The 72089-nt window shown below is 43.5% G+C and overlaps 2 protein-coding genes and 1 non-coding gene across 9 annotated transcripts; 1 reads left to right on the forward strand and 2 right to left on the reverse strand.

Moving 5' to 3' along the window:
- Positions 1 to 6615: 6615 nt before the first annotated feature.
- Positions 6616 to 11954, reverse strand: LOC136493194 (U-box domain-containing protein 6-like). 6 transcript variants are annotated; one of them, XM_066489247.1, is made up of 7 exons: positions 11832 to 11879; positions 10329 to 10395; positions 10112 to 10186; positions 9552 to 9737; positions 9236 to 9343; positions 7716 to 9040; positions 6616 to 7598 (listed from the first exon to the last, which is right to left on the reverse strand). In XM_066489247.1, the coding sequence occupies exons 3-7, from the start codon at positions 10160 to 10162 to the stop codon at positions 6725 to 6727; spliced, it is 2544 nt and encodes an 847-aa protein (XP_066345344.1). In that variant the 5' UTR covers positions 10163 to 10186; positions 10329 to 10395; positions 11832 to 11879; the 3' UTR covers positions 6616 to 6724. The 6 variants fall into 6 exon arrangements, with proteins under 6 accessions (XP_066345344.1, XP_066345346.1, XP_066345347.1 ...); XM_066489249.1 differs by lacking the exon at positions 10329 to 10395 and adding an exon at positions 9854 to 10023 and having other exon boundaries at positions 11832 to 11875; XM_066489250.1 differs by lacking the exon at positions 10329 to 10395 and adding an exon at positions 9854 to 10023 and having other exon boundaries at positions 11821 to 11836.
- A 291-nt stretch (positions 11955 to 12245) lies between these two features.
- TRNAL-UAA (transfer RNA leucine (anticodon UAA)) lies at positions 12246 to 12328 on the forward strand. The gene has a single exon. It is a non-coding gene; the product is annotated as a tRNA-Leu (tRNA).
- A 1152-nt stretch (positions 12329 to 13480) lies between these two features.
- On the reverse strand, positions 13481 to 38669 carry LOC136493195 (transcription factor bHLH81-like). 2 transcript variants are annotated; one of them, XM_066489252.1, is made up of 6 exons: positions 37912 to 38669; positions 15306 to 15646; positions 14765 to 14878; positions 14416 to 14481; positions 14155 to 14223; positions 13481 to 13799 (listed from the first exon to the last, which is right to left on the reverse strand). In XM_066489252.1, the coding sequence occupies exons 1-6, from the start codon at positions 38324 to 38326 to the stop codon at positions 13740 to 13742; spliced, it is 1065 nt and encodes a 354-aa protein (XP_066345349.1). In that variant the 5' UTR covers positions 38327 to 38669; the 3' UTR covers positions 13481 to 13739. The 2 variants fall into 2 exon arrangements, with proteins under 2 accessions (XP_066345349.1, XP_066345348.1); XM_066489251.1 differs by having other exon boundaries at positions 14149 to 14223.
- Positions 38670 to 72089: the final 33420 nt, after the last annotated feature.

Genomic DNA, 72089 nt, shown 5'->3' on the forward strand with positions numbered 1-72089 from the left:
AACTTGTTGAGGGCCCTTCACCTTCTCAACAAATGACTTTGCTACCCAAATTTTCTTAGGCCTATTCTTGTTGGGAGGTCCTAAGAACATGACTTTCATCTTCCCACTAGAATCCTTTCTAAGCATGTAGTGAGTATTGAAGGCAAAAGGTCTAGCATGCTTGGGCAAGGGTTGTGGTGGTGGAGTTTGGCACTCATGGGCAAAGTGACCTTCTTATCCACACTCAAAGCATCTCTTTGGCTTCGGCTTTGATTTGTGTTGTTGTTGAGCTTGAGCCTTCTTCTCTTGGTTTGCTAAGTACCCAATGTCACTTCTATCCATCTTCATGATGGTATTCATTAGTAGCTCACTTTGAAGATGCTTGCCTCTTATGAACTTGCTCAAACCAATCTTGAGATGCTCTTTCTCTAACTTGAGCTTCTTGTTCTCTTCCTTGAGAGCATCATTGTTTTTCTCTTCCTTGAGCTTCTTGTTCTCTTCTTTTAGCTTCTCATTCTCAAGCATCAAATCACCATCATGATTAAGAGTTTCTAGCACAATAGTGTTGTGGCTTTTGATTTCTTTAAGATCTTTCTTGAGCTTTTCATTGTCATTCTTGAACTTGACAAACTCATCATAATCATCGGCCTCAACCACTTGCTTGCCCTTGCTACTAGAACTTTGCTCAATGCTCTCAATGATCAAATCATCACATGAAGTAGCTATATCAATCTTAACAACATTGTTAGTAGCATCATGTGGCGCATTGGATAGAAATTCTTGAGCAATGACAAGATTATCATGATTAATTTTAAGAGTATTATATTCTTCTTTTAGCTTGTTGTGGATAGTGATGAGATCTTTGTACATCCCCTCAAGTTTATCATGTTTATCTTTAAGCTCTTTCTTAGAAGATTTGAGCTCCTTGAGTTTGGATGATATAGCATCATTTGCTTCTCTAAGCTCAATACTAGCCTTTTCCGCCATATCACATTTTGCTAAAAGTGAATCATTCTTAGCTTCTAGCTTTTCATTCTTAGCTCTAGTCTTTATAATGATCTTAGTGTATTGTTTTAGCAATCTAGCAAGATCATCATAAGAAGGTGATTCATATTCATCATCATCACTATCGCTATCATCATTACTAGCATGTTCATCACCACTACTATCATCATCATTTGATACCTTGCGTTCACCCTTGTCTATAAGGCATAGGTGTGTAGAGAATGATGGTGGTGGTGGCGGTGAAGATGATGAAGAGTCAATAACAGTGGCGGCCACCTTCTCATTGTTACTATCATCATCGGATGAGCCACTAGATGAATCAATATCCATGAGCCAATCACCGACGATATGCCTTTCCACTCTTCTTCTTCTTGTGGAAGTCCTTCTTCTTGCCATCTCTCTTCTTGTATGGCTTATTTTTCTTCTTCTCATCTTCTTCTTCATTACTTGAGTCATCTTTCTTGCCCTTGTACTTGTTCTTGAACTTATCTTTCTTGGGCTTGGTGCATTGGTGTGCTAGATGACTAAGTTCTCCACAATTGTAGCAATCCATCTCGGAGATTGGCTTCCTTCTAGAGCTAGTGAAGAACTTCTTCTTCTTACCATCAAACTTGATGCCACTCTTGTTGAGCTTCTTTAGCATCTTGGTAGTTTTTCTCACCATGAGAGCAAGACTTGCATCATCAACTTCATCATCACTTGTGCTCTCATACTCAAGTCTTGCTTTGCCCTTCTCTTGGCTAGCTTTGAATGCTAAGTCCTTGTCTTTCTTCTTGGTAGAGGATGAGCCATCTTGTGGCGTGATATGCATATACATCTCATGAGCATTGATCTTTCCCAAGATTTGTGTCGGTGTAGCGGTGGAAAGATCACCTTGATAAAGAACGGTCATAATATACCCATATTTATCAATAGGGAGGACACTCAAGATCTTTCTTACAATATCGGATGGTTGCATTTGAGTGAGTCCAAGCCCATTGACTTCCTCTATAAGAACATTCAAGCATGACTACATTTCATTAGCACATTCTTTAGGAAGCATCTCAAAAGAGTTAAGCTTTTTCATGACAAGATGATAGCGTTCCTCACACTCACTCTTTGTTCCCTTATGGAGCGCACAAACATTCGACCATAGTGCATGGGCGTCTTTGTGGTTCCTCACCCGGTTAAACACATATTTGCAAAGGCCTCTAAAGATGGTGTTTTGAGCCTTTGCATTCCATTTCTCGTAATTCACCTCATCGCCTTGTAGGTGTGTAGCATCCCGAGATTTTAGGAAGCCATGTGAGGTGGCTCTAAGTATTCCAACATCTAGAGCTTCTAAGTACGCCTCCATGCAAATTTTCCAATATGGAAAATCATCCCCCTCAAAGATAGGAGGTGGTCCATCCCCGTGAGACATCTTTCTCTAGGCGGTTAAGCCTAAATACGTGAGCACAAGGCTCCGATACCAATTGAAAGGATCAAGATACCCAAGAGGGAGGGTGAATTGGGCTAATTCTAAATTTCTTTGCAATAATTAAACCCTATGGTTATCCTAATTAACCCCTTATGCCTAGAAAGTGTTTCTATTGATCTAACACACAAAAGTTTGGCAACCTATGTTCCAATCCTACTCTAGCATGGCAATTCTATGAATGTAAATGACAAGAATTGAATTACTCAAAGTAAATGCCCAAAGTAAAGAGAGAAGGAGGAACGTGGCGATGTTTTACCGAGGTATCGGAGAGTCGCCACTCCCCACTAGTCCTCGTTGGAGCACCCGCACAAGGGTGTAGCTCCCCATTGATCCGCGCAAGGATCAAGTGCTCTCTATGGGTTGATTCTTTGACACTCCATCACGGTGAATCACCCACAACCGCTCACAACTTGAGTTGGGTCATCCACAAGCTCCACCGGATGATCACCAAGCTGTCTAGGTGATGGCGATCACCAAGAGTAACAAGCATGGACTCTCACTTGACCACGACAAGCCTAATGAGAAGAGTGGATGCACACTTTGCTACTCTTGATCTCACTAATGAGGGCTCTCTTTGGGATTCTCAAATCTCAATCACCTCACTAGGACCTTGCTCTTCTTGGCACTCTTGATCTCATTAATGATTGCTCTCTTTGGGATTCTCAAATCTCAATCACCTCACAAAGGTGTTTCTCAGCTGTTGGAATGAGCAAAAGTACCCCCACACACGAATGGAGGAAGTATTTATAAGCATGGCTAAAAAACGAACCGTTATGTGCCCCAGCGGGGTGACCAGACGCTCCGGTCATATTGACCGGATGCACCGGTCAGTTCACTCCAAATTCTAGTGATCAAGTGGTGACCAGACACTCGATAGCGTCCGGTCGTGATTTTCTATCTCTGGAACCTTACTGGAGTCGACCGGATGCTAGGACTTAGCGTCCGGTCAACACTGACCGGACACGTTCGGTCGTGATTTTCCCTCTCTAGAACCTTACTGTAGTCGACCGAACGCTAGGACTCAGCGTTTGGTCACTTCACCTCTCAGCGTTCGGTCACTTCCAGATGACTTCACCTTGATCAAATAAATTGACCGGACTCAGCGCCAGCGTTTGATCACACCGAAGCCAGCGTCCGGTCAGCATTTGACCCTCCATTCACTTCCAACTTTCAATCATACGTGAATGAAGTTTGCTCCAATGGATCTAAGGGCTTTTTAGGAGCTATCTAGTGCTAGATTTAGCAAGTGTGCACCACACCTAACTCACTAGACTCACCTAGGTCAAGCTACCTGTTCATACCCCCCTTAATAGTACGACCAAAGGAAAAACAAAGTCCTAAACTACTCTAAGTGTCTCTTCAACACCAAACGACACTTAGAACTAGTCCATCCTTAACCTTATCGTCCATCCTTTGAAAACCGAAACGATTTCCATCGTAGGGGCATAACCACCATGATAGCCCAATCGATCTCCATTACCATAACCTAACTTAATTGCCTCTGTAAAACACACGTTAGTCATAGTAATCACGTATTGTCGTTAATCATCGAAACCCAACTAGGGACCTAGATGCTTTCAGCTAGCTTGAGTCGTGTCTAGTGGTTAGTGTGTCTCTTTAGTTAGTCTTTGAGAGCACACTAACTTAGTGGTAGTGACATAGCCTCTTGTATGTGATTTAGAGATCTTAGCAACTAGAATTAAGGATAGGAGGCTTGCATTTTTTAGTAGGCTAGCGCAATATTCGCTTCGCCTCATAATTGTCTAACCGCTTTGCTTAAGTGTTGTTGTAAAAAATTTTAATAGGCTATTCACCCCCCTCTAGCCATTAGGACCTTTTAGTTGGTGGAGCACAGAGAGCAGCACAGCGTGGAGGTGCTCTGGACCCTAGCGTGGTTGTGGTTCGGCCCATCTCTAGCGAGTTTGGTTGAGGCGCTGAGCGAGTTGGAGGCGACGTGGCGCTCGGTGGTGATCCGGACCACACCGTGCGTTGGTCTGGTTGGTTGGTCTAGAAGAATTATTTCATGAGACAAAGAGCACCCAAAATGAACCGGACTGTGGGTGGCGATGGTCCGGACAACTTGCACGGGGTCCGGTCCGGACCCCTTGATCGCGTGCAAGTGAGATGACCGTTGGAGATCGATGTTCACCGTCAAACGCTGGGGCACGTGTTGCGTAGCCATGGTCTGGACTCTACTATGACTTGGTTCGGACGAGGGTCCAAAGCTAGGGTCCAAACCCTCCCCGAGAGCACAACGGCTTGTGGAGGTTTTGGCAACTCTATAAATAGAAGAGGGACAGCTTGGGCTCACTCTCTTGCATATTTTCATTAGTAATACATCCTTATGAGCTAAAGCAAACACCTCCCATTCATCTCCTCCATTGATTCATCATCATAGTGAGATTGAGAGTGATCTAAAGTGCATTTGCTTGAGTGATTGCATCTAGTGGCACTTGAGGATCGTTTGAGCTGCGGTTTTCTTGTTACTATTGGTGGTTGCCGCCACCTAAACAGCTTGGAGCAGCGGAGGAGCATTGGCACGAGTTGGTGATTGTTTATGGCCATCTCTCGGTGATTTGTGAGGGGTCTTGTGCCTTCCCCAGCGAAGAGCCGAAAGATAACTCTAGTAAATTGCTCATGTCATTGAGTTACCCTCACTTGTGAGTTGGTTCTTACGGCGCCCATTTGTTGATCTAGGCTTGTAGACGCCTATTAGCCGCCGAACCACCAAGTGAACGGTCGACACAACAGGGACTAGCGTGCCGGCAAGCACGTGAACCTTAGAAGAAAAATCTTGTGTCAATTGTGTATTAGTATCCTCCAGGCCTTCATTTGGTGCTTATTGATTGATTGATCATCTCTCTTGCCATGGCGCTATAATCACCTCACTCTCTCTTGTATTACTTTGTTACTTGTTGTAGCTTGAATAGAGGTAGTTTGCTAGTTGCCTAGTTAGTTGAGTAGTTAGCTTGTAGCCAGCTCAACTAGAGTAGCATAGCAACTTAGCCTTTGAGTGTGATTTAGAGATTATAGTAAATAGAATTGTAGTTTAGGTGGCTTGCCTTTCAAAGTAGAACTAGTGCAAAAGCTTCGCTTATTAATTGTCTAACACTTGCTCTAGTGTTTTGTAGAAAAAATTATTAGGCTATTCACTCCCTCTCTAGCCATTTAGGACGTTTCAGCTGGCCGGTTCGGCCACCACGCGGTTTGTGCCATGGCTCCTGGACCCGCAGTCGCGTCGTGCGCGTGTGGCACTCCCGCTCCTGCCACCACTGTCTTTGCTCACATGGTGGCGTTCCCGCTCCTACACCTGAGTTCTCCACGCCGATGCGGCATGGTCCACGGCGACTGCTCCGATGCGATGTTCTCCACCGCACCAACTGCCGTCATCCTCCTTCTCCACTACACCCGAGCGCCGCTTGCTGGATACCGTAATTCCCCACCAGGTAGACCGTGGCCGCCGGTGATGTCGTGTTTCAATTGTTTCATACGTATGTTTAAGTGTTCAATCTGTATGTTGCGTATGTTGAAATGGCTATATACGTATGTTGCAAGCATATGTTTCATGTAATAAGCATATGCTTCAGGTGTTTCAAACGTATGCTTCAAATGTTTTATTTGGATATTGCATAACATGCATATTGCAAACGTATGCTTTTAAGTGTTTCATACGTACGTTGCAAGTGTTTCATCTAGATATTGCATATACTTGTAATGACTTTTCAAGTGTTTTGCAAGTGTTTCAAACGTATGTTTCAGATATTTCACCTATTTTAATCGTATATTGTAAGTGTTTTATCTAGATAGTGTTGCACATATTGCACTAGGACACTGGGCACCACCGTATGTCACCGTGATGCATATGTGGCGCGCATCCACAGGCGGGCGCCTGGACTCCTACGTGCACGTAACGGAGCAGGCGTGGGCGGGCCCTACGTACGCGCATGAAGAGGAGCGGACGCGGCGCGGGAAAGGAGCAGCGTTAGTGGCGCGGGAAACGGAGCAGCGCAGGGCGGTGTGCGCCTGTGCGAGCGAATCCCGCGTCTGCGCGGGCTGGGACTGAGAGCAGCGTGCGGATGTTTCCTGCGACTTAGACGTCCGGGCACTAGCTGCCCCGTACCTGATTTGAACGGAATTAGTCGCTTTGCTTGCCACGCTCATGCTCATTTCAAGAAACCATTAATCACGGCGAACGCACCGCGCTTGTCAAAGACGGATAATCACGGCGCTATAGTTTGAGCACAGCTCAGTTACACGGCGGACTGGCCGATCCTTCTCAGCTCAACGCAGGCTCCACTTCTTGAGCAGGCACGTGAAGGCCTTGGTGAACCTCCTGGACCCTGACCTGCGCAGCCGCGGCTTCTTGCTGCCGCCGCTCGGCTTACTGGCCGCAGCGGCCGGCGTCACGGCCAGCACCATCTCTTCCTCTTCCTCTTCCTCCTCCTCCTCCTCCCGCTGCTGCTGCGCGGCAGCCTGGCTCGCCACCTCGTGCAGCTCCACCCGCGGCTGCGTCTCCTCCAGCTCCATTTCCCGCTGCCGCTGCTCCCGGAACAGCCTCAGCAGCCGCTGCGCCTTGTCCCGGGCCCTGGCCGTGCCGTTGGCCGTCACGGACACCAGCGCCGGGATCACGCCCTCCTGGAGCACCGTCTGGCTGCTGCCTTCGTCGCCGCTGCAGATCACATACAGGCACGACACGGCCTTCTCCTTCTCCCCCGGCTTGCCGTTGTCCACGATGAGCACGATGGTGCCCACCATGGCCGCGCTGGCCGCGATCTCCTCCTTGCCCCTCCGGGTCAGCGCCAGGTTCAGCAGCACCGCCAGGGCCTTGTCCGTCCACGGGGACGACGGCGTCAGCACGGCGCGGAGGCTCTCCATGATGCCGGACGCCATGAGGGACGGGATGTTGGGCGCGTGCAGCGAGAGGTTGTACAGGGTGAGCAGCGCGTCCAGGCGGCACGTGTCGCTCGGTGGGCCACCTTCGCCCAGGCCATTGACGAGGAAAGGGATGGCGATGCTCGAGCCGATGATCGCCTGCGCCTCGGGGATGCAGGACAGGTTCAGGTACATTGCGATGGCAGCTTCGCAGGTTTCCCGTTTCTGTATCATCTGCTCGGTCAGGGGGATCACTCCAGCTGACAGCAGCAGCCTCTTGTTCCTGATAACAAATGATGCAAAGGTGAAATCATGAAAACAATTGAGATCCGTCACAGTGGACGCCTTTTTGACACTATGGTTAATTGGTTATAGCAAACGGAGCAACATTGGTATTTACCGGTCATTGTTGACAGCAAGATTGAACAGAGCCATTGTAGCATCCTCCTGAGACTGCACGTCTCCTCTGCTGATAGCCATCTTCAGAAAATGGATTAGTGGCTCAGTAATACCATTAGCACCTGCATAGTCTCGAAGTTCGTCGTCGTTCTTCAACAGGATCCTGATCTGCTCAATCAACTTATGTCTCTCACTCATGCTCTCAGCATCGTTCTTGTTCAGCACATGGAGCCACTGTTCACATCTGTCACTGACAGGCACATCATCTTTGGAGTTCTGATGAGCGGCCTTATCCACAGAGTCTTCAACCCCACATATCTCAGGTGCAGCCTCCTTGGAGCTCTGAAGAGTAGAGCAGTTCTCCGGTGAGACTTCTTCGTATACACGTAGTTTGGATGTGGCCTCTCCGGAGTTCTGACGAGACAACATCTCCATGGAAACTTCACTCTCCGACTTGGCGTCATCCTTGACAGCTGGGTCTTCGAAAGAAACAGTGTTAGCGCCATCAGTCGCCGAACATGTGCTGCTTTCCAGGGATGAAATTCTCAGGTGTTCTAGCTTGGGAGATTCTGGCGGTCCAGATGGAACAGGAACCCCGTTCTGTTCACACCAAGATGCTATCAGACCCTTGATGCAGTAATTGGGCGTCCTCAAGAGCTGGGACAGTTGCTTGTGAGTTTTCGGGCAGGTTGTGTTGCCACTGTCGAACCACTTCTCGATGCACGCTCGTTCATATGTTTGACCGGATGCAATAACAACAGGATCATACATGAGCTGCAGGGAGATTGGACACCTCAACTCCTCAGGTGGCAAGGGCATACTCCCTGATAACCCTTTAATCTGCTTCGAATTGAAGGAGCCAACCCTTGGGAGTTGCTTCTCAAGAATCTGACAGTTTCCATGGAGATCAGTTGAGCTAGACAGTGAATGATTCAGACCAGTCAAACCAGAATTCGATCTGGAGGAGAAGGAAGGGCTTGAGCACAGGGAGTTGGTGGTATCAGTTGTTTCACTCTTAAATATGTTCGAGTATTTCCTAATCAGGTGGATCAGGTAGGCTGCAGTTGATTCCTTTTTGATGTCCTCCTCTGCATGGGCTCTCTCAAGAAGCCTCCTAAGTGCTCTTCTTTCAGTGAGAGCTGCCACGGATGAAGTAATACCAACCCGGAAAGCAATTTGGTGGAGAAATTCTAGTTCATTCTCATCAAGGAACCCATTGGATTTCGGCTCATTCTGAATTAGTTGATTCACTTCATCACCAACTTGCTTTTCAGACTGATCCAAAACAAAATCAGTCTTCTCCAGTTCTTGTGCAATCATAGTGATCTGAAATTTAGGAAGGAAACTACTTATCAGGGGGCGAGGAATCCAAGTAATTCCTCAAGAAAACAAGATCCAAGTAAAATCAGCATGAGATAGTTCATGGTTGTAGCATGCGACAATAAATTCCTCATCGAAAGTTTCGGCTGAAAAAACTGAAAAATAAAACTACTGTACTTTTTCTGAAAGATTATGGACAACCTTAGAACCGACTGCTTCCGGAATTGTTTCTTCCACTTGGTGAAGACTTTCCAGAAGTCCTTGTCTTGAATTCTCAAATTTTGTTAGAACGTATTCTGCTGTAACAGCCTGCAATTCAGTGTTAAGTAAAACACATTGCATTCGAAAATAAAGAAAGTTCATGAGAAGTTGTCCTCTGCCAATCACATATAATGTTTTATTTATACCACTGGTGACATGATTGTACAAAAATAGTTCATGCATTCGTCCTTTTTTACATACTTAGACTAGGAAATATCAAACAGATTCACAGATATGAAAAAATATATATATATACCAAGTAAAGCTTGCTACTCTCTGAGCAATACTGAAGTAAATTCTTGGCTTTCTCAACAGATATCCTCAAGGAGCTCAATGCCAGGAGCCCAGGACTGCATCCTGACCTTGTAGTCTCAAAGGGAGGAATGGCATCCAAAACTTCACGGACTACTGTGTAAAGTTCATTGCATAGTGCTCCATGTAGCTGTGAAAAGAAGCAAACTGAATAATCCAACTGATCCTACCCCCAGCATCCTGATACTTTACATTATTGAATAATCAAAATGTTAATCTAGAAAACAGCAGGAAACTGATACTTACCATTTTTTTTATATTCCCATAAGAACATTCAATATGGTAGGTTTAAAGTTTCAGTTGAAACATTGGTGATACTTACAGGATGCACTTGTATTTCTAAACTGGAGAAACCTAAATACAAGAGCAGTAGAACGAAAATACAGTATCTTTGTCCTGATACGACGACCCTATGGCTAACAGTCACACAAACAAGATAATTCCAATTATACCAACACTGCAGCATCACTAGCATTCGATAAAACAAGAAGTCAAGTGGATTACCTTCCAATTCCCAGTGGCAATGAAGTCCCCATCCACCTCAATTCTCTCCATGCTGTCTTATTTGTCAAATTTCATCTAGCAAGAGAAAGGTGGGGCCAATTATACAATATGATATCAGTCCACCTAGAGGAATTAGTGCTCAGTGCGGACATGTGCGCCTGTGCGGTCGAATCAAGAAAACTAATGTTCATGTATATCTTGGAATTGTATTTTGCACCATTTGAATATGAAGCCCAAATCAGTCACCGTGCGTACAAACAGGTTATAAAAGCCAATTTTTTAAACTGCAAAGTTATACTGGTATATGAAATTCAAATTTAATTGCCCAAAGCTGAAAGAAAAGAGACACATGTCTTATGACTAAGAGCAAACCTTGGTACGATAGAAATGATTTTTTTTAAAGGGCATAGAAACATAAGGGCTTTGAATATTACAATAATTAAACTGACAATATAACCAGGAAGTGGAACAAATCAGCAATTATACTCAGCTTGCTTCAAGCATTAGCGCCAAAGGCTCAAACTAACCGACCACCATCCATTAGGAAGCATTAGAAGGAATAGAAGAAAGCAAAATGTATCCATGGCTTGTGAAGACAGGGTAATTGGTGACCACTACTAAAAGAAGCATAGCAGAACTGCCAGTTACTAATGATGAACAATAAGTAAATGCACACTTCTCGTCCACCAATTAGCAACTAACGATGTAACAATGGCTACTTTACTGTAGAGCAATGTCATGTGAGGACAAGGTATCTTGGTATAAACATCACAAAAGGAGCATAAAAATAACCGCAACTACTATTAGAATGACTAAAATGCATATGCAGTCCACCAAGATCATCTAAACCTAGCAGTTTTTTTGTTTATTACAAGCACATATATAGAATTTTTTTTTTGTAATCGGCTTGTATTTAAGTCTACTGGCGGGGATAAGCTGTGTCTAAGATCATTTGCCCCTCGTAGTGCGCCACATCGTGGCGCGTCGATGTAAAAACTCTATTTCTGGATCTTAATACAATATGCGCAAACCTTTTGCATATTCGAAAGAAAAAAACTGTTTTTTTTAAGAATTATATCATAACCTCATTGTCATGTGTTATATATATTTCTATAAATTAACGGTATGTTCATTTTTTCCATTTAACATCCATATCAAATAATCAAAGGCTAGCTTTTGGACATTTTAGGTAATTTACCCACATACTGAAGAAAGAAATTGGTGAAACTGTATACAAACAGTTAAGCTACCGCATGATATGATGAGAACTTTGCAATACTGAATACGTTCGAATTTAGAGGGTAAGCACAACACATTAATGACATAAAAATGATATTTAGCAGCATTTGCTATATGATTCGAGGCAGAATAAATTCCACATTCTGACCCACGAAATTCAATATACCAACATTGCATTGAGAAGCAAATACCAACACAAGGAACAGAGCACTATGGTGTTGATTGGAAAAAATCAAGAGGCGTCGTTCATCTGGGTTTTGGCAGGGGCAAAAGCAAAACATTTAGCGTCTCTAATAGCACGAGAGTAGGTTTCTGTAAACCCGGTTAGTTGGGATGTAAAACTCCCTTCTCTATCAATGAAACTGGCACAATCTCGTGCCGTTCGTTCAAAAAAAAGGTAATTAATTTCAGAAAAAATGATTGATGCATGCATGGATTAAGGTCCAAGAAGCATGAGGATGAAATCGAACCCGAGGCACACCTGGCGCTGAAGGAGCAAGCCTTGAATCTGTCCATGACCACGGCAGCTTCCTCGGCCGTGCCCTTCCCCTACCCTTGCCATGTTGTTTGGGAGGCACAAAACAGCGTTGAGCCACGAATGGCGACCAGATGGTTGGGGAGGCTGCCATTGCCATGCATTGTTGTTCGGGTCCGAAATTCTCGTACGCCGGTCCTGCTAAATTTGGGAAGTGGCTGCTTGGATTCAATGGGTGTGCTATGGCGCAGGCGATGAGGCATGCTGGTTCGCACTGTGGGCAGTTTTGTGGCCATAGGCAGATTGTATACCCGAGTGGTTAGGGGGAATAAAAAATCCTTCTGTCATCTTCAGCTGGTTTTCCCGAGTGGTTAAGGGGGAATAAAAAATCCTTCTGTCATCTTCAGCTGGTTTGCCCGAGTGGGTTTGCCCGAGTGGTTAAGGGGGAAGACTTAAGATCTTCTGCACTGAAGTGCGCGTGGGTTCGAACCCCACAGCCAGCATTTTTTTTTGTTAAATTCTTTTTAATATATTCTGCAAGTTTTCTTTTACTGACTTTATTTTTTTGCCTTCTGTATTTTGCAATATTCTGCAAGTTTTCTTTTACTGACTTTATTTTTTTTTGCCTTCTGTATTTTGCAACTTTTCTTTAGCTTTCGATACCATGTCTTTTTTGCCTCCCCATATTTGGTATTTTGCAACTTTAGGGTCTTATTGTTAAATTATTTCTTTAATATATTTTGCAAGTTTTCTTTTACTGACTTTATTTTTTTGCCTTCTGTATTTTGCAACTTTTCTTTAGCTTTCTATACCATGTATTTTTTGCCTCCCCATATTTGGTATTTTGCAACTTTAGGGTCTTATCAAGCATTTTATTTGAAAATATTTGCCTCTCTATATTCTGCAACCCATCTGGCCCAAGCCGCCAATAGACATCTATCAACAAGACGACGACTTGGTTATTGTTGATCGTGAGGTAAATTTGTCAATAATTGGATGATAGGCCATTCCATTGCTTGGCTTATTTGCTTAGCAGATATTCGGTTGTTATGGTTCTAAATTTCTAACTCATTTATTTTCTATACTAGATGTTGCCTAATAAGCATTTGTGAAGCACCATTGTCTTATTTGAGGTAATTATGATAGTTGTTTTACAACTTTTTTAGTTTCTTTTGTTATATCGATATAGGGTTTTATGAATAATTATGAACTATATGCAATAAAAAAAAGAACTATATACATGCTGCCGTTAACTCTTACTAAGTTACTAGTACTACCATATGATTTCTCATATTACAAATTTAAAAAAAAAATGCTTAACCTAAAGGGTCTTTAGTTTCCTATTATTCACCCTAAGGCCCTTAAAACTATGGAGTCAGCCCCTGGTGCAGTGGTGTGTGGAGGGCCTACTGCCAGGTGTTAGTGTTCTTCGATTGCTTTGTTTGGCTGATACATAAGCCGGCTGAAGCTATTTTGTTGAGCCTCATAGCTGATCTGATGACGGGATCGGAACTTCGGAAAGTAACCTAAAGTACGGAGGGGGAAAATCCTTCAATATCATATCTAGCATCTACGGCAGCTCATGAGGCGCTAGTACTGGCTAGCAAGTAGTAAGAACTTATTTGTATAAGGGAAATTCATGAAACTGCAATAGGCCCTTAAAACTTAGAGTAGTCTAAGCCTTTCATTCCCCCCTTACTCCTGATTGAAATAAAAAATACGCTTCTGCTTTTCAATATGAACACAACAGCTACTTCTAGCTAGCTAGCTTGCATTGAAGCTAAACACTAGATTTGATGAATACCAAATATCTCGCCCAATCTGCTGAAGCCAATCAGCAGCCATTTTTTTCATGCTGTCTGACAATGTGCAATGCCGTTCTGTATGTTGCCGAGAACCCATTTGTAGCATATGTTATCTCCCTGGTGGACGATTGCCGCGGCAGGTGCACTTCTCCTTGTCTTCCTTGAGAGCCTGCAAGTGCATATATGTAAGAGTAGTGGATGAAACTAAAGAAGAATTTTGTACAGAATACTGATCGCTTCTTTAAGTTCATTCATGAAGGCATTGATTAAACAAAAAGATGTACTGACATAATTAATGATAGATCGATCGAATGATAAGCTCGTGGCCAGATTATTGGAGGGCCTAATGTGATGCTGAAATCATCATGCATGGAAGTGTACGTCAGATCGACTTCTTCATGTGTGTGTGTGTGTTTTTAATTTTTTCTATCGAACAATGCAGAAGTTGGAAACTGAAGCAGCATGAAGCAACCTCCGTTTTCTGACCATATATATGTGGAAAACGTGTTAATACGTACATATACCTGCAGCTCGCTCTGGAGTCCTCTGATGTGATCAACTGCTAAGTCCAGCATGTCCGCTGTACTAGTTTGCTGCCACATTTTAAAGAGAACGAATTAGAAGGATAAGAATGAACTGTGTACGTGCATGCCTGTAAAAACCTGCAGATTGTTGTCAGTTCGAAAAGATAGACTAAATAGCAACCATATGCACTGCATATATATAGAAACAAAGATATCATATATTCTGCAGCATGAAATCACGGATACTGTATAATGGAACACCTTGTCCATGTTAGGCACAAGGGCCTGCAACTTTCTGAGCTTCTCGCTGATCCTCGTTCTTCGCTCCTACAACATCATTGATCACATGCCTGACATTAATCTTAAATAATCTCCAAAAACAAATCAAATTAAAAGGGGTGCAATCAAGTGCCAACATGCAGAAAATATAATCATCTATCGATTATGACATATATTATGTACATTAATAATTTAAGATAGAGTTGCTCCATTATCAAGCAGATTTTCAGTGTTTGGTTATTAGCACAGTCACAGTGCATGAAAACTTGTTACTACTACAAGGGAACAGTGTGCCATCAGGCATCATCAAGAAGATGATGTGGGAATTTACCCGCTCTGCGATGCTCCTTGGATGCGTGGCACATCCACGCTTGGCTCGTACTCTAAATGGAACTTGGTCTTGCTGCACCTGCAGTAGGCCCGCCATTTCCTTCGCCACACCAAACTGCATCCACAGATCGATGATAAACATGAAATCATGCAGGCATTACACATACAACTAATTAATTTCCTCTATGGATGATTGCTTTGTAGTTTGTAGATTAGTATAGCCTTGTAACTAATGTTTCAAACAACATTAGCATATCGTGATTGGAATAGGATCATGTAGTGTGTTTGTGTGTGTATATATATATATATATAGGGAGAGTATATTCAGTAATCAGCTACAAAATAAGTTATTCTGTAGCCACCTCCATTTATGATAATTATATATATATATAAAAGTAGTTCTCTCTCTCTCTATATATATATCCCAATTTATTTCGAGAAAATCCCTTTCAGCAAGGACATGCAAATATATGAAAAACAATAACTAGCATTATAAATGGCAAGAACAGATCCGTTTTATGATAATATAAGTAGTACCATACCTGTAATTCATGAGAGTTACTAATACTGGCTATGATGTCGTCATTGTTGTGTATTCCTGCTTTGCTTGCCGGGTTGGAAAACACAATAGAATTTGAATCCTCCCATGATCCAATTGAGAACCCACTTGAGAAGGAACGTGCCACATTGTTGGCGGTGATGTTCTCTTCAGAGTGTCCAATACCATGCATATTATTGGTGAGATCGTACGGGATTCCATCCTCAGAGAATTGAGAGAGGGCTCCTTGTCTGGATAAGTTCATGGGGGACTTCATCTTCTTGTGATAGACACTCGTTGCATGGTGAGCCTCACCACCGAGTCCAGCCCTTGCACTTGGAAAACCTAATAGAAAAACACACAAGATAGATCCATCATTGCTAATTGTGTTCAGGATTGTATGGATGACATGTGTAGAGAATAATGAATGGATTTGTTGCTTGATGGATGGATTAATGGAGGAATCGATGCTAAATGAATGTCCTGGACAGATGCACAATTACAGTGCCCTTGAAGACCCTCACACTACGGGAGAGCCTGGCTTTGCCGAGTGTCGCCGGCTTTGCCGAGTGCTAAATGTCGGGCACTCGGCGAAGACCGGCACTCGGCAAAGCTCTCTTTGCCGAGTGCCCGGCACTCGGCGAAGACCGGTGCTCGGCAAAGAGCCTCTTTGCCGAGTGCCGGACACTCGGCAAAGGACGGCCCTCGGCAAAGAGCTGACGGGGTACTTGCCGTCAGCTTTCGCCGAGTACCCCCCGTTAGACACTCGGCAAAGAGTCTTTGCCGAGTGCCAGAGTTGGGATGTCTAGGTTTCTAACCATCTTACGTGACAACGTGCGCGAAATGTTCTCAAATTTTTACCATAGCCTCCACACGTGATGTAAAGACGCGTCACCAAGTTTCATGATTTTCGAATTTCGTTTGCATTTTATATAATTAAAAACACTTCACCCGCAATTTTGTCGCCATGTTTCGTGCGTGAGATGTTTGAAACTTTGGGCGTGCTCCTGAAAACGGCCTCAAAATACAATAAGTAACGCGAATATCATTTTTCCACTCGTCGAATTCCATGATTCGATGCACCTGCAGTTCAAACTTACATTTCCCGGAAAAATGCAATTAAATGAAATAAATTAAGGATATATAGCAAAAAGATCAAGAAATGTGCCAAATTTGAGGATGTACTTCAACTTAATGTGTAAGGGCTGAAGAAAAAGTTTGGAGGCAAAAACAAAAAAAAATTATGCTTTGCCGAGTGCCCAACTCTGACACTCGGCAAAGACTCTTTGCGAGTGCCTAAAGGGGGGGCACTCGGCAAAGGTGAAAGATTAAAAAAAAGCGGACGATTTTGGATTTTTTTAATCTGAGCTTTGCCGAGTGCCAGATCTGCGGCACTCGGCAAAGAGGTAAGTTTTTTTCTTTTAAGTATGGTTGTTTCTTTTTTTTTTTAAAAAAAAAGAAAACTCTTTGCCGAGCGCCATATCAACGGCACTCGCCAAAGATATTTGAAAAAAAAATTAAAAATCCTTTGCCGAGTGCTAGTTCGCGGGCACTCAGCAAAGGAAAGGAAATGTCCTACGGCCGGCCCACCCCGAAGCCCCATCGGCCACACACACACCAACACGCCCCTGCACCCGTCTCTGTGACCCGTCGCCGCCGCCGCCCGGCCGCCCCCCACCCTCCCCCGCCGGAGAGCCCTGCCACCGCCGGCGACCCCCGCGCCCCCATCCCCGCGCCGCGTCCCCGCCTTGCGCCCCCATCACCGCCGTCCGCCCCCCAGCCCCGTCGCCCACTGCTACGGGCCCGCGCCGCGCCAGCGGCCACCGACCCCGCCGCTCCGGCCTGCCCGCCTCTCCTCCCCTCCCCTCCGCGCCCCACCCGCGCCCCCGCCGGCGCCGCTGAACGCCGGCGGCCCACTGCCGTCGGAGAAGGAGAGGGAGGGCCGCCTTCACCTCCCCTCCCCATGGGGGTCGCGCCCAGCCCCCCCCCCCCCTCCCCTCACCGTCGGTTCTTGGAGGGGAGGAGGCAGAGGTGAAGTAGGAGGAAGGAGAAGAGGAGAAGGAGGAAGGGGAAGAGAAGGAGAAGAAGAGGAAAAGAAGAGAAGAAGGGGAAGAAGGAGAGGAGGAAGGAGGAAGGAGGAAGGGGAAGAGAAGGAGAAGGAGGAGGAGTTCTCGGCGTCTTCTTCTGCGCGTGCATGTCCCGCCACCGCCCAAGGTATATGCACTGTCCCTTTGTGAATGTCGGCGTTCATGCCGTGAATGTCGGCCTTCGTGCCGTTGTGAATGTCGTGAATGTTGGCCTTCGTGCCCTTGTGAATGTCGGCCTTCGTGCCGTTATTTTTTGTAGGTTTTGGAAACCTCCCTGTACAGGGGAGGTTCTGCCAAAATTTTCAACTTATAGTGTTGTGTTTCTTGTTTTGCAGAGCAGGACCTGTCGGAGGGGACCCGTAGTACCTAGGCGACCCCGATCGTCTTCGTCGGTGCTGCGGTCCTACCTACACAGCCTCGCCTCGCCACTGCACCGACTCGCCACTGCCCTGCTAGCCTGACTCCACCACCACCCTAGGTATAAATAACCTCTCTTATCATTGTCGTAGATCGGTGTAACCCAGTTAGGCGTCTCCCGTCCGAAAGAGATACGGTTGGAAGTATGCAGATCTTTGCATATGTATAACCGTATCTGTTTCGGATTGTCCACGTTTTCTGGACAGCCCGCAGATGCGTAGACGAGGTTAGTTTCCATGGTCTGCTCCAATCCGAGATAGAGTTTTGGCATCACCTCCGTGTTGTTCTCCGGATACACACTCTCCGTGATTGCTGACTTGGAAAAAGTGGCACCTATCTTACTTTGCAAGTTGGAGAAGATCTTTCCACCCGGCTTCTTCAATCTGATGCAACATCTGATATTGCACCTCCCGTATGAGGCACGAATGGGGGGGGGCCCATGCAGGCCTGTTGGTGCTATCCAATCGAGAGATGCCTAAAGACACTTCGGAAAAAGTGTAAAAACAAAGGCAAAATTGAGGCTTCCATTGCAAGTGCATTCACTATGGAGGAGGTGTCAAACTTCACAACATTGTATTATTCTGACAACCTTCCAAGTGTGCATAATCCACCTCCTCGTTACAATGCTGACGAAAATGCCTCGAGCCTCACCCTTTTCCGAGGGCAACTTGGAAGAGCACGTGCATCGACCAATAAGCCCCTGACAAATGTGGAGTGGCACAAAATCATGTTATATGTGCTGACCAACCTTGAAGAGGTGGACCCATATATTGCATAAGTTCTCAACGGACTTGTTTCAATAATCCCGCACTATTCTACATCCAACCCCCTTGTTTGTCGTTATAGGGAATTCATTCATGAATACTGGTCCCATTCAAGGGAACCAACCCCGCCGGAATGTGATACCCTTCTTTCCAAGGGTGCGGGACAAGGGAGCCCCAATTTTATTTCCTGGTTCAAAACCAAGGTACCGTCCAATTTAGCCCTGATTTGTTGTTGCTCATACGTCCGATTAATATAACGATGTATCTTGCTTGAGCTTGCAGGCCCGAACCGATGCGTCTATCAGTGCCGAGTTGAGACAAGTTGCCAACGGCTGTGACCAAAGGGTCAAGTCATTGGACGCCTACGATGTGAATGGATATCGATTTCACACAGGAAGCTACGAGCGGAGGCGGCCCAATCGAAGAACCACAAATAGCGGGGTTTTTACGCCCGGCACTGATGGCGTATACTATTATGGAAGAACTGAAGAAATATACGAACTTTCATTCTGTGGTAGCACAAATCTTTATCCTGTCGTATTCAGATGCCATTGGTTTGATCCAGGAGTAACGAGGAAGACCCCTCATCTTGGTCTAGTCGAAATTTGATAGGATTCCGTCTATCCAAGAGACGATGTGTACATTGTGGCGCAACAGGCCACACAAGTTTATTATACGTCATATGCTTGCAAGACTAGACCGGATCTTAGTGGTTGGTTTGTTGTGCACAAGGTCTCGCCACACGGCCGACTACCTGTCCCAAACGATGAAGATTACAACTTCAACCCAAGCACGTATGACGGAGAGTTCTATCAAGAAGATGGGCTACAAGGGAGGTTTGAGATAGACTTAACCGACGAGATAGGAATGGATGTAGACAATGTAATGGTTGATGATGATGACGATGGAGATGAAGTGCGAAATTCAAAGGACTTACAAATGCTTGAGCGATTACGTGTAGGCAATGACAATGAAGACAACATTCCTCCATCGGATGGTGTTGATTATTTCGACATGGTTGATAGTGATGATGAGACTTACGATCCAGCTAATCTCGATCATGAAGATTATTTGTAACATACATGTAATACTTTGTAATTTTGTAATTTTGTTTTGTTTTGTTTATTTTGCATCTATTTCTAATTACTTCTTTCTTCTTTTTAATTGCAGGTGATTGAACAAAAATGTCGGGCGGCCAGCAGAGGAACCTGAGCTCGTTCTACCATGGAGCCTCCGGTGTAGGAGCCTCTAGCGGAGGGGGCGAGGAGGAGCAGGGGACATCTTCGATGAGGCAGAGGAGCACGAGGACCACAACCAAGAGGAACAGGAGGACCACGCCCGCGGTCTAGCAGCAGCAGCAAGAGGAGGAGGAGGAGGAGCAGGTGCAGCAGGAGGCGGGCGAGGAGGAGGAGACGCTGGTCTAGGAGGAGGCAGACGAGGACGAGGACGAGGACGAGGACGGGGGCGGGACGGGAGCTACCGCTTTCTCTAGTTCGTCAGGTGTCTACTTGCGAGGACCCTCCACCCTCCCTGACCGACCGCATACTCGTCTACGCCTAGTGATTCGCCTAGAGGGGCAAAGGTAAGTGCCTTTGCATGTTATCACTTTTACTTCATATGCTATGTTCGATATCGAAATAGAGACTACTATGTTTTCTTAATCACTTCTGCAGGGGGTGGGAGATTGTGTCGGGGAACACTGCCTCCCGATATGTCAATGGCATCCTAGGTCTCCTGTGCAGGACCCACTTCCCTGGCATGGTCATGCATGCCGGGAACCTCGAGCCTGCCTTCACGTTTGCCCACTACGAGTCCGCCCCCCACGTGGAAGCAGGCACCGTGGCTGCGCTCGTCATTCGGGAGTTCTAGGTAAGTCTTCCTCGCACTACATGGCTCAATACAACGCATTTATTGGACTCTACTTGAAATAACTAATGCATACATCGTGTCTGTATATGCAGGAGTACTTCAAACTTGACGATGGATTCGAGGGCACGGCAGAGGCAGTGGCTAAGCGAGCTTGCAGGAAATGCGTCGTCGACGTCCATCATGAGGCGTGACTCCAGGCCATCATAGATTACTATGGGACGAAGCTCGGATAGAAGGTCACCAAGAAGGACATCCGAGAACAAGACTTGACGCTGACCAAACCCCAGTTCCTTGAGGTAGCTAAAGAACATTAAAATTGGTTCCTTTTGAGATTAAGTATGAATCACTTGTTTTTCTAATATGTCAACTACTTGATGATGTGTAGGTGATTCCTTGGTGGTGCAACGGGTACCCCGTGGCTTGGGCGAAGATGGTGGATAGGTGGTTAAGCGCGGAGTGGGCTGCTCAGCACGCGGCTGCCCGATAGCGGCATTTGTTCATGCCAGGTGTATCACACCATCAAGGCAACCGCAACCTCTTCGGATACGCCTGAGCATGGGTATGTGGTCATGTTTCTATTCTTCTTGCTTTTGTTGAACTCGGCAAAGAATTCTAATCATCTTGTTTTCGTTCTTGTAGTCGGCGGCACATCAAGGCCAAGAGTGCTCCAACTTTGCCGCATTTGCCATGGCACACAAGGGCAAGGTGTCGTCCGAAGTCTCCTTCAACCCGGACGACCCGGCCGAGGCGTACACAAACTCGAGCGCCTACGAGAAAATCATGGAGTACACGGCGGCGGCAAGGTCGATCCATGGGCCAGAATACGATCCACGGACCGACAACATTGATGCAAACACTATCATGAGGATTGGACAAGGCAAGAAGCATGGTCGCTACTGGATTGGTGACAGCATGATCGACACGGCCTCTACTCCCACTCTCTCCCAGATCCGAGCACAGAGCATGATCGCCTCCTCACTCCCGGCGATACGCTCACGGCCGGCCACTGCACAGCACCGGGTCGACACACTCCAGGTTATTCATGTTTTACTCGTCATACATTGATCTTTACACAACTCTATTTCCTTTGCATTATTGTAACATTAGCTTTGCAACAATTTGTAGGCCCAGGTGGAAGAAGCAAACAGGAGGGCCTAGGAGCTGGAGCTGGGGTTGGCGGCCGAGCGGGCCACGCGGGAGGCCGACAAACTCGCCCAGGAGAAAAGGTTGGCGGACATTATTGCCTAGATGCAAACTACGACGGGTGCTACAATCGCTATTCAACTAATCTTGTCTCATGCAATCTCTTCTCCTATGTGCAGCCTCAGTCGGCGGGTTTGAACAACCCAGCTCAGGGCACTCCAAACGAGCAGATGTTTCCTTCCCCGTCGTCAGCAGGATGGCCACATCAAGGGCCGCTTTAGTGAGTAGCGCTTGTAGTTTCATGTCTTGTTCTCTTCGCAATGGATTTCTGTCCGAGACAATGTTGTTGTCATGCATGTGTTATTGTGACATGTGGTGATGGATTTGAACTACTTGTTGAATGATGTGGAATCCTATCGAATAATGGATGGAATTACTGTGACATGTGGTGAACGGATGTGATTCATGTGGTATGTGTGATGGATTGTGACATATAAGGTGCTGGATGTGGTATATATGTGATGGATGTGATATATATGTCATATGTTGTGTTTGCAGTGATCGAAAGCAAAAAACAAAAAAAACAAAAAATTTTGGTCACTTTGCTGAGTGCCTTTTGCCCTGGCACTCGGCAAAGCTGCCAAAAAATGCACTACCAGGTCTCTTTGCCGAGTGCCAGTACCCTGGCACTCGGCAAAGCTATGTACACTACCATGTGTTTCACAGCTTTGCCGAGTGCCAGGGCTCTGGCACTCGGCAAAGAATTTTCCAAAAAAAAATATTTTTTCTTTGCCGAGTGCCGTCTCAGCTAGGCACTCGGCAAAGATTTTTTTAAAAAAACATTTTTTTTCTTTGCCGAGTACCGGGTCAGGAAGGCACTCGGCAAAGGATTTTTCAAAAAAAAGGGGAAAAGCTTTGCCGAGTGCCTTCCTGACCCGGCACTTGGCAAAGACGCCGTCAACGACTGACGGCCAATTTTCTTTGTCGAGTGCCGTCCTGGCACTCGACAAAGCCTTTGCCGAGTGCCCGACAAATGACACTCGGCAAAGAACCCTTCGCCTGATGCGGCTTTGCCGTTTGCTCTTTGCCGAGTGTGGCACTCGGCAAAACCTTTGCCGAGTGCAATAGGGCCTTTGCCGAGTGCCCCAGGCACCCAGCAAAGAGCGCGTCTCCAGTAGTGTCACATATGTAAGTGGAGTCATATTCCTAGTATGATTTTGCACTCAAGTTCTAATAGAACTAGAAGTCCTAATAGCACACCTATCTTGAGTCCTAGTCCAAGTAGAGGATTTGAGTCACCAGACAACAGGGAGGATGCACATGCAGATCCTTCTCACAAACTAAGGGTTCCTTCCTAGGGGTATTGGAGAGGAAGCCTAAGAATGCATGGCTCGAGCAGATCTAGTCTCATCGCAACAATGGTCGCTGGGGCTGATACCATGCTACTATTTGCCTTAGGCTTCATCAACGAGTCCTAACTAATTATATAGGATTGTGGTGGAAGGTGGTCGGATCCGATCGTTGATGACTCATATACTCGGGGAATATATGTGTATTAAGTGGTTAGTTGAGTGGATGCAAGGATTAATACAAATTTTCTAGAAACCAAATGGATCGCTACCAGGTCAAGAACAACCCAGAAGTGATAAACGTAAATCACTGCTGAGTCAAGATCACCCTAGGAATGATGGATATAAATCACTATCGAGTCAAGGACACTCCAGCACTGACGGCCAAGGATCACTGTGAGTCAAGGACAACCCAACAGTGATAGGGTATCACTATTGGATATTGTTTTCACCTAACAGTGAAATCATGCCCCTATATAACTGATGCGTCCATTCAAAAGTTTGATCACCCCACTGTGATGCTCCCAATTTTTAGTATCCCTCTGAGGATTGCGGTCGTCGACGAGCATCACTGCCCTTGAGGACTACCACCGGCGCCCCTATGAGCACTATTGCCCCATGAATAGTGCCTTTGCCCCATGAGCAACATTGTTGCCCCTGTGAGCATCGCCTCCACACACCTCGACCGAGATACATGAGCTAGTGTCCCTCTTCTCCTTCGCCCCATGGTGAGAAACCCCCACCTCTTTTTCTTCATCACCACCATTGCTTCTGTTCTCCACTTAAGCAGTTAAGCTCAACACCGGTACATAGGTCAATATTCCCTCACTACTAATTAGGGCTAGAAAAGAATACTACTGATTATTTGATTAGTATTGTAACATGTAAGAACAACTGGTTGTAGTATCCTTTGAGGTCTTATAGTGATAGATTGATGAACACCAAATTTTTTATGGTTTATTCAAATTACTAATGGTTGATGAACATCATATAAAAGTTACTTCATTCTATTAAATTGGGTATGTAAGGACCTCCTCCACCTTTACCAGTGACACCAAGATATTTTCCTAGATATATGCCATTCAAGCCAACTTTGAAGTGTTCGCAATTTACGCATCCTTCAATTGTAAGGAATCTTATTTTCCACTCAATTTATTATAGTTTGTTACATAATCCTCCTCATGTCCTTTTGAAATCTACCCTAGAAAATTGAGGTGCTAAACATATCACCAATGGACAATTACGACAATGTCATATTGATTTCTTAATCGGTACTAGGGGGAGCCTTGAAGAGGTTATACAAATTTCTGTTATGGGGAAGAGGCACCCTATAAGAGAACTACTAAGAGGAATGTTGTGAAATCTTGTTTAAAGGCGCTTGCAGAGATTGATACTTTTTGCTTGATTTCTCGTCTATCCAATTACAAACTTTACCTGAGGACAATCCAGATGTGGTAGCAGTAAGTGAAAGGATTGCTCGACACAACGAAAGTGTTGTAGTACAATCAAATTGGTGCTTAGAATGTATGCTTATACTTATATGTTTCCATTTGTGGTTCTCATATTATGTTTGTCGACATCACTTATAGGTTCTAGATCATGGTTTCACCTATGCTGCTTGTAGCTTCCAATCAATTCTATGTTAAGCCATAGAGAAACTTGGATACCACTAGTACTAAGCAACTGCAACACCCACTTCAGATGGATGACAAAATCATTTGCCTTTTGCTTTGGAACCTAACCCATTTTTGTTTAGACCAATATGTTCCATCTTTGGTAGTCTATATGCTCGGCCTTGTGAAGCAAGAGATAGTGCATTGATGCATGTGTCGATTTATTGAAATGATGTGCTCAGTTTCACAATTGGAGATTCACTACACGGGCTATGCCATGCAATGTAATAACCAATATTAGTGGGTGTGCTCCACTTAGTTTGTATTAATGAAAGTGCATCTAGCCCTTTAGCGTGTTTTGGAGGACTGCATGCAAACATGATTAAAGGACTAACATGTTTGCTAATTGTTGGGCAGGATCTTGATTTTATCATATGTATTTGAGATATGTTTTATTGAGTGAATCATCATAAATCAAGGCTCAATTAATTGGCCAACAAGCATAATATTCCATATGTGGTTGATATTGTGAAGAAATGGCAAGCCAATGTGTGGAAGTGGAAAGAGACATGGTCTTATGCAAATATGTGGTCACATTTTGTTGGCATGCACATATGTATTATGGAGTATTATTGAATCAAATGAAGACAAGCCAAGTCATGTGTTGTGATGGATATTCTTGGAAACATGACTTGGACATGATCAATTATCAATTTGGAATTTCTCATTAAATCAAAGGCAAGCACAATTGTCAAATTACGCAATTGACAATCATAAGGTGGAAATATCGAAAGGGACATGTTTTTTATGGATATCAAAATTGGTCTCTCATGTGAAGCTTATTGATATTGCACATGGATGAAATAGATATTTCATATTTGATTAAAAAGACGAATAATGAAGCTCGATTGATCTCAAGATTGTTGATTCTAGAATATATTCAAGCAAGGATGATATTGTGGATGAAATGGATTTTGTGATGTGATTAAGGATGGTTTGATAGATTGAAGATAGCAAGGAAAGGGCTTTGAGGTACTAAGTGAAGGTGAAGAGCAAGCGATGGCTTGAGCATTTAGGTACCATGGATACTTTCATTGAGTCAAGCACTAATCAAGCTATGAGCACTTGTATCTTGAGGAGAATGAAGTCATTGTTGGATCATATCAAGAAGTAGTGACTTGAAACCATAAAGTGAACTCATATGTGCTGAAATGGTTCAAATCACATGCTCAAGTTGGTTGTTCTCAAAATAATGGAGTCAAGTTGGTTGCAACTCTTCAGAAGATAAAACAAGAAGAAATGGCATATGAGAAGACATAAAGCTCAATTGAACTAAATTATGTTTTTCATTTAATCCTAAATTTGTATGAGAGGGGTGCAACATGATGCGAATGATAAGTCTATAGTGCTCAAGAAAACCCATGTGATATTTGAGAGAGAGCAACCCAAAAACTAACTGAGAGTGTGCTAGAGGAAACATACTACATAATCGGGTATGCACTACTAGCACTGTTGAGGTTCAAAATTTCTGAGGAATTTTTTAGGGAATTTTCGATCATGGGTTCTCTGTATTGGTGGATCAAAAAAATCTGAGGACGATGATTGGAATTTCCAAGGACTAGGAAGTCAAGTTGTCTAATGACTAGTTGTTGTCATATCCAGCATTGTCTTACTAACCCTAAGGGCTAGTAATGACTAGTTTTCATTGGTTGGGGTATTTATACTCCCAAGCCCTCCTATTTGGAGCAGTTGATTCTGGTGCATACTCATGGCATTCTAAGCCTTGTGAGAGCACTCCCCAACCGATGCTTGTGCATTTGAGTGATTATTGCAAAATTCAAGTATTGGGTTGACTAAGATTTACTTAGTGGGCAAAAGAGAGCAAGCTAAAACCTTGAGCACTTGTGGCAAGTCAAAGATCTCATGAAGCATTTGTTAACCTTGGAGGTCAAGTCTCCTAGAAGGCTAGGAGTTGCTCGGTGACCTTCTAGTCTCGTGGAAGGCCACGGGCATGTTTGTGAGGTCTTTGATCTTGCCTTTGATGGGAAAAGATCAACATAGTGTATCAAGAGAAGTGTTTGATTGCAACCCAGCAAGAGCTTTCAGAGAGTGGGTTTTGTTGTGATTTAGTTTTCCGAGCAATCAGGATTTTTTTTTAAAAACTAAATACAACCTTTAAGTTGTAACTTTTATGAATACCTATTCAACCCCAACCCCCTTTAGGCAATAGTCTGGTCCTTTCAATTAATGAGACTACTATGTGTAGCTATGTGTATGGACTCTAGTTTGTACTTTATGACACTTGGTTTGTATTGACTTTATCTCTACCTATTATGTATGGTTTTCTAATTATGATATATTCATTATCAAATCATGTGTTGGGGATTCAAACTCACTATAATTGTGGTATAATCTTGCAAAAAGATATATGTGATGAATTAATGATATTACTAAATGTAAAATATTAGATAGTAACATATATTTCAAAATGTTGTGATATTTGTATAGTATTTTTCGTATCCATAAGTATATTTCTATCTCGATCGCTAAAAGTCCTTCTCGGCTGCTCTTTTTTAGGAGCAGTTACAGTTGTGGTGACTTTATTACTAAAATTGCCATTGAGGGCTGTTGCTGCAGCAAGCACTTTCAATCATGCTGTTTAAGTGCTAGAGCAATCTGAAAGATGTACATGCTCGCAATACAAATGTAACTTTTGTCATACACTCCTTCTGTCCAGTTATATGTCTTCATTTTAGCTTTCTAACAGGTGCAAACAAAAATTATGTAAACCTAGACATACAGCATGGAACATGTTGTGAATCTAGAAACCTAAATGCACTACAACGATAGATATATCTTGGGATAGAGGAAATATGCCTCTAATAGTATGATTATTTGTTTTTTTAACTATCACGGGGGAGAAAACCCCACCTCAATATATATTGATATGAAATTAATAGCCTCATTTTTTTGGCAAAAACGAGACAAAACCCTGTTGTCCGGTTAATTTTAGAAAACCGAACTAAAACCATACAACGCCCCAGCACAGAGGCGAGGTTGTGACATATCCACTAGTAAGGGTAACAAGAACAACAACAAGAAGAACACTCCCTAACATTGGAGCGAAAGGTGGCATAACCACAAATACATCAAAACAAGGAGAAAGACTACAGCGCCATGGCATAGGAGCTCTTCGATGATGCCTCCAAAGAGGTGAATAACACCAAGCATCATCGGCCAGCAGGAGCTTGGCAAGGCTTTCACCCAATTCTTGGGCCGAGGAGAACTGTAGTGACCTGGCCGGCCGAGGAGGAGGCAGTGAGAGGTTCTACAGCGACGCCTTCGAGAAGGAAATTCATCGTCGTTGGCCCAGCCTAGAGCTGAGCTAAGCTTTTGGCCAGAACCTTCACCCCGACTCCGCCTTGATGCTGTCATCGCACCGCACTGCTGAATCGGCGCTCTGCCCTCACCGAGAAGAGGCATAGGGGGAGGGCACCCGCGAAAATGCAGCCTAGCTGCCGGCTCGCCCGCGGCCAAACCGCGCGCACCGCGCACATGCGTGAAGAAGAAACCACACCGCTGCCTAGGGCACCACCTGTGCCCCGGTCCCGGTGGACCGACAGCGGCTCCACAAGATCCGGACTTGCGATCGCCAGATCCATTGAAGGACATGCCCACATGCACATAGCCCCACCCCGCATGCCCCGCGGCCAAACCATGCACCCAGGATCCCTGCACAAGCACATGCAGAAGAACACCGTACCAATAGACTAGCACCACCAGATCGAGTTCGGCGATGGGGTGGCAATCCAGGAGACACCGGTGCAGGGCTCCCACACCCAGGGGCACCACACAGGGATGTCAGGCAGGAGGCTGAGCAGCGAGCGTCCACGTCGCGCTAGCCTAAGGTGGAGATGGCAGAACCGAGCCCATGGGGCCCAAATCCAACCGACGGCCGCCCCAGTTTGCCGGTGTCGACGGGGAGGGGGAAGAGGCAGGGGGATGCTCCATCCCGGTGAGGGGGCGGCAAACCCAGGCTGTGGGGGACGGAGCTGCCCAAAGCCGCCGGAGCCGGCCGCCCATGGATGTCGGTGAAGGAGAGGGCGGGGGACGCGCCAGCCCGGTGTGGGGGCGGCAGATCTAGGCCGTGGGGGCAGGATTTGCCCGCCGATCGCCCGAAGCTGTCGGAGCCGACTGCCCACGGATGCTGGAGAAGAGAGGGCAAGGGCAGGGGAGAATGGAGGTATGTTTCGGAGAGAGGAGGGGTGCGACCGGCTCCCCGTTTTTAGCGGCCGGCGCAGGCCGCCGCTGCCGCACGCATGAGGGCGGCGACAACGGTCGGGGAGGTGGCTCGGAGTGGGGCGGGCGAGCGGCACCGGCGGGCGCCCCCTGAGTCGCACATGGGGTGCTCGGCGAATGTCCTTCTTGAATATCGTTTTGCCAATAATTTTAGCTGATTTCGTATGGAACCTTTCTAGAAACTTGCTACTGCATATCGCGAAGATTATTTGATTTTTCTTGATATATTATTTTTACTACAAACCGAGACATAATATATATCTAAATATATAGTAAAATATACATATCTAAAAGAAAGATAAAACGTCTAATAATTTGATTTGAAATGAGGGAGTAGCTGTGATCAATTGCTTTTGTACGCATACGTCAGCAGGGGGAGGTCAGCTGAACGGCTGAACCTAGACATGCGATGCGAGTACGCGACAGCAGCACAGCAACGCTGGTCGCCGCGTGCCAACTGCTAAGGTCGATCAGTGGGGCCTAGTATATGCAACCAAGTGGGAATTATTTTAGTTTGTCGCACTCACACTCAGCAAGTTGTTCTGGGTCGATTCGGTGCAGTCCTAACTGCGGCTGACTGAAACTAACGACTGAACCGGCTGGATCCCAAACGTCCGTTTCCACGGCGAGCGGCCGGCCTAGCGGTTCGACGCTACAGCAACTTCTTCACAGGAACGGTACTACTCCCATGTCTCATATATAAAATTGATAGAGCGGTTTGGGCCCCGAGCAATAAGCATCCATCCTGCGCCTGTTCTAATTTTATAAGAAATTGCTTGCCCACTGATTTGTTGCGATTCTGCCTCCTATTTCAAGGAAAAGTGGTCAACATCGTTGTATCATTATTAGTGAACACATACATATAGTAGGTTTTGTACTTTTTGTGAGGAAAAGAGTTAAGAAATAAATACTACGATATTATGAAAAGGCAACAGTTATTTTGTAAAATAACTACAGATGAGCCACAAACCTGGTGTTCCTACGATTCTACTAGCATGTGTTCTGCAACATAAGTTCACAAATGTGAATGAGATAATTAGAGCCGGCTGCGGCCAAGGTATAATAAACATTGTCAGTTTGTTAGGTTATTCAATGATTGTTACTGCTTGCAAAGTCATCATTTAAAATAGCATCTGGAAAAATATGGTAGACGTGTCAAATTGTAGTACTGACAAATAAATTATGGCCTCGAGTACATGTCATTACTCTAGTATACCATGTTGTATCTAGTAGAAGATAGACATTACACATCAATTGGTCCCACTTAGACTTATATGAGTGGCTCGAGTTAGACAAAGCATAGGGCTCCAGCCCCTATGTGCAAATATAAAATATGTATATACTTGATTATTATATATATGTTCAAGTAGGTACGGCCGTACGGGCAAGCAAATTCTGAATTTAGAAAAACGTACGCATGCATGAGATGCGCTGTTGCGTCCACAAACCTATTAGCCACACTGTTCTCTATGTAAAAAAGATGGCCCTACCATGAAAAACCATGGTAACTATGCAGGCATGCAGCACCTAGTTCTGTATGTAGCACCTAGTTCAGGCAACCCAGTATGACACTCCATCCATGATCAAAAAGAAGAAGAAGAAGAATCTCCTACAACTAAAAAAACAAAGCATGGAAATTTTTTTGTGCGACATTTTACCGTGGGTCCATCGTCCTGCCTCCTGCGATCCCATGCCCCACACTCTGCCAAGCCTATGGTCCCGCGTCCGCGCCACCTCACCACGCTCTCGGGCAGCCGGGGTCGATTCCCATGCCCCGCGCCCTATTTTCTTTTCTTCCAAAAAAATACGCCGCTCTACCTGCCGACCGCATCTCCGCCCATGGGGGAGGACACGGCCACCACCGCCCATCCTGCGCGGCCTCACGCTGGAGGAGCTAGTGACGGCGGTGTGGCCATGGAGGACGAGGAGCCCATAGACTCGCCGGCCTCCGCCATCGTGGACTGAGCGTTCCACCTACAGCCTGCCATGCCTTCCTCCTTCGGATCTGCATCGGAGGGGAAGGTGCAGTCCCACTCCCACCTCGATGCACGGGGCTCGACGTAGGGGTTAGCGCCGCCGCTGCGGCCTCAGCGCGCGGGCGGACTAGGGGCGTGTCATCGCCTGGAGACACGGTGGCCAAGGGGGAGGGTGCCGCCATGGCCTCAACGCGTGACGGACGATGGCTAGCACCATCGCTGCCCACATTGATCCAGCAGTTGCAACTCTCGACTCTAGGTACTATTCGATTTGACCGTCTCTTCCCCATTCTCATTGGTTTTTGGTTTTGATCCGTGTTGATTGTGGTTTTGATGGTGATTTGTTTGTGTTGTTCAGAGAACCATTTGTTGCCGAGCTTCATGGACACGTCGGCTAGAAGTGGTAGCGTTAGTGATCGGAATGGCAAAAAAGAGGACAAGAGCATTCAGCGTTGGCCAAGAAAGGCATGTTCAGGTACGTGGACAACCTCCTCCACGAATCCACCCGAGCCTTGCGTTACTTTAGCAAATCTGACAACACCACATGCCTAGGTTAGTGCTTGCATCTTCTGATCCATCTATAGCAGCCAACCAGTATGGGAGTTAACTTGCTCTTCCAAATCAAGAAGGCCTTTTCATATGTCACATCTTTTTGGATGAATTGCTTGATATGCTTTGCCCTGCTACAGGTTGCCAGGCTTCCCTTGCAATAGATAAAAGAGCTATTCTCTGCACATAATTAGTGGATGAATCCGACCTATATATATTAAATGGGAACTTTGCAGATGCATGGATGAATTCTCTCTATTTTCAATAGTGGTCATGTGTTTTTGAAAAGGCATTAGAAAAGCAAGATGCATATGAACAATATACAGTGATGGTCACTGAGAAGTAGGATATCACAATGCTTTCCTACTTTCCTCTCATGCTCATGCCAATATGTCATGCCTTAGTAGAGCTTCTAAAGTGTGTCAAACTGTATGCTCTTATCTACTTGTTAAAGTTATGTGGATAAAAAAATTCTTAGAAAATGGTGTCCTTAAATTGCAGTTGTTGTTTTAGCAAGGTCGGTTTCTCTTACTATATGGTCAAAAAATGATGAAAAAAGTTGTGTTAATTGTGATGTGTATTTTTTGGTATGCCTACAATACAGTGTGAATCAATTTTCTACTCTGCAGGAGGTAAAACATTGCATGGTATGGGATCCTCGTTGTCTTCCTAATGCTTTGTAAAGGTAGACTTCCTAATGCTTTGTTATCTTTTTTAAATAACAGATTGTTGAAAAGCCTGTAAGTTATTACCACAGTGAGTGTTTTCATGTGCTATGTGACTCCAAGTATTATTAATGTGTAGCTGGCTCTTTTTTTAGATAAGCAGTGAACAATAGACAATTGAGACTGTGTTTCATTTATAATCAGTTTTTGGATGCCATATGGGTGGTTGGGGTGGTATCCAAAATATTTTTTAACTGCTCCATGGAAATTGAACAAAATCGATGATTTCACTTCTTCATTTTACTATGGAATAAATTTATCTTTCCAAAACAGTGATTTTGTTCAGTATAAAGAGAGAAATCAGTGCTAACTGATATGCTAATTTTTTTGGCTTATCTAAAAAGAGTCAGAGTATTCAACTCAAAATAAGATAGATCTTAAACAACATAGAACCATGTGATCCTCTAATATATAAAAAGAGATGTGTGCCAGTTGTATCATTTGTACTATTGCAGGTATCTTAGGACCACTCAGTGGTGTTCTTCGATCCATGCTTATGATTTTTTTGGTTCAAAATATGACTTTTTGTGCTTATAGCAACGCACAGGCCAATACATATATTACAGTAACCCTATTTCGCAGATTGGAGGAGAAGAAAAGTGAAGGGGAGCAATTTGATCAAAAACAAAAGTGAAAAGTTGTAGATTGAAGGAAAACAATAATTGGTTGATCATTTTCTAACATAGATCACCATACAATGCTTCAGTCCCCGGATAGAAAAGGCATATAGGTAACTCTGTTTCATCTTACAATTGATGTAAAAGTTAAAGCTCAATTGCCAGTGACCTGTGAATCTTGTGACGCTAAGCATGACCCATACACTGGATTATATGCTTTTAGAACATAACTGTTGTATTTGTGTATACTCACTACCCCAACGCTCCAAATTATAATAACTAAATGTGCAAAGAGCCACCCAACTTTATCTGTCCTATATGTTGCATGCAGAATAAGGCAATTAATATGATACTGATGTGTGTTATCATCAAACTAGCCATTTGTAGTTTCTTTTTCCCTTAAATTAAATATACATGGGTTTTAGGTTTTCATAATAAATGGTTTTTTCCGTACAGATAATGATAAATAATTTATTTAAATTTTTGGTTAAGCTGCTAGAGAGCCTGTTCAATATTTTTAACAAATTTTCTTTGTTGAGAAAGTTTGATGCATAGATAACAGTTTATCTGGATATGACATTTTTTTCTTTTTATCCCAAAACTACAGGACCATTTTAAAAGGTTGAATAGGATCTAGAAGTTTTGAAGCTATATTGTTACATCGAAGTTTTGAACGGACGATTGAAACCAATTTAGTCAAATTGCATACTAGGGAACTTTTGTTGCTACAGCAGTGTAACAGATTGTTATTAATATACAATTAAAAGTAAAAAGGCTAGATATGAACCTATGAGTAAAGTACTTTGACAATTTGAAGAAAGACAACCATCTGTCTTAGTAGTAGTAGGGATTTATTTCCAATGATGTGTTGTAGTCTTTCTGTTCATATTTGATATATATGTGAACTGGCATGATATATTTTTATAACTTTTGCTCATTCAACATTGTCGTGTCTTCTTCGTAGGCTCTCAGATTATTCTTTGTCGTGTCTTCTTGAAAAATTGCAGGTATGTCACCTTGAGTTGGTAATTTTAGTTAATGTTATCTGAGAGCTTGCAGGTTTTGTGTTAGAGATGATTTCTCTGTTGGCATCACTATATGGTGTTTCTTTTCTGGATAGTTTCGATGCAAAGTTCTATGCTTAATAATGAAAACATAATATTTTTGTTATTACTAAACTATAAGACTTGCAAGTTGAAAATTTTAGTACGTGACTATGTGGATATGACTCTTCGTGCATACGACTGATAATTTTAGTATGCAACTCTGCACGAATACTAATTAACCCATTTAACCAGCAAACATGGATGAATTTCAGCATGTTTATCAAACAAAAAGAATTACTTTTGCTTTGAAGAATGATTTGTAGGTTTTAATTCCACATGAGGACCTGGTCTGGAATAGGCAAGACGAGGAAACCATGAGGACCACCTCTTAGGTTGGTTTTCTCCCACTCACCTGAGATTGATCCCTCTCTCTCCTTGTTGGATTGCTCGCGAATGTGCTTGTCTTTTGTCCATTGGTTTTGTGTCTCTGAAACTGAATGTTGCAGATTGACCGTGTGAGTTGAAGTGGACTGTGTTAGTGTTGTGGTGACAGGATAAATTAGTATCAGCAAGGATGATTCACCCTGGTTTTATCCATATCATTTTATTAATCAGGTGGAGTCAATGATATATGATTTTGAACTTGTGTTGCTTTTGTGCAGGTTCAAATATGTGATTATGAACTTATCTTCTTTGAGCCTGCAATGCTGGAAAAAAATTCTAATTTTTTCATGGTAGAAAACATTGTGCATTCCTTTTGCTTTTGGATTATTATATGTTTCTGAAATTGAGATCTTGAAACAGTCATATCTTTGGATTATTGGGGTTGCATAAACACTTTTTATATGAGCTGATCCTATTATAATTAAAGTGGTACAAAAGATAGTCTGAATTCCTACTCAACCATGTCCCCTGCGCCTGCCAAGAGTTGATCTTGTGCCTGTGCAGTGCCGTCTGAATAATGTATTGTTTTAGGTAAATGCATGGGTCTCTTGTCCTCAAGATGTCTTCCAATGAGGTCTTGTTAATTCATTTGGTTTATGAAACCTTTGATATTAGAATTGTGGTCTAAATAGTGCCTTGTTTGATCAAGTTTGGTAGTAAACTTAATCTGTTTTTTTCATTCATGAATTTCTAATTCCCTACATCATCTGCTCTTTTTTCATATTAGTATGCTCTTGTATGCTAACTTTGATTTTATTTGTTACTTGTAATATTTGCATGGTTAGAAATCTTGGTTCATTAACCTTGTACCCATCAAAAGATTTCACAAATGAAATAGTATCCCAGTTACTGAACTGCAAGTTTAGTAACCTTGAGCAGTACTTGAACTATTTGCAAGCTTAATTAATTGAAATAGTGGCCTGTTAGAAAGGAGTATTACGTGTGATAAATTGAATGGTCAAACACTCAAACCACCATGTTGTCTAACTAAAAAAAGACCGATATCTGCAAGACTCTGAATATGCAGCGCATTAGGTTAAGATTTTCTTGCAAGTTGCACTAGCTGACTGAAGAGTGTTATTAGTTTTCCTTTGGTTGGACATAAGGGTGCTATGAAACAATTGATTGCAGCATGTCTGATTACATTTGAATTGGTTGCAGGACATCGATGGAATCAACAGGTCTGCAACGCTGGCCTCCTCGAGCTGCCATCCTATCCTCCTTACCAGCTCTACCTTGGACGTGCTCAAGATGTTGGCAACCTTGAGGAGATTGACCAGGAAACCGCATAGGAGATGACGTCCCTCTTCCCCGGCAGCATTCACAGGCTCACGATCTTCTCGATAAGGTGGCAGTGCTTAGTGATCTGCTTCACGTCCCCATTCCCGGTTAATTAGTGCTGACACAGATACTTCAAAAAATAGAGAGTCTGGTTTAAAGACTTTACAATGGTCAATATCTATTTTGAGTGTCTTAATAGTTTTTGATAGTTTTTGTTAGGAACCTTACTAACTTTATACAAAGGTTCCAATTGTATCTATGTTATCCAAGTTTTCTGTTGCAATAAGTTTTTGTCGCACTCCCTCTGATTTGCAAATGTTTGATGTTTGGAAATATTAGACAAGGTTTGAAATATCATTGGAGCCACAAGTTCGTGCTGCAATGTTAGAGAGGGGAGATGGGTTAGTAGGCATGTAACTTGCCATGTGCCCCTTGTGTACGTAACTCGCAATGTGCTTGTGTGGCTGCTAGCTGGTCTCGCCTTACCGAGAACAAGTCAAACTCTTGTGTATATGTTGTTTCGTTGCAACAGGCATAGACATAGGTTTCTTTGTCTTACCAGTGTTTTTACATAGCCAATTGTACGTAGCGCTATCTATATCCATAGCAAGATCTAATATTAGGATCTTGACAGTGTTAATTGTTGAGAAGAACATGAACAAGGGGAAGAAACTGTTAAATGATAATACTCCCAATGAATATCATCTATAAAGAGGTTCTAGCTCTATAGACAAGATAATATTGCTTGTTAATACTTTTTTCATGATAATCAAAAGTACCTTTATTAAACAGTACTGTTATTTATCATGCGATCTGTGTGTTTTTAGTACAAAAGTTTTGTTGTCCCGTAGCAACGCACGGGCACGCTACCTAGTCTGATATAAAGCGTAAAATCAGCAAGTTGTCAATTCAAATTGGTACAACTAGCACATATACGAAGTTATCCAATTGTACGTCTTTTTTTCTTAAAAAAAAAGAGGACCTGTAAATTTCAGATGAACTGTAGAAATTGTGAATGTAGAAAAATGATAAAATATCAGTATATTTATATGTTTAAGGCCTCTTTGGAATGTCACAACAAGAAACACAGGATTGAATTGTGTGTTACAACGCAACAGGAGTTGGGAGCATTGGAAAGTTTTCTTATTGAGTGTTTGGACGCAACATAAAACCAAGAATCGGAAGACAAAATATATAGACACAAAGAAAATTTCCCAAAATGTTTGACCTTAATATTAGATTCTCTAAAAATCCCTATGATTGAACCATCCTGTATGTAGCTATATTAGTCAAGAGAGGGTACGTTCAGAATGAGCATCTAGAGTAAAGTACCTAAGGTACGACGGCAAACTGAATTTATTCTGAAAAGATAAAGCATGCATGCCCTATTGGCATAACAAAAGTGACAGAGAAAGCAACAAGCTTGCCTGTCTGTACATATATAGTAAAAGTTATTTTAACAAAACGAGCACAGAAAATCTTGTGTGCATATATAGTAAGATTTGTTTTTACTAAATTGGGCAAAGAAAGTCGTCTTGTCTGTCACGGCCCTGAATTAAAGATTGTTTGCTGCCGCTACTTCTACCCGGCCGAAAGAGCGAAGAGCAGAAGAACCGCAGCCCAAATCTCTGCCTAAACACACGCGATTGCTGTGTTGTACGTACTAATCGAATAAGCGACAAGAGAAGGAAGCAGCTAAGCTAGCAGCTGCAAGCTAGGAGCCAGACTTCTGCAGGGGTTTCAGCTCCGGCTTCTGTAGGGGTTGTGTCAAATGTTTGTTTTAGAAAGGGCTCCACATGAGGAGATGGTCAAGAGTCTGGAGCCATTTTTTGCCTGCGCAGGAGAAGTCTCAAAAACAAGCTTCGCGCGGCTTCTTGCTGTGGGTTCACGTCGTCTAGTGCGAATGAGCCGTTTTGCCAAACGTTTTCTAGAACGGCTTCAGCTCCTCTAGAGGAGCTGCTCCTTCAAAGAGGCCAAAGCCGAAGCCATTTTCAGAGAAGCCTGAGCCCTGCCAGGTCCTAAATGCATGTATTAGCTAGATTGCTGGTACATACATTGCTCGGATCGATGCTGTGGGTTCGATATCGTGCGTGTTAGTGTTACCTCTGCAGAGGCAGAAACATTCCTCAGGACACTCGAATAATCGTTCTCGTGTTCAGAAAAAATAAATAAAGAATAAGAAAAGCAAAGGCAGACAGACGAAAGAAAGAATATGTCGAACAGAAATCTAGTTAGTTGAAAGGAAGCTCGATACTAATGACACAGCCAGGGATGATAGATTCAGTGTTGACAAGAGCGAGGTAGCTCGTCGTCAAGAATCATGTGAAGCTGAAGAGCAGTGGTTTTTTTTGGGTCGGAAGAAGCATGCACAGTTAACAAGGGGAGACCGGAGACGAGTATATAGCGGTAGGGCTAGCATTGGCGGGCTTACCGTTATCCACGACGGGGCTGGAGAAGAAACCCGGCGGCGAGCTGCTGTGCCGCGGCAGCGACGCCGACAACGGGCCGCCGCCGTCCTGCCCCCCCTCCACGGCGAACTGATGGTATCGGTGATGATGAATCCAGAGATGGCCTTGGCCTTGGCCGTGGCCGTGCGCCAGCGAGATCTCGGGGCCGCCGCCGCCGCCGTAGTGGTGTCGTCCCTGCTGCATCGGCGGCGGCGGCGGCCGCTCCGCGGCGGACGATGACGGCGAAGGCGGCGGCTCTCCGGCCGCCCCACGCGACGGGAAGAAGGCCCTCACTGCCGCCCCCGCCGCCTCCGTGGGGTCGACGACGAACGGGTACTGCTGCTGCTGCGCGGGGCCATAGCGCGAGCGGCCGCCGCGCTCGTGCGGCGGCGGGTTCATGAGGGGCGGCGCTCACGGCTTCACCACACCACAGCACACGTATGTAGGGCGGGCCGCGGGCGGCAGATAGCTAGGTGGTGCCCGGTGGTCTCGAACCTCTCTCCGGTCGCCGCGCGCGCGCGTGCGCTCGTGGGCTACCTAGCTTATTAGCTGCTTGCTTCGCTTTTCCGCGCGCCGCCGAGCGAGAGCGAGAGCCGAGAGAGCTGATGAGGACAGCCAACCAGAAGCGCGCAGAGCCCTCCAACCCTCCAACTCCAAGCGACCAACCAACCTACCTACAACATGCGAGCTGAGTGAGGAAGCGGCCGGATTGGTGTGCAGTGTGCCAGTGGTGAGTCGCGACGACGTTGTGTGGCCTGTCACCTGTGGCGTGGCCGGGAGGGAAATATATGGGGGTCGATCGGGTCGCCTCGCGCTCGTCACGACTCGTGATCCATTCCGCGGCCTCTGGTGTGCTACGGTGGGGTTCTAGCTCTACGCTCGATCTTGGGGGCCGGGGCGTGTGGTTGCCGCGTGTGGGGGGTGTGGCAGGGGGGAGCGAGAGACACAGGCCGACAGGCGCCACGCCGGCGCGCTCCCCGTGACTTCACCTGGTTAGCCTTGCTCTCCGCCGATCCGGGTCCGCCTTGCTCAAAGCGGCAAGTGGGGCACGTGGGGAGGAGGGAAAGGTGGCCCGCCTACATGGCACCGCGGCGGCCGATGACGGGTGGGCAGTGGGCACCGCTGCCGTAGATGGAAACCCACGGCGAGAGAGGGAGAGGCCCAAAGCCGAGACCGGGAAGGCATGCAAAGGCAAACCGAGGCGCGACGGGACCACGGGGAGCACTGGCGCAATGGCGTCAATGGCCGCGGGTTCGACGCACCTCACGAGTCACGACACGCGACACTGCGACGCGCGAGAGCTCCACTCCATCGGCTGTGATGCGAGTGAGCGTTGCTACTTGCTCTACACTTTCTGCAGTCGGTTGTAGTCTTTTCTCCCACTCCCATGCCCACACGCACGCCCACTCTCTCGATTGCGTCCCTCACTCTCTTCTTCCCCACCACGTCCCCCCCCCCCCCCCCCCCCCCCTCTCTCTCTCCCTCTCATCTTCCCCATCTCCGGCGGGCTTAGAAAGAAGGGTCTTGAGGGAGACAGGACGGCCAAACGGTGGGGACGGCGGGAGGACGACTTTAGGGTTCTGGCAGCGGCTAGGCCAAGTCGGGGCGGAGGCGCCATGGCCGGAGCTCGCCACGGAAGGAGGTCATGGCCAGAGCTCAGGACGGCATGCGGGAGGGGGAAGGGGAAGGAGAAGGTCGCCACGGGCAGTGGGCGGCGGGCGCGTGAGGAGGAAGAATGCGAGGAGGGTGGGGTGGAGGAGGTGTGCGATTTCACGCGCTAAACACACGTACGGTTGTGCGTTAGCCGCGTCCACTACTCCCATGTCTTATGCATGACGTCCGTTCCACGGTTTGGACGGTCAGTAGCCCGTTTCTTTAGACTCATCTTATTGAGACAGCGGTTTGGGCCCCAAGCAATAAGATCTATCCTGCACCTGTTCTAATTATACAAGGCGTATAACTGTGTGCTTCTTTTGAGGAAAAGAGTTAACTAATACTATATTAAAAGGCACCAATTATTTTGTAAAATAACTGCAGATGAGCCAGAAATCTTGTGTTCCTACAGTTCTATATTTGCATGTTCTATCGGCAAACATAAGTTCACAAATGTGAATGAGAAAATTAGAGCCGGCAGCAGCCAAAGTATAGTAACAAATCAGCCAACAGTATTTTCAGTCATAGCTTATCAGCCAAGCGAACAGGGCTGGGCAGTTTGTTAGGTTATTCAACGATATTACTGTTTGAGAAGTCTGTCATTTAGAATAGTATCTTGAAAATATGGTAGGTGTGCTCAATGGTAATACTGACAATAAATTATGGTGAAGCACATGTTATTACTCTACTATATCATTTTATATCTAGTGGATGATAGACATTACACTTGAAGTGGTCCCACATAGACACACACACACACACACACACACACACACACACATATATATATATATATATATATATATATATATATATATATATATATATATATATATATATATATATATATATATATATATATATATATATATATATATATATATATAAGGATGCGGCTCCAGTTAGACAAAACATAGGGCTTCAACCTCTATGTGCAAGTAGCAAATATGCATATATATTTAATTTGATTATATATATCATCAAGTAGGTACGGCCGGTCAAGCAAATCTGGATTTAGAGAAACGTACGCATGAGATGGCTGTTGCGTGACCCATTAGCCACGGTTCTCTATGTGAAAAAGATGTGGCCCTACCATGAAAACCCATGGTGGTAACTATGCAGGCATGCATGCAGCACCTAGTTTTTCCCCTGGCCGGTTTCAGGCAAGCCAGTATGACACTCCATGATAAAAAAAAAGAATCGGATATAAAGCGTGAATCCAGCAAGTTGTCAATTCAAATTGGCACAACTAGCACATATATGAATGTAGTACCAATCGTACGTCTAATATTCTTTTTTTCTGAAAAAAGAAGACTTATAAATTTCAGATGAACTACTATATAGAAATTGTGAATGTAGAAAAAATAGTAAAATAGCAGTATATTTATAGGCTTAAGGCCTCTTTGAAACGTAGGAACAAGAAACCCTACTGGAGTTGAGAGCGCATCAGAAAGTTTCTAATGGAGTGTTTGGATGCAACATGAAAACAAGAATGAAAAGACATATAGACACAAAGAAATTTTTCCAAGATGTTTGACCTTAATATTAGATTTACTAAAACTCCCGATTAAACAATCATGTAGAAGTTTTACTTGTAGGACCGCCGGGTGGGCAATCCTTTGTTCCAATGTCTACATGGGAAAATTTCCCATAAGATTCCGTAGAACTCCCCTGTGATCCTATGTTCAAACGGGGTTCTTAAATTTGGTTTGCCTAAGACAAGTGTCAAGAAAACGTTGGCATCATATATACGAGGATCAAAAGAAGACATATACTAGCTCCATTCTGAAATATAAGTGATTCTGCCTATACACTCTAGCTAGAAACCCTTGTGTCTACGGGGCACTCGAGTGTTCCCACACTCGATTTCACTGTTCATCTTCCTCCTCACCCTCACCGCCGCCCACTGCGGCATCGTTGGGTTTCGCCAGAGCTTGGCCACGACTGTGGAGCTCCGGCGAAGCCCTAGCATGGCCGCGGCGGCCTCCTCCTTCCCCTCCCTGATCTCCGGCTCCCGCGGCAAGCTCCGACCATGACGCCCCCACCCTGACCTGGCCCGACCGCCTACACCACTGCCAGGGCCCCTAACGGCCTAACTGCCCTGCCGCCGTCCCCACCGCATGGCCAGCCAGCCTCCCCCTAATCTCCTTCTAAGGCCACCGGGCTTGGAGAAGAAGGAGGGAGAGGCCGGATTCACAGTACAAATCGAATCAAGTGCTGCGCGCTCGACAAACACTCGAGCACGAGATTGCTTTTTCGTATAGTATTTGTCAAGAGAGGGTTTAGAATGAGCATCTAGAGTAAAATACCTAAGATATGCCGGCCAATTGAAATTATTCTGAGAGGGTAAAGCATGCATGCCCAATTGGCGTAACAAAAGTCTGAAATAAAGCAACAGGTCTGCCTGTCTGTACATATATAGTAAAAATTATTTCAACAAAACGGGCACGGAAAATCTTGTGTACATATATAGTAAATTTTGTTTTTACCAAATTGGGCAAAGTAAAGTCTTCCTATGTCCATCATGCGCTAACAGCACTCTTTTGCCCACTAGTAAATCGGAGCAGGAATACAGGATGCTAGGGCCCCGAATTAAAGAGCGTTTGCTGCAATTGCTGCCGCTACTTGTACCCGGAAGAAGGAATAGCAGAAGAACTGCAGCTCAAATCTCTGCCTAAATTCACATAAGGTGTACTAAGATCGAATAAGAGAGAAGGATCGGAAGCAGCAGTGTCGCTGTACAAAGTGATCGACACATAAATATTTATAGTTTTATCGTACGTTGTGATCGAATGTGGCCCAGCACTCAATGACACGGGTTTTATACTGGTTTTAGACAACGTGCCCTACGTCCAGTTTGAGTCGGTCGGTGACTTTATTCCTGAGCCCAGGTGCTCGAAGTTTATTGTAGGGTTACAAACGAGAGTGAGAAAGATGGGGGTGCAAAAGGTCCGGTTGGACCCTGGTCTGAAGGGCCGAAAGTGACGGGAGCTCCGCTATATGCTAAGTGTTCGAACGTGCGCTCTGTGTAGCTTTAGAGTGTCTAAAGCTAGCAGAGGGTGAATCGATGTGAGTAAACTGATCCTCCTGGAGTTAATCGATTGATCGTCCTCTGTTGGGAGAGAGCGCATCCCCTTTTATAGATGAAGGGGACGGCTTTACACAAGAGAGAATGTGTGCGTATGCTACCAAGTCTTGTTGCCCACGCCGTTGGGTACAAGATGATGGTAGGCGCCCACAACATTGTTGTTGTCACACGCATGTGGGTGGTTTTTACCGCGTTCGCTATGTGTGGTAAATGACGGCGTCCATAACACTGTTGATGCCCAGAGGCATGTGGGGAGTCTTACCGTGTTCGTCTGGTATGAGAATTGATGGCGCCCATAACACTGTAGGGTTAAACTTCAATGCCCACAACACTGCTTGGGTTCTGACATGCCTGGAAGGTTACAGAGCACCCTTCTGACATGTCATGTTGGTACTGTCGGTGTACAGGGTACGGTCCTTGGTATTGCTGTTTGACTTAAGCGTCATGCTTTATTTGCTCCGCCCGTTTCCTGGTCCTCACCGGGCGAGCGTCACCGGTCGGTTGGTCCCAGTCGGCTCCGACTGCGCTAGTCGGAGAAGAGCTGTAAGCAGGGGTTCGGTGCATCCCCGGTCGGAGACGCGGGTCGGAGTCGGAAGCGAGCGTTGTTCCTCCTTGGCCAGGCCTTCTGGTCGGAGAGGCGGGCCAGAGTCGGAAGCGAGCATTGTTCCTCCTTGGCCAGGTCTTCCGGTCGGAGAGGTGGGCCGGAGTCAGAAACGAGTGTTGTTCCTCCTTAGCAAGGCCTTTCGGTCGGAGATTGGATCGCCCTTCTAACGTGTCGTCAGGTTTTTGGGCCGGTCCAGGAGTTTCGCGTTGTTCGAGACGCCGTCTGCTGGGCCGAGTCTTTGCTGGAAAGTCGGTTCATGAGGGACCCCGGGTTTATGAACCCGACGAACAGCTTATGCAAGCTAAATGTATTAGCTAGATTGCTAGTACATACATTGCTCGGATCGATGCTGTGGTTTCGATTGTGTTACCTCTGCAGAGGCAGACGAATAATCGATCTCGTGTTCAGAAATTAAACAAAGAATAGGAAAACAAGGGCAGAGACAGACAGACGATAGAAAAGAGAATATATATGTCGAACAGAAATCTAGCTAGGAGATCGAGAATTCCAGAGGCAAAGATTAGGCTTTCCGCTTATAAGCGGCTTATCGGTGGAAATAAGCGAGAATCCCGCCAAACGCTTTGCTTATTTCTACCGATTCTCGCTTATGTGGTAAGCTGCTTCAGAGATTTGAACTACGAGAAACGAAAAGCGAGAAGCGAGAAAATCTTCGCTTAGATTATAATCCAAACGGGTCTGGGAGAAGCGGAAACAAGCAAGGCCTTAGTTAGTTGGTTCAAAGGAAGCTCGATCGATCGGTACTGATGATACAGCTAGGGATGATTGATTCAGTTGACAAGAGCGAGGTAATATATAGCTCTCGTCAAGAATCATGTGAAGCTTAGGAATGGAGTTTGGACAAGTTTTTTTGGTCAGAAGAAACATGCATCGATTAACGCCCTGTTCGTTTGGTTTATAAGCCATACTTTTTCAGTCAACGAATATTATTTTGGGTTAAGTACACTTTACACCCCTGAACTTGCGCCAAAGTATGATTTTCAACCTTCAACTATGAAACCGGTCAAGAAACACCCTCCAACTATCAAAACCGGACAACTTTGGTCCTCGGCCGGTTTCAAAAGCGGTTTTCTATTTTCGGGAGGCGTCGAAATTTTAAATTATTTTTTTGAGCATCTTAACGTTCTCAAATGAAAAAACTCAAAACTACAAAGTTGTAGATCTCATTGAGGTGTACAATTTACATATAAAAATTATCTTCATCCGACATCGTATAGAAGGGTTTTCTATTTTTTGAAATTTGAGTCTCATCACGCGACAAAATATGGTGCTGAAATTTTATATTATTTTTTCGAGCATCTTACTGTCCTCAAATGAAAAAAATTAAAACTATAAAGTTGTATATCTCATCGAGTTCTACAATTTACATATAAAAATTATCTTCATCCGACATCGTATTGAAGGGTTTTCTATTTTTTGAAATTTGAGTCTCATCACGCGACAATCGCGTGATGAGACTCAAATTTCAAAAAATAGAAAACCCTTCAATACGATGTCGGATGAAGATAATTTTTATATGTAAATTGTAGAACTCGATGAGATCTACAACTTTATAGTTTTAATTTTTTTCATTTGAGGACAGTAAGATGCTCGAAAAAATAATATAAAATTTCAGCACCATATTTTGTCGCGTGATGAGACTCAAATTTCAAAAAATAGAAAACCCTTCTATACGATGTCGGATGAAGATAATTTTTATATGTAAATTGTACACCTCAATGAGATCTACAACTTTGTAGTTTTGAGTTTTTTCATTTGAGAACGTTAAGATGCTCAAAAAAATAATTTAAAATTTCGACGCCTCCCAAAAATAGAAAACCGCTTTTGAAACCGGCCGAGGACCAAAGTTGTCCGGTTTTGATAGTTGGAGGGTGTTTCTTGACCGGTTTCATAGTTGAAGGTTGAAAATGATACTTTGGCGCAAGTTCAGGGGTGTAAAGTGTATTTAACCCTATTATTTTTCTCTTACAATAAATTAGCTAACAATACTTTCAGTTATGGCTTATCAGTCACACGACAGGGCTAACAAGTGAGACGAGTATAGCGCCCCAATTCCAATCAGGCGTTCGTTCACTCAGAACGAACACAACGAACGATTGGTTGTCAGCAGACGTGAAAAAAGCGAAATATTTATTTAAAAATGCTATAACTTCTAAACGGTGTATTCATTTTTAAATCCGTCTGCACCGGCATGTTCTATGCGACGAGGCTGTATATGTTTTGAATAATTTTTTTCTAGTTAAAATTTACATGCATTACTTTTGTATAACTTATAACTTACAACTTATGCACATGGGTTGATTGAATAACTTTTTGCTAGTCGGATTTATTCGGTGGCATGACTACACCTGCTCGGACGTTCCTTTTTCTTCTTTTTTTGTTTTTTTACCATTTTTTCTCTTTTTATTATATATTTATAAGTTATACTACATACTTATTTTGATATATAAATTTCATATTTCTACTAATATGTTATGGTATTAATTTGTACATCTAAGTTTTTGAATATAACTTATACGTCCAACTTTACTCTAAATCATTCATTAAGTTATATATCTAAATTATATAAATAAGTTATACATAAAAGTTTTGTGTATAACTTTGTAGCTTTTTATGAAATTATGTTGATAAGTTTATTCCGCATAATATTATACATAAAAGTTATGCATATAACTTTGTCACGTAATTAGTTATATGCATGAGTTATGTGTGTAACTTTGCCGATAACTTAGTAACGTTGAAGGTATATGTTGAAATAATATGTATAACTTATATGTATAAGTTAGATGTTGAAGTTTGTTCAACAAGCTATACGTAAAAGTCACTAGTATAACTTTCTAACTTTTTAAAAAGAAAAGTTGCAGATTTTTTTTACCAAAAATAGAAAAATTTCCAAAAAAGGAAAGTTGTGAAAAAAAATTACTAAAATGGAAAGTGACAGGTTGTCGGATCGTTCACCAGATTAGAATCTGATGAACATCCGCTAATTAGCGTGGCCGGTATAGCGCTAGCATTGGTGGGCTTACCGTTATCCACGACCGGGCCGGAGAAGAAGCCCGGCGGCGAGCTGCTGTGCCGCGGCAGAGACGCCGACCACGACGGGCCGCGGCCGTCCTGCCTCCCGGCCTCCACGCCGAACTGATGGTACCGGTGATGATGAATCCCGTGGTGGCCTTGGCCGTGGCCGTGCGCCGCCAGCGAGATCTCGGGGGCGCCGCCGCCGTAGTGGTGTCCGTGCTGCATCGTCGGCGGCGCCCGCTCCGCGGCGGACGATGACAGCGGCTCCCCGGCCCCCGGAGCCAGGAAGAAGGCCCTCACTGCCTCCGTCGGGTCAACGATGAACGGGTACTGCTGCTGCTGCTGGCCCACTTCCTGCGCCGGGCCATAGCGCGAGCGGCCGCCGCGCTGCTGCGGCGGGTTCATACGGTTTGGCTCCCACCCTCACCAGTCACCACACAGCACAGCACAGTGCACACAGCACAGCAGAGTGCCTACATGCATGGACCTAATCAGCCCCTTGAGACGTCTAATTCGTGTGCGCTTATAACTACAGTTCTCGTACTAGTATACCTGAGTACCTGACACGGACTAAACTTTAGGTCCTGTTTAGATCCCACCCAAAATCCAAAATGTTTTAAGATTCTCCGTCGCATCAAATCTTGCGGCACATGTATGGAGTATTAAATGTAGGTAAAAAGAATAACTAATTGCACAGTTTGTCCGTAATTGGCGAGACGAATCTTTTAAGCCTAAATAGTCTATAATTAGATATGTTTTACCAAATACAAACGAAAGTGCTACAGTAGCCAAAATCTAAAAAAAATCGCATCTAAACGGGGTCTTAGGGCGCGTTTAGTTCCGAAAATTTTTAGCTTTTGGCTACTGTAGCACTTTCGTTTGTATTTGATAAAAATTGTTCAATTATGGACTATTTAGGCTTAAAAGATTCGTCTTACCAATTACAAATAAACTGTGCAATTAGTTATTCTTTTACCTACATTTAATGTTCTATGCATATGTCATAAGATTTGATGTGACGAAGAATCTTGAAAATTTTTTGTTTTTGGGTGAGATCTGAACATGAACAGGGCCTTAGTCCTGGATCGTGGTTTCATCCGTCGTATCAGTATATCACTCTCGCAGGCATGGAAATTCATTCCAAGCCAAGCCGACGAGACATCTGGCTAACGTACGACTGTACGTACGGTGGATCGATCTATCCTTCCTCGACACTCGACAGCAAGTTGCACGTAGACAGCAGTTTGCTTCTTCAGTGCTCAGACAGCAGTTTGAGATCGGCAGTGTAGTACCACTGTACTACCTTTAGGCAAAAACCGAAACCTGGGTCTCGTTTAGATTGAGGTTAGGAATTAGTATTTGACATCGTAGCACTTTTATTTATATTTGACAATTATTGTCCAATTATAGTCTAACTAGGCTCAAAAAATTCGTCTCGTAATTTACAATCAAACTATGTATTTAATTATTTTTTTATCTACATTTAATACTTCATGTATATGTCAAAGATTTGATGTGATGGAATGAGAATGAAAAAACTTACAATCTAAAGGCCCTGGGCCGCACACAACCGAAATTCAGATTGCGGCGCGGGGGTGACGAGAGGGCTATTTTGGCTATAGATAAGACTTGGCGCTGCCATTTCAGCAATCGAGAAAAAAGAGATCGAGAAAGAGAAGCACACCTACGACGCGTTTAGTTTGGTAAAGTTTGTACAAATTTTGTATAGTACATGATTTTTCACTGTAGTATTTCGTTTGTATTTATGAATTATTATCCAAACATTGACTAATTAGGCTTAAAAGATTTGTCTCACGAAGTTAAAGCAAACTATGCAATTAGTTTTTGATTTCGTCTATATTTAATACTCCATATATGTACCGTAAATTTAATGTGATGAGAAATCTTTTTTTGTATAGTATCTTTTTGAGAGAATTCCTTATTTGACACTGGGAAAATGAGTCGTTCCTTTCTTGGCCCTGAAATTTTCTTCGTTCCCTATTTGACACTCACTTCAACTTTCATCCCTAATTTGACACTACCGTCAAATCCGTTAGCTAACGGTGTTAACTGACTGTTAAAAAGACGTTTTTGCCCCTAGAAAAAAAAACGGCGAAGCAAATTTGAGAGGAAAAAAAAAACTACGCCCGCCTCTGATGCATGCGCCCAGCTAAAAAAAAGGCGCAGGTTTTTTTTCCTCTCAAATTTGCTTCGCCGCTTCTTTTTCTAGGGGCAAAAACGTCTTTTTAACGGCCAGTTAACACCGTTAGCTAACGGATTTGACGGTAGTGTCAAATTAGGGATGAAAGTTGAAGTGGATGTCAAATAGGGAACGAAAAAAAATTCAGGGCCAAGAAAAAAACAACTTATTTTTCCAGTGTCAAATAAGAAATTCTCTCTATATTTTTAGAGTACTAAACAAGGGCCTAGCTTCGTTCTTCCATCCGGTGTCTCCGTCCTGCGTTCATCCCCCCTGGATGAAAGATGCGGATGCGCCCCAGCGGCCGCAAATGGCCAACTGGCCGTTTGTTTATTGCCAACTTGGAAGATACTTTTACTGGCCATGGCGTTTTATACGGAACATTTGCAGCATGCATAAAGAAACCGCCAAACCGGCCGGTACGGTGACAAGATGTGGTGGTCATCGATCCGTGGCAATGAGTAACGACTAAGTCCTTGTTTAGTTCTACCTCAATTTCTAAAAAGTTGCTACAGTACCTGTCACATCGAATGTTTACGGCCTGTGTATGAAGTATTAAATGTAGACGAAAAGAAAAACTAATTACACAGTTTGGGGGAAATTGCGAGACGAACGTTTTGAGCCTAATTAGTCCATGTTTAAATACTATTTGCCAAATAAAAACGAACGTACTACCATAGCCCCAAAATCCAAATTCCAAACTAAACACAGCCTAATAATAAGCCTGTAATATGATGACGGTGGTTGTATGCGTCGGGGAGACATGTTTCTTCGACGGGACGGGTCTGGTACTGGGATGCATTTTGAGGGTAGCAGTGAGTAGTATATCCTATCGGAGAGATCCGATTCGGTTTCACTTGCACACAGTTCTTATTAAGAGTATGTTTGGTTCAGCTATATATGAGTTGTGAATGAATAGTGTGGAAAAGCTAATTTAGGTATGTGTTGCAAAAAAAATTATAAGAAGTTTGGTTGAAACAACTATGAAACATACCCCCTCTCTCTTTATTTCCCTTTAAACAACCGTAAAATCTTTCTCTATTTTCACTCATTTGAAAAAGCTAAAAGGTGATTTGAGATATGTGTTGCGCAAAAAATTGTAAGAGGTTTGGTTGAAACAAAACATACTCCCTCTCTTTGTTTCCCGTTGAACAACTGTAAAATGTTTCTATACTTCCACTCATTTGAAAAAGCCAAAAGTTGAAAGCCTAAAGCAAGGTCTAGGTGCTCCAAAAATTATACTACGCGAAAGCAGCTTCAAGTTCCACACGTTTGATTGGTGTTATGCTTTTTGGCAGCAGAAGCACTTTTCACTACGTGAAAACAGTTTGTAGCAACATGGTTTTTTAGGGGCGGTTGGCATTTGAGCCGCCTCTACAGTGGTGTGCTCGGGCTCCAGCACAACAGACGCCTCTACAAATAGCACAGTAGGGGCGGCTGGTAATACGAGCCGCCCCTACAAATACGTCGATCTGAATCCACGTCGAGTTGATCGACGACTCGAGTCCGCGTCTGTCTCGAGCCCCTAGTCGCCCACCCGCGCCCCCTCCACCCCCAAATCACTCTCGCATCTCCTCCCTCTCTATCTCCTCGTCTTCCCCATCTCTCTTGTCGGCGCCGCCGGCCTGCCAGCCCACCGCCGGCGCCTCCTCCACCTAGTCCACATCTCTTTCTGGTCTCCCCCGCCACCCTCTCGCCATCGCCCCTCCACCTCCTCCACTTCACCCTGGATTGCGCCTTTCCTCTCGCCAAAACCCTAAACCCTAGCGCCCGTGCCCGCGTCCTAGGAGCCGTAGACGGCAGTGGCGGCGGCCGAAGATGAGGAGATGGGAACATGGCGGGGCGGCGCTTCTGGCGCTCACAGTGGCGGCGGCCGAAGAGGAGGAGATGGGCGGCGCCTCCTCCACATCCCTCCACCCAGATCTGGCTGGCGCCTCTCCCTTGTTCCCTTCTCGTCTTCTGACCACGAGGCGGCGGGCAAGGCCGAGGCCACCGATGGTTTTGATGGCTGGCGGCGAGGGCAAGTCCAGGAAGCGACGTTCTTCTCCCTCAGGTACCCAGGGATTCCATTCGTACCCCCTTTCGTTTTAGTTGTTGCTATCATATTCATTCTTTTGTGATTTCTCATTCTAGAAGTTATTGCATAATTACTGCACCTAAAAACAACATTCGACTATGTCAACAGTTGAGTTCCTGAGAAAGAAGCATGCATGGTTGTTTCGGATTACATATTGGAATCGACTGTAGTGCTAAATAGAGGCCAGAAACTGTTTTAAAGTACAAAAACTAATTTGATTTTTTGTTAAATCACCAGATTATCCTTTCCATATTTTTTTCAGCAGGTCTTCGCAGAGTATTTATGCTAGTAAGGCCTGGTTTAGTTCCACCCCAAAATCCAAAAAGTTGCTACAGTACCTGTCACATCGAATGTTTGCGGCCCGTGCATGGAGCATTAAATGTAGACGAAAAGAAAAACTAATTGCACAGTTTGGTGGGAAATTACGAGACGAACGTTTTAAGCCTAATTAGTCAATATTTGGACACTATTTGCCAAATAAAAACGAAGGTGCTACAGTAGTCCCAAAATCCAAATTTCGCGAACTAAACAAGGCCTAAGTTCAGATGGAATAATATGCAGTTCATCATCAAAGCGAGCTGCTCTGTAGGTTTATATGTGCTTGCTCTGTCTAAATAAATCAATGCTAGCTTTGAGAGAATTTTTTTAATTTCAACACTTTTTGATAACTAATTTTAAATCTAATACTGCAAGTTTTTTTTAACTAACACTTTTGGCCGCGCCTATTGCCCTGGCATAGCCAAATGCCTGTGTCGCGCCATGCATGGTGGCGCGACAGAGGTCTAACGTGGCGACGACCGGTTTCGGAGACCGTTGACGTGGCAGCTCTTGTCGCGCCACCGATCTTAGCGCGGCAGAGCCGAATAAATACCGCGTGGCCAGCCGCCCGCCCGCACGCACCCTGCCCGCCCGCCTGCCGCCAGCACTGCCAGCCGCCGCGCAGCGCCCGCCGCCAGCTGCCGTGCAGCGCCCGTCGCCAGCGCCCGTCCGGCCACGTTGTGCTCATGCCCGCCTGGCCTCGCCCGCCCGACCACGCCGCACCCGGCCACTCCCGCCGCGCCGGCTGCGCCACGAACGCCGACGCGTCAAGGCCGCCCGCTCCTAAGGTACCTCCTCTCGATTTCATATTTTTTGCTTATTATTGATTTAGGATGATTAGTGATTTAGGATAGTTAGTAATTTAGGATAGTTAGGGTTGATTTCATATTTTTTTATTATTACTGATTTAGGATAATTAGTGATTTAGGATAGTTAGATTGATTTCATATATTTTTTATTATTATTGATTTAGGATAATTAGTGATTTAGGATAGTTAGTAATTTAGGATAGTTAGGGTTTTATGATTGGTATTGATTTATGATAGTTAGTGATTTAGGATAGTTAGGTTAGTGAATTTGTTTGTGATTTATGTAGGTTTGAGGTTGTGTGTTCTAGTATAGTTAGGATTTTGGGTTTAGGGATTGTTTATGTATTTATTATTTAGTTTATAGTTAGTTATTTAGTTAGGGATTTTGGGTATAGATACTAGTTTACTCTAAACCCAAAAGGGTTTAGGTATTTTAGGGATTGATTATGTATTTATTATCTAGTATAGTTAGGATTTTGGGTTTAGAGATTTAGGATAGTTAGGTTAGTGATTTGTTTGTGAACTTACTAATATTAATTTAAATTTTGTTAATTTGAATACTCTAACACTTTGTTTATCAATTCGTAACAGGATGACTCCTCCCACGCAGCACCCGTTGTACCCCATTCTTGAGGTGGAGTACAACGACCAGCACCGAGCACACATCTTGAGTGACAATGACGCAGAGGTGTCATTGCCTCCTTTGAGGCCCCGCACGCACACCAGGACGCACCAGTGGAACGAGCGTTATGCGCCGTACATACGGTATGCCGACTTCCTCGAGCTTGTCCGTGTTGTCAACCACGATCTTCCGCCCCTTGACCCAGCACTACTTACTGCAGTTGTAGATAGGTGCGAGTGCATTCTTTGTACGTAAACTTTCTTCTAACAAAATTAAGGCAACTAACAGTCGTTCTATTCTTATAACAGGTGGAGGCCTGAGACCCTCATGTTCCACCTACCTTGTGGCGAGATGACCTTGACGTTGCAGAATGTGAAGGCTATTTTAGGCCTTCGGTTGGGGAGACTTCCAGTGACAGGGATAGTTGACAACGATTACTAGAGGGAGCTGGTGGCTCAGTTTACTGGTTTTCTTTCACCGGACGACGATGCTTCTAAGAAAAATAAGTGAGCAATTCAAGCCTATTTAATACTTGCATTGCTTTCCTGCAGCCATGGGGTCTCATTTTCTTTGGTCAATTTTAGGAAAAGTTTTAGGGTTTCATCGTTCTGGATCACGGAGCGCTTTGATTACTTGGACCCATAGGCTGAGGAGGCTCTGATCGACAGGTTCGCTCATGTGTGGCTCTGGCACTTTCTTGATGCTTTCCTCTTCCTAGATGCCTCGGGCAACACGATCAGCTGGATGTTCCTTGACATACTACGACAGTCGTGGGAGAACATAGCGATGTACAGCTGGGGCAGCGCAGTCCTAGCATGGATGTATCGACAGCTATGCATTGCCTGCCGTCGCACCTCAGGATATGTGAACCTTGGGGGTTGCTCGTACCTACTTCAGGTGTGGTGTTGGGAACGATGGCCCGTTGGGAGGCCCCTTAATATAGTTTACTGGTAAGTACTTCGGTTCACTATATTCTTAGAGGCAGTTATATATGAATTCATTATTAATGGCTAATTCATTATCGTGTTCAATGCATCGATGGAACGGGCAGGATACACTCCCTACAGCTCTGTATATCTAGACAGAAGCAGAGTTAGTTAGAGGGAATGCGAGGCGTAAGTACAGGGAGTACACGGACGGTCTCGATGTCCTGACACAGCACCAGGTTACGCTCTCTTTACTATCATACATGTGTCTTATTTGATCTACACTATATCACAACCTAACTCAATTATGAAATGTTCAGGTGCATTGGTGTCCTTGGGTTGCTCCCGAGCTCCAGTACTATCTCAGTCCTGTCACTAGGGATGAGTCAGACGAGTATCGCTGTGATGTCCCTCTTATTTTCTTCCATGTGGTCAAGATTCACTTGCCCATCCGGGTCTGTAGACAGTTTGGGAGAATGATAGGCTGCCCATCTGAAAGCTCTAGTTTGGTTTTGGTTAATTGATGAAACCCTAAGTGCTAACCTAGTTTATCAAGATGATTATGAGATAGGTAGCACTACTCCAAGTGATAAAGCAATGGCGAAGATCATGACAATGATGATGGCATGGTGATGGTCAAATGCTTAAACTTGGAAAAGAAGAAAGAGAAAAACAAAAGGCTCAAGGCAAAGGTATAAAATGTAGGAGCCATTTTGTTTTAGTGATCAAGACACTTAGTGAGTGTAATCACATTTAGGATAGATAGCCGTACTATTAAGAGGAGTGAAACTCGTATCGAAATGCGGTTATCAAAGTGCCACTAGATGCTCTAATTCATTGCATATGCATTTAGGATCTAGTGGAGTGCTAACACCCTTGAAAATATTTGTGAAAATATGCTAACACATGTGCACAAGGTGATACACTTGGTGGTTAACACATTTGAGTAAGGGTGAAGAAGATAGAGGAGATGCCAGCGTCGATCAAGTGACCAGACGCTGGATCTGAATGCACCGGATGCTGACTGCCTACGTCCGATCACGCTGACTTGGCGGTACAGTAGCTAGGGTATACCATCGGACGCTGGGCTATGTCCGGTCAAGGTGGACCGGACGCGTTTGGTCGAGGAAAATGGATTTGGACCCTTACTGTACTCGACCGGACGCTGAGGCTCCAGCGTCCGGTTAGTTTAGCCGGAGCGTCCGGTCAGCACTTAGCCGTTGTGATCTAACAGTTCAGTTTTAACTCAGAGTGACACGTGGCATAAATCAGTGGACCGAACGCTAAGTCCAGGGTCCAGTCAGTATGACCAGAGCATCCGGTCAGAGCGCGTTTTGCCCAGTGAAGGGGTATAACGGCTCTATTCCATGGGGGCTTCTATTTAAGCCCCATGGCCGGTTGTAGCTCTAACTCTTACACATTTTCATTGACATAGCAACCTTGTGAGCTTAGCCAAAGCCCTCCCACTCATCTCCATCATTGATCCATCATCATTGTGAGATTGGGAGAGAATCCAAGTGCATTGCTTGAATGATTGCATCTAGAGGCATTTGGTATTCGTGTTGCGCTGCGGATTTCGCTTGTTACTCTTGGTGGTTGCCACCACCTAGACGGTTGGAGCAGCGGTGGAGGATTGGCACGAGTTGATGATTGTTCGTGGCCATCTTCGGTGATTGTGAGGGGAGTTGTACCTTCCCCGGCGGAGTACCGAAAGGTAACTCTAGTAAATTGCTCGTGTCATTGAGTTACCTCACTTGTGGGTCGGTTCTTGCGGTGTCCTATCGTGTGGACGAGGTTTGTGAAACACCTCTTAGCCGCCGAACCATCAAGTGTTGGTCGACACAATGGGGACTAGCGTGTTGGCAAGCACGTGAACCTCGAGAGAAAAAATCGGTTGTCTCTTGTCATTTGCATTCTCCCGATGATTGGCTTAATCTTCATCTTATGATTGGTTCATCCCCTACACGGCGGTATAATCACCCCACTCACCTATTTACATTCTTGCAAACTAGTTGATACAAGCTCTTTAGTGTAATTAGAATTGAGAGCTTGCTTTATCATTTACTTTCATCTAGTTGAGCTCTTTAGAGTAGCAAGATTGAGAGTTCTTAGTGAGTAGTTACATAGCAAGTTTGGGTGCCTTAGTAATTGTTGCAATTAGAATTGTTGGATAGGTGGCTTGCAACCCTTGTAGAGCTAGAGTAAGTTTACATTACGCTATTTATCATACTAATCAAATTGCTCTAGTTGATTTGTAGATTTTTAAATAGGCTATTCACCCCCCCTCTAGCCATATTAGGACCTTTCACGTGGTATCGGAGCCATGGTCACCATTTGATTGAAGGCTTAACAACCTCGATGTCAAATTATGGCTCAAGTTGTGTTCAATCATGTGGGAGGCAATCCACCATTCTTTGATGGCACATGCTATGATTATTGAAAGAGAAAGATGAGGATGTATCTTGGTTCCATCAATGATCAAGTATGGGAAGTGACCGAGAATGACTATGCTATCATTGATCCCGATGATCCAACCAACCAAGATAAGATCAACAAGCAATGCAATACAATGGCTCTCAACACCATATACAATGCCATTGATTCCAAGGTGTTTGAGCAAATCAAGGATTGTGAAAGAGCAAATGAGGTATGGAAGAGATTGGAGGAAACATATGAGGGCACACCGGCGGTGAAGAGTGCCAAGTTGTACATCCTCAAGGACAAGTTGACAAGTTTCAAGATGAAGGATGATGAGAGCATTCCAGATATGTTCCATCGGCTACAAGTAATTGTCAATGACTTGAAGGCTTTGGGAGAAAAGATCAAGGATGATGATGTCTCCCATCGATTCTTGATGTGTTTACCTCCAAGATTTGAGATGTTGAGATTGCTCATCATAAGAGAAGGATTGAAGGATATTACCCCTAACCAAGTACTAGGTGATATCATGACACAAGAGTCATACCGTGTGGAAAGAGAGGGAGATGACAGGATGGTAAGAAGGAAGAAGAAGACAAGAAGAAGAAAAGCATAGCATTCAAGGCTAGCTCATAATCATCAAAGAACAAGGGCAAGTCTAAGAAAGAATCAAGTGATGATGATGATCTTAGTGATGAAGCTATGGCTCTCTTTGTGCGCAAGATGGGAAAATTCATAAAGAAGAAGGGCTATGGTGCAAGAAAAAGAAGAGATCACACCAAGAAGAAAGAGTATGTGAGAAGATGCTACAATTGCAAAAGCCCTAATCATATAGTAGCAAATTGTACATATAATAGTGACAATAATGATGATGAGAAGAAGAAGCACAAGGAGGATAAGAAAGAAAAGAAGAAGGAGAAGAGAATGACCTTCCAAAAGAAGAAGAAGGGTGGAGGCTATGTGGTCACATGGGATAGTGATGGCTCTTCGGATAGTGATAGCTCTAGTGATGATGACAAGAAATCTATCAAGAGAGCACTAGCAAGCATCGCCATCAACAACAAGCCCTCCATCTTCGACACTCCATCGACATGCCTCATGGCAAAACCTACCAAGGTAAAATATGATGTGAGTGATGATGATGATTGTGAAAGTGATGCTTGTAGGAGTGATGATGATGATGAGGAGGAGGAGGAGGAGGAGTACTCCAAGGAGGTGCTCATGGATATGTGTGAGCAAGTGCATACTTGCTTTGAGATGAAGAGAAAGGAGTGCAAGGAATTGAACAAGAAAGTCAAATTTCTTGAGCAATCCCTTGATGAGCTCAATGCCACTCATGAGAGGCTAATGGAAGCCCATGAGAAGCTTGGCAAAGCTCACTCTAAGCTTGAAAAGGCTCACTCCTCTCTCATTGAGCAAGTCAAAGCAAAGGAAGCAAAGAAGGAGTAAGTGATCATAACATGTGATATGGGACTAACATGTGATCTTATTGATGAATCTTTTCATGAACCCATTATTGTTGCTCCTACTAACACTTCTTGTAGCACAATCATTACTACTCTACCTATGAATGATACATCACTAATGGTGGAAAATGAGAACCTCAAGAAGGAGGTAAATGAGCTCACTCGTGCCTTAGGCAATGTCTATGGTGGAGAAGCCCACTTGCTAAAATGTTTGGGTAGCCAAAGATTTTCTCTCAACAAAGAGGGATTAGGCTATACCTCCAAGAAAGGCAAGGCGGCCTTTGTCACTCCCAAAGCTAGCTTTGTGAAGGGCAATGGTCGGTTTTGCAATAGATGCAAGCAAGTTGAGCATATAGAGTAAAATTGCAAGACTAACAAGAACAAGCTACCTAATGTATCCTCAATGAAATTTGATTCTTGTTACATGCTTTATAAGGATGCCAATGGTGCGAAGACTAAGTTCATTGGTACACCAATTGTGGGCCCAAAGAAGAAGGCCATTTGGGTACCAAAGACCTTGGTGACTAACCTACAAGGACACAAGCAAGTTTGGGTACCTAAAAAGAATTAATCTTCTTTTATAGGTGAATTATAAAGCCAGAGGAAGGCATTGGGTGCTTGATAGTGGATGCACACAACACATGACCGGTGATCCAAGAATGTTCAATTCAATCAATGAAAGCAAGAGCAATGGGATTGATAGTATCACATTTGGTGACAATGGCAAAGGCAAGGTCAAAGGGCTTGGTAAGATTGTAATATCCAATGATTTGAGCATTTCCAATGTGCTACTAGTAGAGAGCTTGAACTTCAACCTATTGTCGATAGCTCAATTATGTGATCTTGGTTTCAAGTGCATATTTGGTGTGGATGATGTAGAGATCATAAGTGTAGATGGATCTAACTTGATATTCAAAGGATTTAGATATGAGAATCTATACTTAGTTGATTTCAATGCTAGAGAAGCTCAATTATCAACATATTTGATCACTAAGTCTAGCATGGGTTGGTTATGGCATAGAAGGCTTGGTCATGTTGGAATGAAACAATTGAACAAATTGATTAAGCATGACTTAGTTAGAGGCTTGAAAGATGTCACATTTGAGAAGGACAAACTATGTAGTGCATGTCAAGCCGAAAAGCAAGTTGGGAATACACATCCTAAGAAGAGCATGATGAGTATATCCAAGGCATTTGAGTTGATGCATATGGACTTGTTTGGACCAACCACATACACTAGCATTGGTGGAAACAAATATGAATTTATGATTGTGGATGATTTCACTAGATACACATGGGTATTCTTTCTTGGTGACAAGAGTGATGTGTTTGCAACATTCAAATCTTTTGTCAAGGGTATTCACAATGAGTTTGAAACAACAATCAAGAAAGTTAGAAGTGACAATGAAAGTGAGTTCAAGAACACTAGAATTGATGAGTTATGTGATGAATTTAGAATTAGACATCAATTCTCAGCCAAGTACACTCCTCAATCAAATGGGCTAGTTGAAAGAAAGAATAGAACCTTGATTGATATGGCAAGATCAATGTTGAGTGAGTACAATGTGAGTCATTCATTTTGGGCCGAAGCAATCAACACGGCTTGCTACTATAGCAACCGACTCTATTATCACCCCATGATGGATAAAACGCCTTATGAGCTATTGAATGGAAGAAAGCCCAACATAGCATACTTTCGGGTTTTTAGTTGTAAATGCTATATATTGAAGAAAGGCACTAGATTAAGCAAGTTTGAAAAGAAATGTGATGAAGGTTTCTTGCTTGGTTACTCCACTACTAGCAAAGCTTATATAGTTTGGAATTTGGCTAGTGGCACTCTTAAAGAGGTTCATGATGTGGAGTTTGATAAAACAAATGGTTCCTAAGAGGAAGATGAGAATCTAGATGATGTAAGAGGCACTCAATTGGTCAATGCAATGAAGAACATGGACATTGGTGAGTTAAGGCCTAGAGAGGTAATTGATATTAAAGATGACAAGAATCAAGTGCTCTCTAACTCAAATGTGTAAGCTAGTGGTTCTCATAATCAAATCCAAGCAAGCACTAGTAATGGCAATGTGCAAGATCAACAAATGGCTAGTTCATCATCTCAACCAAGTGATCAATCAAATGCTAGCAATCAAGTGCAAGTGCTTCAACCAACCAATGTTGCAAGAGATCATCTATTGGATATTATCATTGGTGATATTTCAAGAGGTGTGCAAACAAGATCAAGATTGGCCTCATTTTGTGAGCATTTCTCATTTGTGTCGTCCATTGAGCCCAAGAAGATAGATGAAGCTTTAAGGGATGTTGATTGTATCAATGCTATGCATGAAGAGCTAAACAACTTCACAAGAAACCATGTATGGGATTTAGTTGAGAGGCCTAAGGATCATAATGTGATTGGAACTAAGTGGGTCTTTCAGAACAAGCAAGATCAAGATGGGATAGTAATAAGGAATAAAGCAAGATTAGTGGCTCAAGGTTACACTCAAGTTGAAGGTCTTGACTTTGGAGAAACATATGCCCCGGTTGCAAAATTGGAAGTAATTAGGATCTTGCTAGCTTATGCTTGTGCCCACAATATCAAGTTGTATCAAATGGATGTGAAAAGTGCATTTCTAAATGGGTACATCAATGAGCTTGTGTATGTTGAGCAACCTCCTGGTTTTGAAGATGAGAAGAAACACAACCATGTCTACAAGTTGAGAAAGGCTTTGTATGGATTGAAACAAGCACCTAGAGCATGGTATGAGAGATTGAGGGATTTCCTACTCTCTAAGGGATTCAAGATGGGAAAGGTTGACACCACTCTCTTCACCAAGAAACTTGGAAATAACTTGTTTATAATGCAAATCTATGTTGATGATATCATCTTTGGATCAACAAATCAAGAATTTTGTGAGGAGTTTGGCAAGATGATGGCAAGTGAGTTTGAGATGTCTATGATTGGAGAGCTTAGTTACTTCCTCGGTCTTCAAATCAAACAAATGAAGAATGGTACATTTATAAGTCAAGGCAAGTATATCAAGGACATGCTCAAGAAGTTTGAAATGGATGAGAGTAAAGCTATTAGTACACCAATGGGGACAAGTGGAAGCTTAGATAGTGATGCTAGTGGCAACATGGTGGATCAAAAGATGTATAGGTCCATGATTGGAAGTCTACTCTATGTGACCGCATCAAGGCCAGATGTGATGTTTAGTGTATGTATGTGTGCTAGATTTCAAGCCTCACCAAGAGAAAGTCATTTGAAGGCAACTAAGAGAATATTGAGGTACTTGAAGCATACACAACATGTTGGATTATGGTATCCCAAAGGAGCAAGATTTGAGTTGATTGGATATTCGGATTTTGATTATGCGGGATGCAAAGTTGAGAGAAAGAGCACATCGGGCACATGTCAACTATTAGGAAGATCACTTGTGTCTTGGTCATCAAAGAAGCAAAATAGTGTAGCACTTTCAACCGCCGAAGCGGAGTACATTTCGGCCGGTAGTTGTTGTGCTCAATTACTTTGGATGAAGGCTACTTTGAGTGACTTTGGAATCAAGTTCAAGCAAATGCCATTGCTATGTGACAATGAAAGTGCCGTAAAGCTCACCAACAACCTGGTTCAACACTCAAGAACAAAGCATATAGATGTTCGTCATCACTTCATAAGAGATCACCAACAAAAAGGGGACATTTGCATAGAGAGTCTGGGCACCGAAGATCAACTTGCCGACATATTCACCAAGCCACTTGATGAAAAGAGGTTTTGCAAGCTAAAGAATGAATTGAACATACTTGACTTCTCAAATATGTGTTGATGCACCCCCACCATATGACATGCCTCTCCTTCGAGCCAAGCAAGGTAAAGTTGATTGACATGTCATCCATCTATTGCTAAGGACATGATTAGTGCATCTAGACATATTTCACATTTGAATAGGCTCATTCATAAAAATCAAATGAATTTGATGCTTATATGGTACCACTATTGCTTGTATGTTTGAAATGATCTAGTGGTAGCATATGACATGTTTGTGGGCTTGTAAACCTAGTGTTTGATTTAGAAAATGAGCTATAAAGTGTTTAAACTCAACATGGTACAAGATAACCCTTATTTAGAGGTGTGAAGAAGCTTGTCCTTGGATCAAACCGAGTTAAACATCTTTTGCAAGTAATCTAGATTGAACCAAATTGAGAAAATGATCCTTATTTCACATGATTTCACTCCAACATATCTATAATTTGATGTCACCTTTTGGGCAAATTGTTGACATTAATAATCCTATCCTATCTATACTTTAAGCCTTTGTGGTCATTGATGACAAAGGGGGAGAAATAGTGTACAAAGATAGTGAAAAGACAACAAAGAGATAATAGGGGGAGAGATAATATATGACAAAGGAAGGGGATCAATTAAAATTTTGAGCACACAAATAAGGGGAGCAAGCTCATGAACTTGTATGGTAAATTTGAATGTGCATTACATATGTTTGCTTACATGCCATAAATATTTAATATCCATGCTTGTGTGGTGTATGCTAGTTGTAGGTTTGAATGTTGAAATAAAAAACTAGCATACATAGGCTAAAGTAACTAGACCTATGTTCTTTCTATGGAAACTAGATCCTTATTTGTAATATTGATCTCATGGGGTATTCTAGTTTTCGTGTATGTCTAGTTACTAATGGTGCTAAGGATGGTATAATGGTGCACTCCGATTGGTATCACGCTTCAAAGGTCCATCTCTTATACCTTAGCATTATTTGGTAGAAATTGACTCCTATATTTCCTATCTAAGCATATGTGCAAGCTACAATCCAAACTCTTAGCACATATATTGGGGGAGCAATTACTACCAGTTGGAGTTCATGAAACTTGTCCATATCCTTTACACATGGTAAATATGCTTGGGCAAGCAACATGGATTCAAATGTACTTTAATTCATATCTTTGTATAAGGGTTGTCATCAATACCAAAAAGGGGAAGATTGAAAGCTCTAGTTTGGTTTTGGTTAATTGATGAAACCCTAAGTGCTAACCTAGTTTATCAAGATGATTATGAGATAGGTAGCACTACTCCAAGTGATGAAGCAATGGCGAAGATCATGACAATGGTGATGGCATGGTGATGGTCAAATGCTTAAACTTGGAATAGAAGAAAGAGAAAAACAAAATGCTCAAGGCAAAGGTATAAAATGTAGGAGCCATTTTGTTTTAGTGATCAAGACACTTAGTGAGTGTGATCACATTTAGGATAGATAGCCATACTATTAAGAGGAGTAAAACTCGTATCGAAATGCGGTTATCAAAGTGCCACTAGATGCTCTAATTCATTGCATATGCATTTAGGATCTAGTGGAGTGCTAACACCCTTGAAAACATTTGTGAAAATATGCTAACACATGTGCACAAGGTCATACACTTGGTGGTTAGCACATTTGAGCAAGGGTGAAGAAGACAGAGGAGATGCCAGCGTCGATCAAGTGACCGGACGCTGGATCTGAATGCATCGGACGCTGACTGCCTGCGTCCGGTCATGCTGACTTGGCGGTACAGTAGCTATGGTATACCACCGGACGCTAGGCTGTGTCCGGTCAAGGTGGACCAGACGCGTCCGATCGAGGAAAAATGAATTTGGACCCTTACTGTACTCGACCGGACGCTGAGGCTCCAGCGTCCGGCCAGTTTAGCCGGAGCGTCCAGTCAGCACTTAGCCGTTGTGATCTGATGGTTCAGTTTTAACTCAGAGTGACACGTGGCATAAATCAGTGGACCAGACGCTGAGTCTAGGGTCCGGTCAGTATGACCGGAGCGTCCGATCAGAGCGCGTTTTGCCCAGTGAAGGGGTATAACGGCTCTATTCCATGGGGGCTTCTATTTAAGCCCCATGGCCGGTTGTAGCTCTAACTCTTGCACATTTTCATTGACATAGCAACCTTGTGAGCTTAGCCAAAGCCCTCCCACTCATCTCCATCATTGATCCATCATCATTGTGAGATTGGGAGAGAATCCAAGTGCATTGCTTGAGTGATTGCATCTAGAGGCACTTGATATTCGTGTTGCGCTGCGGATTTTGCTTGTTACTCTTGGTGGTTGCCACCACCTAGACAGTTGGAGCAGCGGTGGAGGATTGGCATGAGTTGGTGATTGTTCGTGGCCATCTTCGGTGATTGTGAGGGGAGTTGTACCTTCCCCGGCGGAGTGCCAAAAGGTAACTCTAGTAAATTGCTCGTGTCATTGAGTTACCTCACTTGTGGGTCGGTTCTTGCGGTGTCCTATCGTGTGGACGAGGTTTGTGAAACACCTCTTAGCCGCCGAACCATTAAGTGTTGGTCGACACAACGGGGACTAGCGTGTTGGCAAGCACGTGAACCTCGGGAGAAAAATTGGTTGTCTCTTGTCATTTGCATTCTCCCGGTGATTGGCTTAATCTTCATCTTGTGATTGGTTCATTCCCTACATGGCGGTATAATCACCCCACTCACCTATTTACATTCTTGCAAACTAGTTGATACAAGCTCTTTAGTGTAATTAGAATTGAGAGCTTGCTTTATCATTTACTTTCATCTAGTTGAGCTCTTTAGAGTAGCAAGATTGAGAGTTCTTAGTGAGTAGTTACATAGCAAGTTTGGGTGCCTTAGTAATCATTGCAACTAGAATTGTTGGATAGGTGGCTTCTAACCCTTGTAGAGCTAGAGCAAGTTTGCATTACGCTATTTGTCATACTAATCAAATTGCTCTAGTTGATTTGTAGATTTTTAAATAGGCTATTCACCCCCCCCCTCTAGCCATATTAGGACCTTTCACCATCACCGCTTTCCTCCACCAACCAAGAATTGCATGGGTGTGTTATCGATTAATAACAATGCTACAATCCAGAGGTGTGTGGTATAACTAACATCGTTTTGTTGCAAGTATGACCGCAGGAAGAGGTACAAGACCAAGGATTGGCACATGACACATAGCTCGCGCATCCATTTGTGGCAGAATAGGGTACGACATCCGGTCCATGCAGGTCCTCCACACGACCAGCACACCTTCGACGAGTACCTGCGGTGGCTTCACAGGTCTACGAGGTCACATATCAAGCCCTCGTACACTGACATGGTGATTGATGAGGACTCAGAGGAAGATGTCATCGAAGATGTGTACGACGTTACCGCTAGGGAGGACACACAGCTGGAGAGAGCCCCGCTTCAAAGATACGTGGTAATATACTTGAATGGTACAATTTGTTATCCTTTTGGTATTAAGTATGTGTACTAAAACTATCCAACCGCATTTCTGTACCCAGGCGATACAATTATCAAGGTTGTCCAACGAAGCGGCATTCCGACTTCACGAGTCTAGAGGTCAGGGACCAGGCGTTCTCACGGCTTTTGTGGAGGTAATATAAACTTGTCCGTTCCAAAAATGTTTCTTTAGTGTATATGCGTTTGGGTAATGCACTAACTTTAACGTCTATTTATGCAGAAGGCGAGGAAGAGCTGCATGGACACTCCTTATATGGAACCCCACTCCCGATGAGGTCGGGTGGCACGTCTTCAGCCTCTTTGAGGACACCAGCCGGCTCTTCTCAGCCGATGACTTCGGCACGGTCAGGTGCCACTTCCGCGGTGCGTACACCACCACATTATAGCGCTAGGAAGGACCCTACAACCGAGGACGACGATGACAATGACCCCCCGGGCTTCCGCAGACAACACGACCAGTGGGACGATTGGCCGCAGCATGAGATCGGCATGTCTTAGCTAGGTGGTGCCCCGCTTGGTACTCAAGGAGCCTCACAGGTACTATCAAAGATAGTTTATTTAAATATGTAGGCTCCATGAACTAACGATCATAAAGACTTATAAGTAATCGTGCGTATCATATACTTGCAGGATACGAGCTGTACGCACCATCGACGCGACCATACCGACGTTGGCTACACTCCCAATGTGTTGCCAACAAATCCGAAGAGACAGAGACGTCCGAGGGATCCTTACACTCCTGGATCTTAGTTTGTTAGGTCAAACGAATATTGACGTCCGAAACTTGCGGGGTTATTTGGTTATGTTATGTCAAACTTATGTCAAAACAATGAAAATATTTTGTGGCAGCTTGTCAACTTACGCACGGACTTCATTTATCTATTTCCTATTCATTTCTTTGCATCACGGCAGCACTGCCGACGAGATTAAGTACCAACTAGTTCGGGAACCGGCAGTCCCGGCGTATCTCGACGCCGGTGGCAATTTTTCATAATCGATTAGTTAAATTGGTGGTTAATCGTATTATGAAAGACAGAAAACAAATCATTGGCTTATCAAATTCTCTATTCGGCCATGAAAAAAATTCAACAAAAGACAGAAATAAATCTACTATTAATTTTACGTCAAGCAATACTTAGAATAACTCCCACTATCGGCGCGACACGTTCAGATTAAACCGTTCAGGTATCGCTGGCCAGGCGTGGCGGCCAGGCGGGCTTGCTGCTCGGGCAGGCGGGACTGGGCGCGGTATTTATTTGGCTCTGCCGCACCACGGATCAGGGCGCGGCACTACCACGCCAAGGTCGGTGGCACGGCAAGAGCTGCCACGTCAACTGTCACTGAAACCAGTCATCGTCATGTCAGACCTCTGCCGCGCCACCATGCATGGCGCGGCATAGGCATTTGGCCGCGCTAGGGCAATAAGCACATCCAAAAATGTTAGTTTTAAAAAAAACTTGGAATGTTAGATTTAAAATTAGTTATCAAAAAGTGTTAAAATTAAAAAAAATTCCTTTGAGGCTAGTATGGTCGTGTGGTATAGTATTTCGTATATTGTCCCTGAACTCAATATTCTATCTGGGTAAGTCCCACCACAAACAAAGTAGGAAGCAGTAGTAAAGTATGTGCATGCATTGCTGAATCTGAATGCTTGATTATCATATATGGGATTTGTGTACTAAAGAAAGTTACTGCAATTTGTACCTGCCTGTAGGGATTTTGCTATGTGTGACTGTGGCTGTTATCATCTACATAGTACAAGTAACTCATCTTCGCTGATAGTTTGATACCCTTTTGACTTGATAGTTTTAGTTTCTATATGTTTCTGAGTGCATTCATTCCTTTTGATTGGCTGCTGTCATTTCCTTATCTTTGAGGGACCTTGCTCTATACAACACATGTGCTGCTTTTCTACCAATTTAATATATATAATTTGAGTCCTATTCTGAAAAAAGTGTGAACTCAAGTTCCATTCTGCTGGCTGCAGGGGCTAAGCATATTTACAAGTTGTCATCTAACTTATTCCCCTCTCTCTCATGGATCTGCATGTGTCTTAGGACAGGTTCTCTCATCGTGCATTACACTTTTACTTAGTAAATTAGTTTCTTCTATTGATGCATACCTTCAGCATTTGTTGATCTTGTCATTCCCCTAAGGATATAACTTGGCATGTTTGATGATTTTGATCTCAGGTACTGTTGATCTTTATTTTGGACACTAAAACAACTGAACTAACTCAGCTAAGCAAAGCACAGGGTTGTGTAAACAAAGGCATATGCTACTGCTGTCAAAGATGATGGTTCCAAATATCATTATTGTGTGTGAATTGATCTTCCATTTTCATCCCTAGTGCCCAGCCACTATTTGCTCCAAAAGCACTTAATGTTGACTTATTTTTTTCGATATCTTTTGTACTGAAGTACCTCTTATTTTGCAGTTAGTCCAGAGCAGTCGCAATGAGTACCTTAAACTGAAAACAAGGGTGAATAATTTATAGAGGACTCAGAGGAAAGTTGAGTCTACTCTTGAATTCTATCTTCATGAATTTACAGAGTTTTCAGAATTCTCATAAGTCATAACCCTTTGAATTAGCACCGTAGTCTGAATTGCATAGGCATGAATGACTTAGTATGGTTATATCTTTCCAATGCTGAACAAAGAAATTTCTCATTTTGCAGACACAACATATGCTTGATCAGCTCACTGATCTTCAGAGGAGGGTATGCTCTTAACATGATAAAATTTATGAAGATTTATATCTGTAGATATTTTTTTGGACAATTTCTGCTTAGATGTAGGTATTGTTTGAACTACTTAATGATATCGCTAAACCATGTCTAGGAGCAAATGTTGTGTGAAGCAAATAAGTGTCTTAGAAGAAAGGTATGCATGCGCCTTACCATGTCCCTTAAATGCTGCAAACATAATTTACCTGGTCTTGTTTAGATACTCGAGGAAACATCTTATTATTTTGTTTTTATGTCATGTTTCGGGTTAAAAATGGTGTATATACATCAATGAACAATTTAGCTCTTTAGGTTGGCAGATCTGTTTAATTTATTAGCATCGTAGTCTGTGTATGTATATGCTTGCAAATACATGTGCAGTCGACATGTTAAATTGAGTTTCCATGAGCACAAATACGCAGTAATGCTTCTTGCTGAACCAGCTTTCACTTTATAGTACTTATACATGGTGTTTGTTTTAATATATCTGTGAATGACTTTTTTAGCCCAGAATGTTTTGCATCTTTGAATAAGTTTTGCATAAGGAATACCGTAGTTCAACTGTGAAATATATATTGTGCATATTGTTCATTTGACTGCTATTACAGTATATATATGTGATAGCAGTACTTATATTTTTGCCGATGTGCATGAGCCCAGTTACTTCATATCGATTCTCAAGACGTATACATATTGATAATTCTCGTTAGCTTATATGTTTGTATACATACTTGTAACGTTCACTTAGGTAGAAATTCTCATTACGAACACCTTGTGCTCTTGTGCTTGTGGTAAGATTTGAATTATATATGCATATATATATGTGTGTGTGTGTTCTGGTCGAATTTAAATTGTAAATTTGATTTTTTATGGAAAATATATTGTAGGGGCGGTTCTAGACTCAACCGCCCCTATAAACAGGTATTATAGAGGCGATTGGTACTACAGCCGCCCCTACAAATTGATTTGTAGAGGCGGCTGATAACACCAGCCACCTCTACAAATTGATTTGTAAGGACGGTCTGGGAACCACCCCTACAAATATATGATTTATAGAGACGGTATGGTAGGGGCGGCTGGCCGAGCCGCCTCTACAAAGCCTCACCAGCCGCCCCTACAAATGATATGTGTAGTAGTGTTTTGAGAAGCTGAACCAAACATGGCCTAAAGCTTTGTGGCCTCTTTGCTTTGCTTTGTTGCACATTTGCACTGTTCCTGCAGATGTATATTAGAGCAAAGGGGTGGGTGATCGTGCTCCATATACAGTATATAGAAAGCATAAGAGTGTTGAGGTTATTATTAGTTTAAGCTTTAGATTTTGGTACAACACATTAAACAACCATAACAACAACTCAAAAACCCAAAAGCAACTCCAACAGGCCATCACAAGTTCACAACTAACCAAAGGCAATAGCTAAAGGAAGAATTAGTCAATTGCCTCTAAGGTATTTCCGCCAAATAATTGGCTTGGTAGCTATAATATAAGGTTGTCCATATCATCTATAGATAACAAAGCAGATAGCATCCTAGTAGTCTCTTTATTGGACATATCTTCCACGTGCTACACAAAAACGGGGCATGGATTTCGCATAAATAGATAGTTGGCATGCCATTGTTTTTCATAACCATGGCTTTGGCATGGTTTTTCATTAAAAATAGATAAATTTGCTATAAACCCTCCTCATCAGTAATCTCAAGGGTTATTGGGGAAGGGGCATGGATAGAACATGGGACTAAGGACCCTTGGGGTATCATTGTTGGAGATGCTCTAATTTATATTGTGCAAACTAGCTAAGATTTACTTCTGTTAGTAATATTCCTTGCTCAGTATATATCATGGTCTTATGAAAGTACTCCCTCCGTTCTAAATTATAAGTCGCTTTGACTTTTTTGCTATATCCATTTTAGTATGCATCTTGATATAATTTTATGTCTAGATATATAGTAAAATGGATGAATTAAAAAAGTCAAAATGACTTATAATTTAGAACGGACACTAGTACAGAAACAAGCTTTACTTCCGGTTGGGGAACCCCTTCAGTCCCAGTTTCCCAACCGGGAGCACGAATCCGGGACTAAAGGGCCCCTCCTTTAGTCTCGGTTTCTCGCTCGGGACTAAAGGTCCACCTTTAGTCCCAGTTGGTAATACCAACCGGGGCTAAAGAGGCCTCCCGGCCTGGCCACATGGGCCAGCCCTTTAGTCCCGGTTGGTATTACTAACCAGGACTAAAGATTTTCTTTTTTTTTTCTTTTTTTGTTTCTATTTTCAATTGATGATTCATTTTGGTTTTCGAATAGGTTTTTGAATACGCATTCTACGCTGCTAATAATATACGTATTCTACATGCTTATAATGTTCGAACATTTTGTACAAACTAAAGTATGAAACTAACGTATATATTACATGCATATACATATATTGTACGCTATTTTATGTACATATAATATGTATATATATATATATATATATATATATATATTACATATAAAGCTTGCATTGTATATTCTATCATATCCTTGGGATAACAAATTCACTCCATCTGGTTTGGCTTCCATGTTTCGTTCATGTCATTGTAGAACTCGTCGGCGGGGTTTAAGACCTGGTCATTAAGAAATCCTGCTATGGTCTCTTGAATTGCTTTCAGTTGGTCATGTCGTATGACTTTTTCCTTCAACCATAGAGTCTTCAATAAAAGTTAAAGAAAAAGTATTAATATATATATATGTGTGTTGGTCACGTGATTACTTATATATATGAGCAATAAAAGAAATTGTGAATATATGAATATATTTATATAACGTACTTTGAGGATCTCTTCAGGAGTTCTTTTTTAGTACGTCATGATGAACTCGCAAACATAGTATCCGCAGTAGTTGGTCCCCTGCTCTTGCCTCAGAACCCACTTTTATGAGAAAAAAGATCCGGTGAATTGAAAGCATGCATGGTGTTAATTGAATTATATATATATATATATATGTAGCTAGTACTTACTTTATGTGCGATTACATCTAGTGGCGCTTTGCAATGTTTTATGTGGTGTTCCTCAATAAAACTTTTCCAAACACTGCACCCAATAAAATAAAATTTTAATTTGGCCTTTAATAATTGTTGCAGTTAAGAGATCGGGGTATATATAGTTGCCAGAGAGACCAAATTACCCTTGGATAATATCTATCATGTCTTGGTACTCTGTTTGCTCTTTTCTTAATGAGTCTAAGATGCTCAACCGACTATTGGCCATATCGATGACCATCAATATCTAGTGATTGCTGCATATGTTTTTATACACAAATATGATCTGACATTAACTAGAGTCAACATATATCTATGGGAGATAGCCTAGCTAGTAAGCAAATAATTGAACAAATGTCCATATGATCGACATTAATTATTTAACACTCACTTGAAGTTGTAGGAGAAGAGTATGTCCTTGTTTTGTTGGTTCACTAAGAACCTCATGAGATTTTTCTTGAGTTCAGCTTTCCATTCAGGCGGGAGATTAGGGTGTTTGAATACAACATTTGGATTAATGAAACCAACATCATTATCCTTTCTCTTTCTGAGTTCTGTCATCTCATATCTGCATATATAAAAATATAGTGTGAGGATATATAATTTATATATATATACATGTAACTTTATATATACACTTTAATAGTAGAAAATAATCACACTTATAGACAATAGCAGCTAATGAGACTTTTGTCGAGAGAGTCCAGGTGGCATAGTTGGTGTAATTCTAAAAACTCGACATATATAACGTCATCGCCATGGAAGTAATGTTGGTTTCTAACTCTGACAGAAACAAAGGTCGTCCCTCCCCATTCACACTCCGCCATGTACCACTTGTTTAGCAGGTACATTTGCGTATCCAGTTCACCTAAGGCCTTAGGGTTGTATAGACTCTTTGTATGTTCACATTTCTCCCAAGGATCCACTTTCGGAGCAGATGGTCCTTCAGCGAGCACTTGGGCAAGGTCCAAACTAGTATCCTCGTAAAACCAAACTAGGTCCTCAAAATCGACGTCCAGTAAGTCTAAGTTTGAACCATATTCATTATGAATGACAAGAGGGAGGACTGATTGTTGCGATTATTGTCCGAGTTGTGCAACACCTTTCACTTCTCTAGTCTTTTTCTGCGCCGCCTTAAATGACTTGGTGATAGAGTGGTCGTAGTCCGATTTTGGCAGGGTCTTTTGAGATTCCCGCTTTTTCTGGTCCACCTTCTTCTTAGAAGATCTGGAGGTAGGTAGAAGTACGGTTTCTCCGGGTTCTCCCTCGCTTCTCGTTGCTTTCGTACTTTTTTTAAGAAACTATTCACATCTTTTTGTACTGCAGCATTTAATTCCTTTTCACTTTTTTCGTAAGACAGTTTTTGGGGAATAACTGGATTAGAGAAGGCTTTCTTCTTTGCCGGCTGGTGGTCCAACGACTTCATTTGCGGGACGGACCTCTTAGGAGCTGGCTGCTTCTTGGTCATCAAGGGAGGTAGGGCAGCCATTGGAGACCTCCTTGGAGGTGCCGGTGGTGGTGGCGTTGCATAATCATTGCCCGGAGCACTATGATGATCTAGAGATTGAATAATTGGACTTAGGTTGGCGGAGGCCCTGCTGTGTGAGTACAAAAAAGAATAATTAGGTATAAGAAATTGTTATTATTAATCATGCATGTCAATAGAAAATTAGTGAAAAAATTGTTTCATTCACTTTTGTCCGCACCTATTGTCTGGCAGTTGAGGAAGCGGCGGTAGACTAGAGACCCTAGGAATAATGATGTAGCACTTGCGCCATAGTATGCATGTCTTCTCTGCTTCTCCTAGAGTCTTCTCCCCATCACCTCCTGGAATGTTAAGAGCCAGATCACTAAAACCTTTGTTAACTCTATCTACTGAGACGCTAACATATCCAGGTGGTATTATTGCCCCATGGATTTTTTGTGTCTTGGTAGGATCTGGAGGAGAAAAACACT

This window comes from Miscanthus floridulus, chromosome 11 (genome assembly GCF_019320115.1).
Source record: "Miscanthus floridulus cultivar M001 chromosome 11, ASM1932011v1, whole genome shotgun sequence".
NCBI classification, from domain to species: domain Eukaryota; kingdom Viridiplantae; phylum Streptophyta; class Magnoliopsida; order Poales; family Poaceae; genus Miscanthus; species Miscanthus floridulus.

Bases quoted from the DNA above. Each gene is read 5' to 3' on its own strand.
- LOC136493195 (XM_066489251.1), bottom strand. From the start codon at position 38,326: ATGAACCCGCCGCCGCACGAGCGCGGCGGCCGCTCGCGCTATGGCCCC. The intron at 14,879-15,305 runs GTATGGTACTAC...CTGTGGATGCAG, and splicing joins GTAACTCTCATGAATTACAG to TTTGGTGTGGCGAAGGAAAT. The intron at 14,224-14,415 runs GTGTTCCATTAT...AAAATGTGGCAG, and splicing joins TTGTGCCTAACATGGACAAG to CAAACTAGTACAGCGGACAT.
- LOC136493194 (XM_066489245.1), bottom strand. From the start codon at position 10,162: ATGGAGAGAATTGAGGTGGATGGGGACTTCATTGCCACTGGGAATTGG. The intron at 9,738-10,111 runs GTAATCCACTTG...TTCTTTTCACAG, and splicing joins TTGCCACTGGGAATTGGAAG to CTACATGGAGCACTATGCAA. The intron at 9,344-9,551 runs GTATATATATAT...ACTGAATTGCAG, and splicing joins AGAGTAGCAAGCTTTACTTG to GCTGTTACAGCAGAATACGT.